Raw genomic sequence first — 71232 nt, forward strand, 5'->3', positions numbered from 1 at the left:
ACTGCAGCTTTAAATGTTTTCCAAAAGCACACATACACTTACCTTATCAGTGTTTCTCAAACTTTTTACAGTGTGTACCACCTGAGAAAATGTCAAGCTCTCCCAAGTACCACTATGAAGGCATCAAACTCATAAATCTTACAACACAAAATTAGTATCTGCAGTAAAGATTTTTTTTTCATACATTGTATACATTCTACCACAGGCAAAGTTGCCTCCATTTTTATAGTTTTTTATTAATATTTTGTAATAATTTATTCTGTTTTGGGAGGAGGTTTTTTTTTATGTATCTGTATTATATTGTTTACTTTTTACTCACTATGAGCATCATTCATTATTCTCCCCCAGTAATTAAGGTTAAGAGATGTATTTTTTTTTATTCCAATCCATTCTTCTTTTGCAGCATTTAAATAACCTTTATCAGATTTGATGGTTTTGTTACAGACTTTTCAAAAAGGTGTTTTGCTTTTCTTTCACGAATGTGGGGATTCAATTGTGTTAAAATGTACAAAACAGTGATGTCATGTTTTGTGACGAGGACCCAGGCACAGAGAGACTTGATGAATTTAAGAATCTTATGATTTAATAAAGAAATCGGAAAACTTCTGATTGGTGGAGGGGTCTCACATTTTCCCTGTTCTGTTTTTCACTAGTGTTGCATATGCTGGGGTCAGTGACATGTGACCATACATACAACCTTACAGAGGCTGCACAGGTAGTCCAGTTCCTCCAGGATGGCACATGATTACGTGCTAATGGCAGGTTTATGTGCCTCCCAGCACAGTCTCAGGAGCACGAAGGAGACTCCAGGAGCGCTGCGCAGGGCTGCAGAAGGCCTTGACTCATCAGCAGGACTGGTGTCTGCTCCTCTGTGCACGGAGGAAGAGGATGAGCGCCAAAAGAGCTATGCTGGTGTGAACGCCTTACCAAACAGACTTCATGAGGGCGACATGAGTCCTCGTTCAGTATGACTGGTTTGGGGATACTGAGAATATGCAGGAAGCTCTGGAGGATGACTCGAGCGATGCCACTGAGTGGACCTCATGCTCATCTGACCAAAATCCATTAGAATACCTCTGGGACGTTATGTTTGGGCAAAGTGGACTCACCTGTAGGTGGATTGTTTTCATTTCCATCAAACGATGTGGCATCTTTCATTTGTCAGAGCACATCTGTTGTGTTTTTAATGTGTAAAGATGTCCCACTTTAAACATGCATTAGGCAATGTTTCATATATTAAACACTTTTTATTGCCAGTGTGTGAACAGAAAAAAAAAACAGAAAAAATATGTTTAGCTGTACTTCTCTGCTCTTTGCCATTAAATGGACTGAAGGAAGGAATGAAGGACTTAATCTCTTCTTTTAAGGCCGTTTTCCTTTGATTGGCAGTGCCTCTGCTTGCTCAGCAGGGGAGTGGACGTTGGGTATAGGTGAAATGAGTTCTGCTCTCCATTAAATCATCCTGATCCAAGAGTCGAAAAACCTGTAATCAACTGTTTGTGCACACACTGAGCCGAGTATTAGAAACTCGTTTAACAGGAACACCCACCATGGAATAGGAAGTGCGTGAAAGGAAGGAATAAAAGGTTCCCCTTACACGTACGTTCTCATTTTGAGCAATTATCAAAGAAGTTAATATTTTACTGTTCTCTCAGCTTCAGGCGACGCCATCCTCGCCATCTCTACAGCAGCTGCAGGTATCTCAGGGGCTCTCTCAGTAAGCCAGTTACTCTGGTTATATCTGTAAGGGGGCGTGAGGGGCCTAGCCTTGGGACCCTTAAACCCTTAATTCAGCTTTTCTCTGAGTTAAAGCATTACATCAGAGGATTTGATGTCCTGACAGTAAGCTCTGAGAAAGCTGTGCTGTGATCAGTCTGTAATCAGATTCACAGAGAGCTGTAGGCTTTAATCTCTTCCTCCAGCTGTTTCCTCACTCATACGAGCACAGAAATCATCCACAGGAAGTTTGGAAAGCTTTTCCTCAAGTGTCACATGTCTCCCCTCATCCTCAGACTGAAGTTTAATGATTTATGAAGCTGCAGAGGGACACATCCTCATCGGTAGGTTGGACATCAGCTTAATGAGGTTTCTGACTGCCTTTTCTTAATCCTTCAGATGATCCGCTGGACTCTCGTTGTTTTAAAGGCATTTGTGTCACTGGATGAAACAAAAGTTACACAACGAGGGGCAAAATTCACATGGGAAACCGACATCAGTGTCAGCATTAACTCATTGTTTAGCTGAAAGTCTTCCTCGGCAGAAAGGGGAAACCAATCCATGACCACAACCAGGTGTGTACTGTAAATATGCTGTGCTGCTTGATGGCACCTTCTTCCAAATGTAATTCAGAACAAATTAACATTTCTGTAATTTTTCACTTTTTTTTCTCTTTTTTTTTTGCTGTTGCTTTGCTGTCTGTGAAATCCATCAGCCGCTCACAGTGACATTAATTTTCTGTTTAGTAAATCCAAATATTTACAACCAAATTCTGCTGAGTCTTTAATATGTAAATTAATTTATTCTCAGATGCTGTTCTCAGATCTAGATGCGTGCTTGACCATCCAGGGGGAAAAGTTGATTCTGTTTATCTGGACCAATATTCCCTCTAAGCTGCACGCATGCGCAATCGCACACTGCTGGCATGGTCTGCGCACAGAAAATCTGCACTGCGGACACAAAAAAAAATCCAACCTGAATTGAAATCAAAATAAATACACAACAATTCATTCTGTGCTTTTTTGCTGTGTGAGTCAGTAGTGACCGGTGACTGGCTGCTCCTGCCAGTGATGCGATTCACATTTGTATTTATGCAGCTAATCAACAAGCTGTGACAGCATCCTTATGTGCCGACACCGTTGTTTTAGCTAGCAAAGCGGTGTGGCCGATGTGGAGTGAAGACATGCTAATGACAACGTGTGCAAACATTGGAGATGTGAGCAGGACAGACGGAAAAATTAAGGTGAAGTTTAAGTTCTCAGTCAGATTTGTACGGAAGAGGATTAGGGCCACTGGAAAAAAAAGAAAAAGAATTCTGACTTTAATCTCAGAATTCTGACTTTTTTCTCAGAATTCTGAGATTAAAGTCAGAATTCTGACTTTTTTCAGAAGGACTGACAGACTGAAGATCTGCTTTGTGGGCTGGACCTCTTCAGACACCAGAATGAAAGCAGAACCTGCAATATGACTCACAACACCTCTCTGAGGTTTGACTGAGTCAAAAGAGTTTGTGATCCAACTGCATGTTGGAGGCCAAAGGTCAGCTGCTGGCTGTGAGAGGTAGGTCCTTGGGTCAGTCTGAATGTGACAAACACACTGTCAGTTGCTGAGGAGTCGAGTCCTTTTTAATAACGCTTTGGCACACGAGTCCCAGATCAGTTACAGATGCTAGCCCTCGAGCAGAGAGGGTTGGTGTTCTGTGCTGTGGCTCGAATGCAGGCTGAGATCACAAGAAGACCTGCGAGCTGCTGATGTTTCATGTGTATGACGATGTGAAGAGAAGGAAGCTGAATGCAGAGGTCAGTGTGACAGAGCGACAACAGGAATGTGACATCACTTAGATGTGTTTCTAATGTGGCAGCACAGTTTTCACTTTATTGTTTCTGACTTCAGGTGGTGCTCTCCGCCTCTGCCGCCAGGCCATGTTACACCACAGTTCAAGAGGGGGGCAATGAACGTGTCACAGGTGCGACTCACCTGACTTGACTACACCTGAGTGTGTGGTCAGGTGAGTCTGAGGAGGAGGACCTGTGTCCGTCACATGTCTGCTGGGACTCTGCAGACACACAAATCTTGATGCAGGTGTAAAAACCACTGATGTTTGGAAATGCTGAGCTGGATTTGATCCAAACCTTCTGCTGTATTTATTTTTGTTTCATTCTCTATTTTCTGTAACAGAATGAAATAAATCAGGTTAAATTGTTTTCATTTGTCAGTGATGACAGTCATGCACCTGAGGGCATCATCAAACTGTTTTCATCTGAACCAAATATTTGCATAGATGTAAGATTATCTACAGCTGTTTTCAGTACCACTGATGTTAATTTAGTGTCTTTCTCTCCAGCTGATCTGAGTTAGCTTGAGTAACTACCACCAGCTGCTTTGGCCTGTTCTTTTCTGTATCACATGGTGGCGCAGTGAGTCACTGTAACTTTCATTTAATTAGAGTTTATTTCCTGTAAACAAATATTAAATGATTTCTAACCAACTGCATCAATCTGTCTGTGATTAGCCGTCCACACTGAGCTCTGACAGCTGTACAAATAGCGTTGTTCCTGAAGTCACACCTTGGTATTTTGGTAAATCCAGATTTATTTATCTCAGTCCTGCAAACGGGAAGCCGGATTTTCAGGTCATTAACTGAGGCATGAAAATGTGCGGCCTCTCCTACTTCCTGTCAAACAGCAAGTTTGTCTCCACATAGGATTCCAGGAGCTCGGGAATCTGACGGCGTATCTCTGCTTTGAATCCTCGGCTTTGTGACGACAATCACAAACCTTCAGATTCTGTTTGCTGTCTTGACCCAAAAGAAGATGGCTGCCACACAGATCTGTTTCTCCGATCCTGTTTTTTCTGATCATATGCCGGTTCTGTTTGACATCTCTTTATCTAGAAATGAATTCAAGGGGCTTGTCCCTGCAAAGACATCTCATTTGTTAAATTGTTCCACGGCAGCACGGTTCTCCACCTACTATAATCAGTTCTCCATTCCTGAGACACTCCAATACGTAGAGGAACTCAGTTTTTGGTTTCATACCACTTGTCAGACTGTCTTGGATATTGTTGCTCCTCTAAAAATTAAGCATCCTAAGACAAAGCTTGAACCCTGGTTGAACGATGAAACCCGTGCTGCGAGGCGTGAATGTCGTAGGGCTGAGCGGAGATGGAAAAAAGATAACTTACAGGTCTCTTTACAAAGTTTAAGAGAGTGCTGGGCCTTATATCAGCTTACAATAAAAGAAGCAAAGCGGAAACACTTTGCAAATATTATTATGGTGAATTATCAGAAACCACACATATTGTTTAAGTCAATTGAGACTATTTTAAGCCCTCCCTCTGCTCTTAGTTTTGAGCCTTCACTTGAAATGTGTGAAAGGTTTCTGCACTTCTTTATAAACAAGGTAGCCTTGGCTAGGGCGCAGATTATTTTGCCCACATCTGACCCCTCTGATCTTCCAGTTTGCTCAGCTGTCTTTCAACAGTTTGAGTCGGTTACTCTTGCTCAGCTACAGGAGGTGGTGGTTCATTTAAAGCCTGTAGGCTCACCTTATGATCCTATCCCTCCCCTTTTGCTGAAAGAAGTTTTTTCTACCTTAGGTCCAACTATTTTAACCATTTTAAATAGCAGCCTTACTTCAGGTGTGGTTCCAAAGAATTTCAAAGATGCAATTGTGCAACCACTTCTTAAGAAACCTGGGCTAGATACAAATGCTGTTGAGAATTTTAGACCAATATCTAAGCTGCCCTTTTTATCTAAAGTCTTGGAAAAAATTGTATATGACCAATTGATCTCATACTTGAATGCACAAAATGTTCAGGAGATTTTTCAATCTGGTTTTAAAGCAATGCATAGCACTGAATCAGCACTTTTAAGAATTTTTAATGATATATTTTTATCATGTGATTCTGGTGAAAGTGTCATTCTTATTTTACTCGATTTAACTGCTGCATTTGACACTGTAGACCATGAAATTTTAATCTCACGTTTGGAGCAGTGTGTCGGTATAACAGGTGTGGCTCTGAAATGGTTCAGGTCTTACTTAACAAACCGAACCTTTTCAGTTCGCTTAGGAAACTGTGAGTCCTCCCAAGCTCCGTTGTCTCATGGAGTACCACAGGGTTCCATTCTGGGCCCTATCCTGTTTTCACTTTATTTACTTCCATTGGGCTCAATTTTTAGAAAACACAGACTCTCGTTTCACTGTTATGCAGATGACTGCCAGATTTATGTTCCTCTTAAAAAGAAAGATGGGTCGTCTGTAAATCGTTTACAAACATGTCTGGAGGACGTCAAGTCGTGGTTGGCGCTAAACTTTCTTTGTTTTAATGATTCTAAAACTGAAGTAATGGTGTTCAGACCTGCCTCCACTGCTGTTCCGTGTGTTGATTTGCAATCCCTGAAATCATTCTGTAAACCAGAGATTGTTAATCTGGGTTTTAAAATGGATCCTGAGCTTAAGCTTGAAAGCCAGATCGGGTTGGTTGTAAGGTCTAGTTTCTTTCATCTGAGGCAACTGGCCAAAATTAAGCACTTTCTTACGAGACAGCAATTTGAAACAGTAATCCACGCTTTTGTAACCGTTCGGCTGGATTACTGTAATTCTCTTTATTTTGGGGTGAGTCGATCTTCTGTTCTTCGGCTGCAGTTAGTCCAGAATGCTGCTGCACGCCTTTTAACTGGCACTCAAAGATACGAGCATATCACCCCAGTTTTATATTCACTTCATTGGCTGCCCGTGCATTTTAGGATCCATTTTAAGATGCTTTTATTTGTTTTTAAATGTTTGTCCAATGCTGCCCCTGTGTACCTCTCTGAGCTTCTTCATCCATACATACCTTCCCGGTCCCTCAGGTCGGCAGACCAGCTCCTCCTGAGTGTGCCCAGGACTAATCGTAAGCTCAGAGGGGATCAGGCGTTTGCTGTGGCAGCACCAAAATTGTGGAATGAGTTGCCTTTACATGTTAGACAGGCACCTTCCTTATCTGTTTTTAAATCACGTCTTAAAACATATTTATTTACCTTGGCTTTTAGCACAGCAGGACTTGTGGATGTCTCTTAATATGTTTCTTATTAATTATATTACTTTTAATTTTAAGATATTTTATATGTAATTTAAACTGTTTCCTCTCTGTTTTATATTTGTAGCACTTTGGTCAACATAGTTGGATGTAAAGTGCGTTATAAATGAAGATGCTATGCTATGCTATGCTATTTTGATGGGGCGAATGATCAGATTTCACAAACAAACAGAAAATCATTTATGAAGCTGATCTTTAGACCCGTTGAGGAAAAACCTGCTGCAGACACATGATCTAAGACGGCTGAGGTGCACTGGCACAACACAACCTCAGTGATACATCACCTGCCAGTAGAGATGCTTAGGTCACTCAGCCTTGGCACAAAAGGCGGTGAAGACAACGTGTGCAGGAAAGAGGTGAGCGGGATGGCATAGACCTTCCCAGCAAATGCCTATTCGATCCAAAATAAGACGGAAGAATGAGACTGTCTCACAGGCTGTTCACCTGCTACTGCATGATGTAAAGCTCAGGGCTTCACTGTGCAACTGGTTGTTGAGAGCTCAGCCTGATGTCCAATAACGACAGTCTGCTTACAGGAAGTGGGTGAATCTGCAGTCCGCTGCTCTGACCAGAGAGGAGATGACTGTGGACTCCAACACTGGTCTGCGCACAAACACACTCCATGTTTCTGTTGATCTGAATGATTATGGTATTTTCATAGGTTTTAGTTTAATGAAACAAATCAATCTTCTTCTACTCAAAAAACTGATCATGACAGAGACATGAAGATTCATCATGAGACTGATCAACAGGACATTTTAAATCAGAGTAAAGTTGTTTCTAAAACTTTAACGTTACTCATTTATTAATGTAAATAAAAACAAACACTTCTGTCTTCTAAATCTGTTCAACTCTAACGCTGCATGAATGAAGTTAGCAGCTGGAAAACATCTCTGTGTGAGAGTGATTCAAACAACACCAATAAAATACCACTGATGTGTTTTACGTGGATTTCAAACAGTACAGATGTTATTCTGATATGAAATGTCGATGTTTTATAGTTTGTAAATAAAGGCACCTCCATATTGGAGCCACTGCGTGGCAGTGATGCATCCTTGAACCTGTGTGACTTTGCCTGTGTGACAACAAAACTATCGACTACACTACTCACTAACTTCACAACACAAAACACTAACTTTAAACTCCAAACACGCTAAAAGTCACAATTCTTTCACATCTCAAAACTTTCTTTCTCTCTCTCGCTCTTTTGCTCTCTCTCTCTTTCGCTGCCATCACTCATAAAACTTCTCCGCCTTTCTAAACAATCAAATGCCATGATGCCGTATTATTATTTTTTTATTTGATTTACCGTTTTTCCCCCAGTAAATATAAACAACAATAGTATTCAGGAAAAAGCTTTACGTATATATTTTTTTCATAACTCTGGTTTTATAGCCTATCAACACAATTTAAAAACTAGTATATAGTTTGAAGTCCACACTTTTTATACAAAAATGGAGAATCGGGGTTGTTTTGGGTTGAAAGCATCTTGTTACTATGTCATCTTAAATTGGTCATGCGATTGGTTTACCTTGACTATTTTATTCTTCCTCAGCCAATCAGCAGCACAATCGTCTGTGTTGAAAAATAGTAATGAGTCCACACCGCATTTTCTTGTTAGTAACAGCGTTTTAATGATAGAAATGGTAATTATTCAGATTAGTTACTGTTATTCCCATCACTGATAATGACACAATTATTTCTACCACTAATCATTTCTACCACTCATAAATGGTAAATGGACTGATTCTTATATAGCGCTTTTCTACTCTCCTGGAGTACTCAAAGCGCTGTATGCAACGCTGTATACAAACTAGTGACGGTATTTAATAATCTATATCCACAAATGAAAATTGTAAATAAATGACATTAGATGAGCACAAATCTACCGAAGAGGATTAGGGCCACTGGAAAAAAAAAAGGATTCTGACTTTAATCTCAGAATTCTGACTTTTTTCTCAGAATTCTGACTTTAATCTCAGAATTCTGACTTTAATCTCAGAATTATGACTTTAATCTCAGAATTATGACTTTTTTCTCAGAATTATGACTTTAATCTCAGAATTATGACTTCAATCTCAGAATTATGACTTTTTTCTCAGAATTATGACTTTAATCTCAGAATTTTGAGGTGGGCACCTGTAGGCTTCCAGCTTCAGTGACAGCGATGTGTCCAGTTTGGCAGGTGGAGAACTAATTCACTAAATATGGTGGATATAAGTGATTTTTTGCGTGGCCGAGGGGTCCCCGAAGATGCTATTTTATTAATGGAAGAGCAGAAGGTGAGTAACAAAAAGAGAAATCGTTTGGTGTCTCCTATTTCTACAGGAAAACAGTTACGGTACAGTTACGGTGTTGTGCCAAAGTAGTTACCCCCGTCAAAAATTGTTTCCCCATTCACGGGAGCGCGCAAAGTAGGAGGAGCCACTTGCCCAGCTCCGTTCTGTACGCTACTTGTCACTGATCTGCAGTCGACGCGATAAAGAGTAAAAGCTGGAAAACAGCAGACTCGATGAATTTAATATTAGTTTCGTGATATTGTAATGTGCTGTGTGGAAGACAGTTTACCTTATAATGTACACTGAAATAACCTGCTGGGAATACTTTGTCTAGAAAAAGACTTTGATACTATAATACTGTAAAACCAGATGCGATCATGGAAACACGTCGCTCTCCAGTGAATTTACACTCGGTTTACACTTTGTAGCGAAGCTATCACGAATGAGTTTATTTGCAAAATCAATCTCAGTATAACCAATAAGTACAGTAAATTTGGAGAAGATGTCTCATTCACAGCAAAAGTTATGGAGGGATACAGATTTTATCAGGCTGTGTGGCATCGGCTGCCAAAATGTGTGCCCCCCCATCTGTAATCCATATTGCCTTTGCCATCACAAAGGGTATATTTGCCAAATATGTCACAGTATAACCAATAAGTACAGTAACTTTGGAGACCATGTCTCATTCACAGCAAAAGTTATGGAGGGATACAGATTTTATCAGGCTGTTTGGCATCGGCTGCCAAAATGTGTGCCCCCCCCCCATCAATAATGCACCTTGGCGTTGCTATCACGAAAGAGTTTATTTGCAAAATAAATAACAGTATAACTAATAACTACAGTAACTTTGGAGACCATTTGGTTTTTTAGACTTTTTAATTTAACATCTACATCTATATATGTAGATATGTGTTCTCGACAATGTGTGCCATAAGAACACTAGCTGTGGACCTTTAGTGTCAACTATGTACAAGCGAGACAAATAAACACATCTTCTGGTGGTGGGCTTTTCACGCAGAGCTGGTGGAACCACCGCAAACACATCTCACACTGAATCTGTAAAAAAATAAATAATTACAAATCCCAATGTTAAAATTTCATTTATGGGAATTGATCATAACATTTAGCAGTCTTTCTTGATGTCATTACCCATTTGTTGTCAGTTTCATGCTCTTCTTCCCCGCAGAAATGACAGATGTTTGTCAAGTCATCTGTTTTAAAAAGTGAAAAAATAGCACATAGAGTATACTACCTACTGCACTTATTACTTCATTCAAACAACTATATGGTTTGTTTCTACAGCCATCATGATGAAAATATTCATGATGTGAGAACACTGAATGGTGGAAAATGAGTTACCTGTCTCTAGGAGAAGAGTGGTGGCAATTTGCAGCCTGTGTGTGTTTATGGCCTTTTTTGTAGACAGAAAGTCTATTGACTCTTTTCGCAAGATCTTTTCAGCAAACTGAAAAAGAGATTCGAAGATGACTAAATAGGCTAATATCGTAAATGTTATTTTATAGTAATTTGTTTCCTGTGAATCAATTTCTTTCTTTTATTGTGTAATTATCTTATATTCCTTTTCCTGTCATTAACATTTATTACAACACAACATTTCCAATATTCTCGTATATATGTATGTATTACGGTTAAGACTCGTACTTTCAATGCAAAGACTCCACATGAGGTAGCGTCCACTTGTTTTGGGTGTTTGACTGTGTCACAAGTCCATCTTGAGACGTTGCATCCTTTTTTTCGCATGAATGCCCTGAAAGACAAGTACAATAAAAACAAATAACATGTTTTAAAATTTTGGTGACACAAGAAGGTGAACAGTATGGAGAGCTTAAGTGTCTGTTGAACATCAAGTTAAGAACTGACCACATGTTTTGTTAAAATCATTACTTTTTAAAAGTCTACAACGCATTTCCGTGGACAATTACTTCTGCTTTTTTTCCCGTTTCCGCCCATGATATAGAAATCAATCACTTACACAGTACACTTTGAAGAGATGTGGAGGAGGAGCAAAGATGAAATTCACACATGTATAACCTATGTGAAATTATTTTAGACATTTGTCTGATGTTTTAGTGCTAAACCTCCGCAACACTTTATGCAACTACTAAACATTATTCTCCCCATGCTATATTTTCTAATGTAAAAACATCATCTCATACAGACATCAGGTCCTCAAATAAACATTGAAACATGGGGAGACTTCTCTTTAAAGGCAAAATTAACCCATAACACCACAATATCAGAAGGCCAACACAAAAATTCAAACCTGTTGCTGCTATTTTTTTAATTTTGAGTGCCAATTTTTTTTTAATTTTTTTTGATTGACATCATACTTATAATTGTCATAATAAACACATAAATAACAACAGCAACAAAGCGTTTAATAAAGGGTCAAAATAAATTTCAACATTTATCCTTACCTTGTTGATTCCAAACAATTTTGGATACCTTGTTTAGTTTCTCCGAGTGGATCAAGATACAGTGACTTCTTTTCTTGTGGGTAAATGACCTACAGTAAAATTATGTGGAGAATTACATGTAATAATTCAAGAGTTAAGATTATCTGCATGCCATGCATTTGTCTTATAAAACTGATTTGATGAATATTGTAAATGCAATTATTTTTTTACCACTAATGTCCAGTGATGATGTTCATTTACAATTCCCAGAATGACTTCATGCTCCATGGGTTTGATCTTAAATTGAAACAAAACAATAAAAATATTCACTTCAGAAAGAAATGCAATAACATGTTGTTTAGAGTCCTTTTTTATTAAAGCAATTTATGATATATTATATATCATCCACTTATAAAGTACTGTGCGAAAGCCATGATTCACCCCTCATTTCTTTAACCTGTGCAAGAAGCTGGACTATCTTATATTTTTTATAAGTGGTTTTGCACATTACTTCCTCCAAGACTAATAAAGGTCTTTCTAAGGATTTTTTTTGGACATGGAGTTCATTTTCAATCATTTTCAATGCGATCCTTTTACCATCTGCAGAATAATGTTTAATGCTTTCTTAAGCCTCTTTAACAGTGACGTAAGAATCACTTGATAATAAAAAGGTACCTATTAAAGAGATGAAGCAGTGTTGATGATTTCAAAAGAGATATTAGCCCAAATGTTTGAAAATTTCAAATCAAGCATTGATTGGAGTGTGTACAAAAAGAGGAGGAAACCAGACAAACAGAGAACAAAAGAGAACTGTCAAGTCTGATAAACTATCCACATCTACTAACCCCAGTCTCAATTTATTCTTTCAGCATAAGCTGTTATCCAATCTAAATCTGGATGTGGATATGATCAGAGGTACTTAAACAATACACACAAGATTCTTTCTAGAGATACCTACCTTGAGTCTTGGAGCTTTTCTCTTCCAAATGGCAGTCATTGAAAATGAATCAATGAATGCTGCTTTTGCTGAATTATGACGATTGCATTGTCTCACCATGATCTCAAGATATGCATTAATAGACTGCGAATACAAAATGTAAACATTTGTTAACTGTTGTCAATGAATAAAACACTGATAGTTGCATTGTTGTCAGTAAAGATCAATGTACCTCACTTTCCAACTCCATGTCTGGACCAATTTGTTGGATATCCCAGTAGAATAATTTGTAAGCACCAATTCTGGAGAGTAGAATGTGAGGACTCTTTCCAGCCCAGGCATCCATTATATCTACAAAAAGTAATGAGAAAAAGAGATAAGTCAGCAGGACTAAATGTAAATCAAAATTTCAAATGCATAATTTCTTATGTAGTTGTCTGACAAAAGACGTGTTTCAGGGTAAATACTTTTAAGACGCTGATAAAATGGGCACATGGTTTAACATTGTATTTTGTAAAAAAAAAAAGGAGAACTTAAATTTGCTTTTATTTGGGGGTAAAGTTACACTTACAATGTTCTACAAAGAAATTTAAATAAATTCATATTAATAAAAGAAAAGAAATTTAAATACATAGCAATAGAAATGCTCTTGCCCCCTATCATATCTTTTTCCAGCAAAAACACCTATTGCAACAATTTTTTAAAATTATGTTTAGTTGCAGCTACATGACTATATTTTAAAATACTCAGGCTCAAGGCTTGCACCTGTGGCCTTTACTATTACATAACCTTTTCTGGAAAAATGTTATTTTTCTCCTCCAAAACTAGTTTTATTATCTGTAAAATAGAGTGTCAATTTTTGGGCTGTTAAAAGCAGCGTCTTAAAGAGTATTTGATCTTTCGAACTGTTGCTGGCAGGCAGTCATCATCACAACATTAATATACTTCTTGTAGTGGGCATTCTATGTCACTAGCAGCATATATGACAGCAATTTTGGAAAAGAAGAAAATGAAGAACATACACTACTAGTCAAAATTTGGGAAACACCTTCCCATTCAGTGTTTTTCTGTGTGTTCATGCTTTTCATGCAGTGACAATCATCTTAGGTGACTACCCCATGAAGCTCACTGACAGAAGGCCTAGAGTGTGCAAAGCAGTGATCAAAGCAAAGGGTGGCTAATTTGAAGAATCTAATATATAAAATATATTTTTGGTTCTTTCATACTTTTTGGTTTACTACATCATTTGTGTTAGGGTTAGTGCTCCATATGTGTCCATTCATAGTTTTGATGCCTCGAGTTCTAATCAACAATGAATCTACAAAATAGACAAGGAAATTAAGAAGCAACATTAAAATGAAGGTGTGTCCAAACTTTTCACTCTTAGTGTACATCAGATGTACAATATCAATCATGAACATTCTGGGTTACACAACAACAAAAGAAAGATTCACAGTTTTGAAGGACTCACTTTTTCATTTGTGTAATTTTACACATGTGGCTTACATCCTTTTACAAGTTTTCTATAATGTTTTGCCCCATGAATGTTTTTTTAAAGCATTAACATATTGTTAAATTTAAATATTCTGTTAGGAAATATACCTAACAAAATCTTTTTAAAGGTGTAAAATTTCCTATGCCATGATCTACAGAGTAATGAAACAAACACTGTCATAGGAACAAAAGTCCTTTTTTAAAAAATAAAAAAATATTATATTTATTTACATTTCTCTGTTGGTTCTATGGTTTGTGCTGTAGATTGCTGGGCTGTAATCTGTGGAGCTGAGGCTTGTGTGGTTGTAGCATTTGGAGCTGTGGTCTGTGAGGCTGGGTCTGCTGTTGTGGTCTGTGAGGCCTGGTCTGCTGTTATGGTCTTTGAGGCTGGGTCGGCTGCTGTTTTGGATTCGGTTTGTAGAGCTGTAGCGTGTTCTGGTGCTGTAGCACTTGTGGCTGGTTCTGGTGGTTCGTTGTCTTTCTGTGCTGTTGCTCCTGACTCTGGTTCTGATACCGTTATTGGTATACCTTGTGGAACTGGAAATGGATGTTTAGTTTGAACTGGTAGTGATGTAAGTGATGCCATTGGTGCTGTAGCCTGTGTAGCTCTAGGAGGAGGTGCTGGTGCTACCGCCACTGGTGCTGCTGTAGCCTGTGAAGCTAGAGCAGATGCTGGTGCTGCTTGACCTGGTTGTGCTGTTAGTAATGTGGCTGCTGTTTTCTTTAAACCCCGGTGTGGCACTCTTGGCATGCTGTCTTTGCTTAACTTTAGTTGGTCAATATTTACTTTTGGAATGATTGTCCCATTGGAATCCTGAAGATCTGCACTTTTACCTTGGATTGCTGTAATAATGTAAGGGCCTAAAAAGTTTGCTTCAAGTTTCCCCCCTTTCCTCTGCTGGCTTCTTATGTTAGCTCTTAAAACTTTGTCACCAACTTTGAAGACGACATCTCTCTTCATCATTTTTATTTTGCCCTTTGTTTTTTCCTGAGCTTTGACCACGTTGTCCTTCACCAGTTCCAACAGTTTTTGATGCTTTTGAATGTCTTCCGACACCTCCTCCTGCCCCACAATGTCTTCCACAGTCTCATCAACCTTTGAATCAAAAGACATGTCTATCATTACTATAATTTGTGTAAGATACACAGATAATACATAAAAGAACTGAGAAATACAGTGAAAATTTACATTAAGTGTCTTTGGTAAGGTTTTAAGACACAATGTATTTCTGGCAAAGCTTCAGTGTATCCTGGGATTGATTGGACATGAAGAAAACTGTTATTGAGGGGTGGAACAATCCATAGAAATATTCAGTGTTGTTGTCCTTTTATGGCGGTGACATAGCATCCATTGAAACTGATCTGCCTGCGCCTCAAAAACTAAAAATGTTTCATTGTGTGGGATTTCCGTGTAGTTTGTCACAGACAAAAAGACATACCATGAACTCTTCTGGGATTTCGGAAGGATAGCGAGCCTCTCTGCCGAACATTAGGTAGTAAGGCGAGTATTTGGTGGTCACTTGTTTTTTAGTTCTGAGTCCAAACATTACAGCATCCAGGTACTCATCCCACATTTGTGGTTGGTTGCCAATGACTTTACACAGGGCTCTGACAATGAAAGCACATAGAAGACATTCATATGAAAGATCATTTACAGTTTTTAATAGTTTAATGTCATGCATTAATGTTTTGTTTGAAGGGAACCCCCATAAATGTATAACATGTACTCCAAGAATTTACCTCTGGATGGTGCCATTCATTTTCTCCACCAGCCCATTCGTTTGAGGGTGATAGGGGGAGCAGAGGCTTCTTTTAATTTTTAACAGTCCACAAACCCTTTTGTTGAGCTGCAAAATAAAGTTATATACACTGGCTATAAGCACATTACAATAAGAATTTAAATAAACAGCTGTCATACTAATATTTCAACAACAGATTTATAAAGACCAGAAAATTAACCATTTTCAAAAAATTATTCAAATATGAGTTCACATATTTTTGCCAAAGACTAAAGTACTTACAGAATTGACAAATTCTTTGCCTTGGTCAGTAAGAATCCTTTTCGGGGCTTCGAACTGGTGGACGAATTTTATGAGACAGTTTGTCACTTCCCCGGCTGATTTTGACTTTAAAGGGTATGCTTGTGGCCATTTTGTAAAATAATCAATAAAAACACATATGTATTGATGTCCATTGTTGGTTTCAGTAAGTTTTCCAATGAGGTCCATCCCAACCAGTTCAAATGGCTGAGAGACCTTAAAAAGAAAATCATAGTTAAGTTAATAATACTGAAATTACACAGAATGCTAGTCTACTGTTATAATTTTTTCAAGTATATAATCAGTAGGTTTCTAAGCAATGAAAACATTGTGTGATTAAATGTGATTATTTGCTATGGTCGATGACTAACCTTTATCGGAATGTATTCTGCTGGTTTTTTAATTGTTGCAGCACTTGCCTGGCAAAGTGCGCACTGTGAAACCTAATCAAAAATAAAAGCAATTCAATAACAAACACAATAGTTGATGATCAAGGTTTACATAACTTATTTTGAGAGATACAGAAACATTGCTGTGTTCCTCTTAAAATAATTTAGCTGTAGTCGAATTACATAGAGTTTGTTTTGGAGTACCCACCCAATTATTGATGTCGACTGACATCCCTGGCCAGTAGAACCGCTTTGAAATGGCTTCTCTTGTTTTTGTTTGCCCGCAATGGGCCCCAGTACACTGTAAAAAATCAAACTTGCAGTTGTTGAGCTTACAGTCATTTCTTTCACAATTCAACAATAAAAGTTCAGTTGGCCCATAAACTCAAATACATTAAGGGTTTCAACTAATCATTTAACGTTTTGGAGCAAAAGTTGGTCTCAGATGAAATTTATTGCTGGCAAAATGAATGAATTCAAGTTTTACATGAGTTGAAGCTGTTGGCGCCTTTCTGTGCCTGAGTACGCATGCGCATCTCATATTTTTGGATGCTACGGGGTCTACTTTGCGCTTTTGCAAGGACTGAAAGCCACCTGCCCGTCTGCCTTAATGAGAACGTGAGGCTAGGAGCTGGATAGATCGTTCATCTCAAGTTTCTAAAGGCAAGTAATGTTTCTTTTATTATATCAGACAGTATATGTTTGAACAGTCTCAATTTGTCTGTTAGAAATATCACAACTGAAGTTCTTCGTATTTTTCCGAAACTTAGCATAGCATTACTTTCTTGGCTAAGAAGCCTTGTGGCTTATGGGTATGTGTTTACTATATCATTTAAGATTCCATGTCACAAACCAATGAAAATCCGACAAACTTCGCTACTAAAGAGGCGCGCTCATATCTGACAAGCCTCCGCGACACCCCCTATGCGTATTTCATGAAGTGCAGTCTGTGGCCGCCATACCACCGAACGAAACAAAATAGGCTGGCTCACTCATGACCAACGGCAGCAACCCCCCGCCGCTATTTAAATAAAATAAAATAAAATAAAGTTCGGGGGCGCCTGCTGCCATGTTGTTTAATTTGTTCGAATCACATCTAGCCAATAAAATGTGTGCTTTAGTTTCTGTGTGAACGGGGTGGTGGAGTCCTCATGGCCAGCGAGCTCCACTAAATGAAATATGAGATGTGACAATATAGTTTATATCGATATAGTCTACATTATCATTATACTCGTGGAGCCGCAAGTTTGCCTCTCTTTCGTCCACTTTTGTCTCTACGCTGTGTTACTCCGCCTCTCTCCTTCACTGAACACAACTCCCCCTCCCCCATCGCTTCACCTGCAGGCAACGACAAGATGGACACGGCAGCTATCAAAGAGGAGCTGGTCGGTAAAAAGAAAACATTTGAAGATGACTATTTTAGTGCTGTCAGCGTAAAGTTAATGCCATAACTGCATTAACGGGGCAAATCTCCGTTAACTAGTTACCGCGGATCACCCCGTGCGTGGGGCTGGGTGGCGTTAGTGAGCTAACCGGGCTAACGCGTTGACGCACGGCCTAAAATCCTTTCATCTCAAAAATCGACAGTCTGCCTTATGTATGAATTCTGGTTGTGCTTACTGACCTCGAACCAATTTTATGTGGTACACAGCTTAAAAAAATATGTCAAAAAATGTTTTGGTACGACTTTGGTAAGCTATGAAGCTGCACTGCTTGATGGATTGTTGGAGCATTACGGCTACCGAGGAGCCTCGCAGAGTGATACGTACTCTGCTTCAACGTAATATTACCATATTATGTGTGTAAGGACCATAAATGGCACCTGTAAGAGACACGGTTACAAAGAGAATTTCAAACTCAAGGCTGTCAGTTGCGCAGTAGAACTTGGAAACAGAGCAGCTGCAAAATCTGTCTTTGTTATTATGCTCAGCATCTTTTATTTTACATTTTGACTGCACAATTGTGAGCTTTTTGTTATGCACAAAACAACATTGTTTTGGTTTATTTATGGAGCACCATTAATAAATGCACTGATAATTTAAACAGATGCTTCAGGAGTTTTATCCCACTCATACTCTCAATCCAATGTTTGTCATTCTAAGTTGTAAAACCAATCACACAAAATTATCCTTGGCTTACATAATACATCCCAGTATACTGTTGGTGCATTCCATGTAGAATACAATTTGTTAATAATAAATTAAATAAATTAAACATTTGATGTAATGTATGTTTTGTAAATTATTTGTTTTACTGTGTTTCACATGGCATTTTACAAGGCAGAATCAGCTCACTTTAGTGAGCCAAAAAAATTCTTAAGTAATGTCAGGAAGCTGGTATTTTATTTTAAAACTAATTGCTATTTTTATTTATTTAGAGAATTAAAAGCCAACTCCAGACCACTGCTTGTCCTGATTTATGAGGGACTGATGAGGAGTTGGTAAGGAGAGGAATCAGAACAGGAGTGCCTGCCCCCCGCCCCAAACACATTATCAGGTAATGTAACTTTGGTAATTTGAGATTAATTCAGGTTTCTTTTGAATTGTTGACACTGTCCTCTCCTCTCTTCTCATTATAGCTTTTGTATGCAGTGCCAGTTCTGCTCTTTTGTCTGTTCAAGCCAAGAAGTACTCTTAAGACATCACCAGCTACGACATAGAAGAGGATTTCATTTGCCCTGTGTTTACAGTGACTGCGTCTGTTCGTTCAGGACACGAGGGGCATTGAAGTCTCACCTCAGCAGATCACACAACAGGGCTAAGAAAAGGCAGGAGATCTCAACATTTTTTTTGTGATTTTTGTGAATTTAAGGAAAACTGCTCACAGCATACATTTATTTCACATATTTTAAGGCACTTAAAAAAAATCAGACTGTATCCTGTCCTTTCCAAAAATGTGACTATGCTACCAACAATTTAACAACCTTTACGTCACACACAAGCAGAGAGCACAAAAACTCAAAAGATATAAAAAACTGTATTAGACTGATTTCTCATGCAAATGCATGTCCTAGTGAAAGTAGCTCCCCTGATAAATCCTTAAATACCTCTCAGGAGCCAGAGACATTACCAAGTGGTTCAGGTGTAGCATCAAGTGATAAAGAGGACAATGAGTTTGTAGATTACCAATGTCTTGAACATAAAATAGCTAGACTTTTTCTATGCATGCAAACATTGTTACATGTTTCTAAAAGTGCTTTGCAGAGAATTATTGAGGAAATTAGTGACATTTTAAAATTTTCTCAGGTTCATTCATTTCAAAGAATCAAACAGGTGCTTGCTTAACAGAACATTGAGGCAGATGATGATGTAATTAAAAATATAAATGATGCACTTTTCAAAACCAACCCATTAATTATCTCAACAGAACCAAAAGGTGAAGAAGAGGGATAAGAACATGGCACTCATCACCCAAAAGATGGACATCACATTCTCTCTCAGGAGGAAAGAAGTTGTGGAGATGCAGCCCTTGGTCAAGGAAATGCAGCTCAGATGGCCAGCTCTCTTCTTGAAAGAACAGGTAAGATAATCTCTTAAATATTTAAAGGAAAACTTCCGTTTTTTTCTTCTTCCCTTTTTCCCCAGTGTGGTCTTATTTCTAAAATTGAAAACGTTCATTTATTCACCCAGAAAAATTTCAAGGCATTTGGAGTTGTTAGAAAGAAATTTTAATCCCAATGTTACGAGTCAGTCGTTTTGCAAGAGAGAGCTGAGCCACGGTTATGGGGAAAGGATTCACTGAGACAACTAAGAAATGCCTGAATTAAGCCAAAAACCACTCTGGAGGGATTTTAATCTAAGGAAATAACATTAAAATGTGTTTAAAAGCTCCAAAAAGTTGATTTTACATGATATAGGACCTTTACAATTCCTTCTGAACAACTCCAAATGCCTCGAAACTTGTCTGGGTGAGTAAATGAACGTGAGCTCCATTTCTTGTGCCCTTGAGAAGCATCTGTTTGTATCACTCCAATATCTTGTAGAAAAGGTTGAAGGCTACCGTTGAGCTAACAATGCAGAACAATAAAATATAAAAAAATACTTGGCTCTAAAAATATGAACTCTATTGAAGTGAAATCTATTTACTTGTCAACTTGCTGTGTATAATAACGGATTGCTTTTATTTCGCTCTTCTCTGGGCACCCAAAGCGCTTTATAATTCCACTACTCACTCACTCACTCTCACATTCACACATCGGTGCAGGGAAACCACAGTTGTAGCCACAGCTGCCCTGGGGTAGACTGACAGAAGTGACGCTGCCATATCGCGCCACTGGCCCCTCTGGCCAACACCAGTAAGCGGTGGGGTAAAGGGTCTTGCCCAAGGACACAACGACCAGGACAGAGAGAGCTGGGGATAGAACCAGCATCCTTCCGGTTACAGATGAGCTTCCCAACCCCCTGAACCACGGTCGCCGCAATGACTTGTCTTCACTGGGCATCTAGAATCTTTTGGTGCTGACCCTTAGCGGGCAACAGCCATGAAACTCACAGAACAGGATTGAGAAAGTCACTTACGTGTTATGAAAGTATACAAATTTGACCACAGGATGTTATTCTTACTTCATTTCTACATAACTATAAAATTAATGGAATTTTTTCAATGAATTTAAAATACAATTTATTGATTTATTTCTTTTCTGCAATACATCCTGTAACAATTGAAACCATTATTTTGTCTTATCAACATTTGATTAGGTATTCTATAGACTTACTGTAAAATCTGCCGATCAGATTTTTCTTGTTTTTTGTTTTTTTTTAATACGTCAGTTATAATTTGTACCACCACTACCACTAAAAGAAAAAAAAAATCCAATCAAGGCCTGACCAATAGATCAACCGAGACTAACTAAATGTTTTGAAATTAAGCTCTTTTAACCAAATTTGAAAACAATGTGATTTTTATATAATGTACCTTTAAAAGTTTTCTTCTATATTTTTTTTGTTGCTTTGTAGATTTGTGCGGAATTCTCACGCATTACCACCAAGGATCTCATGGGGACCTTCATGACTGCCCTCGACACTTACTCACTTCGGCTGATTAAGCTGTATCGAATTAGAAAAGCTGCTTTCCGCAATGACATGGATTCCCTGTTGCAGAAGTTTGATGAACAGGTAATATATAAAAATGTATTTGTGTCTGGTTTATGAGGAACCTGAAGTTCCCACTGTAACGAAAGATACTTTATTAAATATTTACTAAATTGATGTAAAAATTGTTAGTTTTCAAAAAGTGTGTCCTGAATGGGATTACAAGCTAACAAGCAGCGCTGTTTGGCAGATTGCAGGTAATGACAGACAGTTCAACTCTCATCCCACTCATGGCACTTTTTGTTATAAATGTTGTAATAAGTGTGCTACATTTGTTGCACATCAAAATTACTTAAAAAATAAATAAATAAAAAAAACTGACAAAAACATGACCAATTATCTGTAATAACTCATTTCAACATCTTATTTCTTAAGGCTGTATTTTGAGCAACAACACTTAATGTGTTTTAAAAACAAAATGGTAGGTTTATAAATGAGACTGAGTCTTATTTGATTTCCTTGTTTTAGGTCTCAAACATAGTCCAGCATCGACGAACCATCAGTTTGGAAGGGTTACCGATATTTGTTCGCGACGACGAGACCAAACTCTTCTTAACATGTCTGGTGAGTATGCAAATCTACTCAATCTTCAGTTTTGGTTTTCAGAGACTTATATGTACTGTTGTTTTTTATTTTGCATAGGATACAGATCCAGTTGAGAGGGCAACCCGAGGTGTTACGGTGGGCATCCTCACTGTTCTGGAGGACTACGTGGGACCCAACTCGCAGTCCACAGTGGTCAACACTGCCATTGTTTTGGAAGAGGACATTATTCTTGATGATCTGCCAGACCTTCCTACTGCCTTTGCCTACTTGTTTGGCCTACTTTATGGGCTCAACATGGAGTTTCCCAAAGAACTCAAGTACACATTTGAAGCTGTGCAACACATTTTTATGGAGTTGACATCTACCTGTTCCCAGAGGATAAGAAGCTTCAAAACCAAGCTCTTAACCAAAGTCTAACCTATTTGACAACATGTTCAACTCAAATGCAACTTGTGTAAAACAGAATGGCAATTTGTTTTGATTTACTGTTTTTGGGTTTCGTGGCAAGTTGCTCTGAAAAAAGTTAATTTCTGTCTTTAAGAAAACGGTAAGGTGCAGAAAGTTCTGAATCAATGTCTTCTGTTCTAACTTTACTTAATGTAGCTTGCATGGCTGATTGCAGATTTCATGTATAACATGTTATTATAAAATGTTGAAAGGTTTTATTCTAACTTGAGCTGTTTTAAAAAATTTTATAATCTGGTTTTAGGTACATTTGTATTAGTTTTATAACAAATGTGGCGCGATACTGAACTTCACAGGAAATTGGAGTGTTGATACCATTACTATTAAAAGACAAGTGGTGGAAAAATTTGTTTGAAAGTTGTTAGCTGTATGGAAACCAGGAAGTTGTTCACATCCTGCCATCTGATGTTTTGAATCTGTTTGTTAGTGACTATCTATCAAGATAGGTTTGATATTCTGTCTGACAACACCACCTTTAAAATTGGATGAGTAACATTTGTTACAAAAATTTGACTTTTTTTGTGTTTTTGGAAGGACTTTATTTGTGGCTGAATGTTGTCAGTATGTTAAAAATGGCTGATCTCAAAAGTCAACATTGTCAGTGGTGCAGTTGTGTTTGAACACAAAGTTATTTGAAAATCAACTGTGTAAACATTCATTGGTACAACAGGGAGCACCTCATGAAAACTATGAAAGATACTTTTTCTAAACTTTAGGAAATTGATTGGCAAAACAAAAAAAATATGTTGTGTAAACTTTAGGAAATACGTTGCCAAAACTAAAACTAATACCTTGTGTAAACTTTAGGAAATACGTTGCCAAAACTAAAACTAATACCTTGTGTAAACTTTAGGAAATACGTTGCCGAAACTAAAACTAATACCTTGTGTAAACTTTAGGAAATACGTTGCCGAAACTAAAACTAATACCTTGTGTAAACTTTAGGAAATACGTTGCCAAAACTAAAACTAATACCTTGTGTAAACTTTAGGAAATACGTTGCAAAAACAATAAAATATGAGTTGAGAAAAAGGACAATTATTAATTTTGTCAACACAAAAACATTAGCTAAAGCAACTTATCACCTAAACTTGAAATTATAAGTTATCCATCAGAACCTAAAAACGTAAATGCAGTCGGTTGCCTTGAGTTTTTAAGTTTTAGCAACGTTTTTTTTTTTACAGTGTAGGACTGGCATGAAAATCTGAAAAAATTGTGTTTGCCTCATCAGCCCCACAGACTACCGTTGTCTTTATGGTTTTGTCTGTGCCTTTGTAGCGCCAGTAAAACAGCTGCTCCCCTAAACATAAACAAGAAAATAGAAAAGTTTATTATAGCTGTTTAAACCACGACAGGTCTATATGTGGTAAAAGTCATGACAATACATCTTGAATGTAATGAATCAATTATTTATGTGATATAATTTGGGGGTGACTATTGGACTGGTTCTCTATATTTATGACAGTATGACTACTTCAGAAACCAAAAAGATTATGCCACACACAAGACTGTATTACTGATACTAAAAAAAGTGATGGGTGTGTAAAGTAATTATGACTAATGGCCTTCAGATATCATGGATTTATTTTTAATACAAATATCAATTCGAAGTAGTTTAATTCCAAATTTCCTGCTGTCAGTAATTTTCCACATATGTAATTTAAAGACATAAAGACATAACAGTGGGTACACCTGCGTAAATGGGTGTGGCACATACCACTCCAAAAGTAATTACGACGTAATATATTGTAGTTAAGCTATAAAAGGACAAAAACAGTTCTTAGTTAACGCTGTCTACTTAATAGCAAACCTTAAAACTTTTACTTTAATAAACGCACATGTGCCTATTAACCGGGGTTAACTAGGTCAAAGAAAGGTCAAGCTAATTAAATCGGTTAGTGCAAATTAAGACTACACATTATGCCATTGTATATGTATTAATATATATGTATTGATGACATTTATAAACGCTACAAAGTTGCAGTTATTACCTTCAATGTCGTAAATAGCAGCTTTTCTTCGGAGAAGAAATTTCTCTTTCTTCGTGAAAAGCGCTGGATACTCGCCTTTCAGTTTATATGCAACCAAAATCTTGTACTCGTCTGGTTCCATCCTCTTGTGGTGTTTGTTATTTTCGAAAACAAATTGTAAAGTAATCTTTTAGTTAGCTCAGAGGCACTCTGGTTTTCGGTTCGTGCGCACAATGTGAGCTAATTTGCATAATTGATTAGGAAAACCCACGTGACCGGAGATTTTGGAAAAATTTGACAATGTCGGAGTCGAGTAGGCCTACGAAAGGTTGGCCAAAACTAACTTGCCAACTTTTGAAAAGCCCTGTTACTTACAAAGACGATAAATATATATATTTAAATGTTGTTTTAAATTTTATTTATTTACAAAGAAAAACTCTGCCAATGTGCATCATCATAGATTGGGGGGGGGGCACACATTTTGGCAGCCGATGCCAAACAGCCTGATAAAATCTGTATCCCTCCATAACTTTTGCTGTGAATGAGACATGGTCTCCAAAGTTACTGTACTTATTGGTTATACTGTGACTTATTTGGCAAATATACCCTTTGTGATGGCAAAGGCAATATGGATTACAGATGGGGGGGGCACACATTTTGGCAGCCGATGCCACACAGCCTGATAAAATCTGTATCCCTCCATAACTTTTGCTGTGAATGAGACATCTTCTCCAAAGTTACTGTACTTATTGGTTATACTGTGACTTATTTGGCAAATATACCCTTTGTGATGGCAAAGGCAATATGGATTACAGATGGGGGGGGGGCACACATTTTGGCAGCCGATGCCACACAGCCTGATAAAATCTGTATCCCTCCATAACTTTTGCTGTGAATAAGACATCTTCTCCAAATTTACTGTACTTATTGGTTATACTGAGATTGATTTTGCAAATAAACTCATTCGTGATAGCTTCGCTACAAAGTGTAAACCGAGTGTAAATTCACTGGAGAGCGACGTGTTTCCATGATCGCATCTGGTTTTACAGTATTATAGTATCAAAGTCGTTTTCTAGACAAAGTATTCCCAGCAGGTTATTTCAGTGTACATTATAAGGTAAACTGTCTTCCACACGGCACATTACAATATCACGAAACTAATATTAAATTCATCGAGTCTGCTGTTTTCCAGCTTTTACTCTTTATCGCGTCGACTGCAGATCAGTGACAAGTAGCGTACAGAACGGAGCTGGGCAAGTGGCTCCTCCTACTTTGCGCGCTCCCGTGAATGGGGAAACAATTTTTGACGGGGGTAACTACTTTGGCACAACACCTGTTCACGCGCGTTAAAATATGATATTTTGGGGCGCGATGGATTTTTCTTGGACACGCGTAGAGGTGCGAATGTGCACGCGTCAAGTTAGGGGCGTTTGGGGCTTTTTTCACGCGCCCATCGCGTTCGGTGTGAACACACCGTAACTTACTTGTACACATCAAATATATCAGTGATATTGGCAGGCGGCTAGCATCTGTAACACAGCTCCGCTTAACTGCCTTGAAAAACTCTGAAATAGTAGAACAATAAAATAAAATGCAACGAACCCATCTGGGATGATCCTGCGATCAACAACAGTTAAAACGTCAATTCACCTAGTATACTGTAACATCGTGAAACACGTTCATTCCTATATAACGTTATAAGCTAACAAGCATGCTAACCGTAACTGTACCGTAACTGTTTTCCTGTAGAAATAGGAGACACCAAACGATTTCTCTTTTTGTTACTCACCTTCTGCTCTTCCATTAACAAAATAGCATCTTCGGGGACCCCTCGGCCACGCAAAAAATCACTTATATCCACCATATTTAGTGAATTAGTTCTCCACCTGCCAAACTGGACACATCGCTGTCACTGAAGCTGGAAGCCTGCAGGTGCCCACCTCAAAATTCTGAGATTAAAGTCATAATTCTGAGAAAAAAGTCATAATTCTGAGATTGAAGTCATAATTCTGAGATTAAAGTCATAATTCTGAGAAAAAAGTTATAATTCTGAGATTAAAGTCAGAATTCTGAGATTAAAGTCAGAATTCTGAGAAAAAAGTCAGAATTCTGAGAAAAAAGTCAGAATTCTGAGATTAAAGTCAGAATCCTTTTTTTTTTCCAGTGGCCCTAATCCTCTTCCGTAGATTTGTGCTCATCTAATGTCATTTATTTACAATTTTCATTTGTGGATATAGATTATTAAATACCGTCACTAGTTTGTATACAGCGTTGCATACAGCGCTTTGAGTACTCCAGGAGAGTAGAAAAGCGCTATATAAGAATCAGTCCATTTACCATTTATGAGTGGTAGAAATGATTAGTGGTAGAAATAATTGTGTCATTATCAGTGATGGGAATAACAGTAACTAATCTGAATAATTACCATTTCTATCATTAAAACGCTGTTACTAACAAGAAAATGCGGTGTGGACTCATTACTATTTTTCAACACAGACGATTGTGCTGCTGATTGGCTGAGGAAGAATAAAATAGTCAAGGTAAACCAATCGCATGACCAATTTAAGATGACATAGTAACAAGATGCTTTCAACCCAAAACAACCCCGATTCTCCATTTTTGTATAAAAAGTGTGGACTTCAAACTATATACTAGTTTTTAAATTGTGTTGATAGGCTATAAAACCAGAGTTATGAAAAAAATATATACGTAAAGCTTTTTCCTGAATACTATTGTTGTTTATATTTACTGGGGGAAAAACGGTAAATCAAATAAAAAAATAATAATACGGCATCATGGCATTTGATTGTTTAGAAAGGCGGAGAAGTTTTATGAGTGATGGCAGCGAAAGAGAGAGAGAGCAAAAGAGCGAGAGAGAGAAAGAAAGTTTTGAGATGTGAAAGAATTGTGACTTTTAGCGTGTTTGGAGTTTAAAGTTAGTGTTTTGTGTTGTGAAGTTAGTGAGTAGTGTAGTCGATAGTTTTGTTGTCACACAGGCAAAGTCACACAGGTTCAAGGATGCATCACTGCCACGCAGTGGCTCCAATATGGAGGTGCCTTTATTTACAAACTATAAAACATCGACATTTCATATCAGAATAACATCTGTACTGTTTGAAATCCACGTAAAACACATCAGTGGTATTTTATTGGTGTTGTTTGAATCACTCTCACACAGAGATGTTTTCCAGCTGCTAACTTCATTCATGCAGCGTTAGAGTTGAACAGATTTAGAAGACAGAAGTGTTTGTTTTTATTTACATTAATAAATGAGTAACGTTAAAGTTTTAGAAACAACTTTACTCTGATTTAAAATGTCCTGTTGATCAGTCTCATGATGAATCTTCATGTCTCTGTCATGATCAGTTTTTTGAGTAGAAGAAGATTGATTTGTTTCATTAAACTAAAACCTATGAAAATACCATAATCATTCAGATCAACAGAAACATGGAGTGTGTTTGTGCGCAGACCAGTGTTGGAGTCCACAGTCATCTCCTCTCTGGTCAGAGCAGCGGACTGCAGATTCACCCACTTCCTGTAAGCAGTCTGTCGTTATTGGACATCAGGCTGAGCTCTCAACAACCAGTTGCACAGTGAAGCCCTGAGCTTTACATCATGCAGTAGCAGGTGAACAGCCTGTGAGACAGTCTCATTCTTCCGTCTTATTTTGGATCGAATAGGCATTTGCTGGGAAGGTCTATGCCATCCCGCTCACCTCTTTCCTGCACACGTTGTCTTCACCGCCTTTTGTGCCAAGGCTGAGTGACCTAAGCATCTCTACTGGCAGGTGATGTATCACTGAGGTTGTGTTGTGCCAGTGCACCTCAGCCGTCTTAGATCATGTGTCTGCAGCAGGTTTTTCCTCAACGGGTCTAAAGATCAGCTTCATAAATGATTTTCTGTTTGTTTGTGAAATCTGATCATTCGCCCCATCAAAATAGAGAAACCTCTGTGTGGCAGCCATCTTTTTTTGGGTCAAGACAGCAAACAGAATCTGAAGGTTTGTGATTGTCGTCACAAAGCCGAGGATTCAAAGCAGAGATACGCCGTCAGATTCCCGAGCTCCTGGAATCCTATGTGGAGACAAACTTGCTGTTTGACAGGAAGTAGGAGAGGCCGCACATTTTCATGCCTCAGTTAATGACCTGAAAATCCGGCTTCCCGTTTGCAGGACTGAGATAAATAAATTTGGATTTACCAAAATACCAAGGTGTGACTTCAGGAACAACGCTATTTGTAAAGCTGTCAGAGCTCAGTGTGGACGGCTAATCTCAGACAGATTGATGCAGTTGGTTAGAAATCATTTAATATTTGTTTACAGGAAATAAACTCTAATTAAATGAAAGTTACAGTGACTCACTGCGCCACCATGTGATACAGAAAAGAACAGGCCAAAGCAGCTGGTGGTAGTTACTCAAGCTAACTCAGATCAGCTGGAGAGAAAGACACTAAATTAACATCAGTGGTACTGAAAGCAGCTGTAGATAATCTTACATCTATGCAAATATTTGGTTCAGATGAAAACAGTTTGATGATGCCCTCAGGTGCATGACTGTCATCACTGACAAATGAAAACAATTTAACCTGATTTATTTCATTCTGTTACAGAAAATAGAGAATGAAACAAAAATAAATACAGCAGAAGGTTTGGATCAAATCCAGCTCAGCATTTCCAAACATCAGTGGTTTTTACACCTACATCAAGATTTGTGTGTCTGCAGAGTCCCAGCAGACATGTGACGGACACAGGTCCTCCTCCTCAGACTCACCTGACCACACACTCAGGTGTAGTCAAGTCAGGTGAGTCGCACCTGTGACACGTTCATTGCCCCCCTCTTGAACTGTGGTGTAACATGGCCTGGCGGCAGAGGCGGAGAGCACCACCTGAAGTCAGAAACAATAAAGTGAAAACTGTGCTGCCACATTAGAAACACATCTAAGTGATGTCACATTCCTGTTGTCGCTCTGTCACACTGACCTCTGCATTCAGCTTCCTTCTCTTCACATCGTCATACACATGAAACATCAGCAGCTCGCAGGTCTTCTTGTGATCTCAGCCTGCATTCGAGCCACAGCACAGAACACCAACCCTCTCTGCTCGAGGGCTAGCATCTGTAACTGATCTGGGACTCGTGTGCCAAAGCGTTATTAAAAAGGACTCGACTCCTCAGCAACTGACAGTGTTTGTGTCACATTCAGACTGACCCAAGGACCTACCTCTCACAGCCAGCAGCTGACCTTTGGCCTCCAACATGCAGTTGGATCACAAACTCTTTTGACTCAGTCAAACCTCAGAGAGGTGTTGTGAGTCATATTGCAGGTTCTGCTTTCATTCTGGTGTCTGAAGAGGTCCAGCCCACAAAGCAGATCTTCAGTCTGTCAGTCCTTCTGCAGCTCCCCCGTGTGGACAGACGCTGAACCAGTTTTTCACAAAGTGTGACTAGCAGCATCAGCCTCACAGCTTCCTGTAGAGAACAGGTGCCAAACTCGAGGGCCAGTGTCCTGAAACTTTTAAATGTGTCCCTGCTGCAACATACCAGAATTAAAATTGGTAGGTCATTAGCAAGACTATAGAACTTGACTGCATGCTGAGGAGGCAATTCAGGCCATGTCCACACTTATACGTTTTCGTTTGAAAACACATCTTTTTCTCTTCGTTTTGGCCTTCCGTCCACACTGAGACTTCATTTTTGGTCAAGGAAAACGCTGTTTTGAAAACACTTTCCAAACCGGATATATTTGAAAATGCCGTTTTCATGTCGCAGTGTGGACAGTGAATCACACTGTGGTGACACTGTGGTAAAACGATGACACATTTTAGTCATGTGATGCAGTCATGTGACCAATTAAATTAAACTTAGGCTACGTTCACACTGCAGGCGAAAGCGCATCAAATCTGACTTTTTTGACCCTATGCAACCCATATCCGATCATGCTATGACAGTGTGAACAGCACAAATCCAATATTTTTAAATCCGATCAGGGTCACTTTTGTATGTGGTACTGAATCCGATACATATCTGATGTTTTAGAAAGCGACTGCTGTTTGAATGGTCATGTCGCATTAAATCCGTCTTTTACGTCACTGACACAAGACAGATGCCAATTATCAGCGCCTGAAAAGCACCCGATAAGACATCGTGAACGCTTCTTGGTCATCCCGTGTAGATGTTAGTGAAACGTACAGAAAATGGGAACATTTTATTTGTACTGTATTATCTGCAGATTCTGACAGACATTTCTAACTATCCTTTGAAGCACCGCTCCTCTCTAAAACAGCAATAAGGATAATTATTAGGCCATTTGTAAATAACAAAATAACTTTATAACTTAAAGCAAATTTGGGAAACATAAAGTCCGAAGTCTTTATATTAAGGGCCATCAGTCAAACAATACTGTTTGGTCTGGGTCTAAACAAAGCGCGTTGTGTGTGATGTCTTCTTTTGCGCATGCGGGCTGCTTTGAGGGTTCACACTAGAGCTTGTTTGCTGTCACATTGTATTTGTAGTGTGAACAAGCAGAGAAAAAAAAAAATTGGATTTGATCAAAAAATCGGAATTGAGCATTAAGCCCTGCAGTGTGAACGTAGCCTAATATAGCGGAGGGTATTTTCGGCTGTTTCAATGTGGACGCACAACGTGAAAACGATAGTGTGGACACAGAGCGTTTTCAAAAGAAAACACAGTTTTCAAATTTATCCGGGCTAGTGTAGATATAGCCTCAGCCATTTGATTCATGTTACAGCAGCTCATAAGTGAATGAACATGGTGCAACAAAAGTACTTTTAGAAGTACAATTTCCCAAAAACTTACATTTATTTAAATTTACTTGAGTAAGGTTGGGGATTGCCACCTCAGCATGCAGTCAAGTCTTGCTAATAACCTAATTTTAATCAGGTGTGTTGCAGCAGGGACACATGAAAAAGTTTCAGGACACCAGCCCTCAAGTTTGACACCTGTGCTCTACAGGAAGCTGTGAGGCTGATGTTGAGGACTGGAGTTTGACACCCTGCTGCAGAGGAACATTACAGACCCTCCTCTTGTGGATATTTTAATCCAAACAGAGACAAAAGTCTGGATTTAACATTTTCAGATTCAAAGGTGATCTGACGGTGGAGATGGACATCTGCGGCCTTGTGTTGATGACATTCTGATCAAATGTTATTTTTATGTCTCATCTTCAGAATCTTTAGAAAAATTAAAACAAGTATTTCTGAGTGAGATGCAGTTTCCTGGAAATATTTCAGAATAAAAGCCTCACTAAACACTCAATTTGAAACAGGAAGCACTGAGGTTGCATGATCAACATCAATAAAAATCTTCAAAATAATTGTGATTATATTCCAATCAGATAGGAAGGTCAAAGGTCAGCTGAATCTCAGAGCCCATGTGACTGAAAAACATTTATGTGGAGCATTTAAACACCAACACTGGACCCGTTTCCCGCTGGCCTTCAGTCAGAAACGATCACCGTTAACAAACCAATAATCAATAACAGCTGCTTCTTCTGTGGTATCCTGTCAGGAAACCACAGAAGCTAGAACACAGCTACAGGTGATCTCTGTGAAAAATGTGAGCATCAGTCCAAACATCAGCTGATCAATGAGCTGATCCTCCCTCAGCCCTGACATTTAAAAACTTCGTGAAGCAGAGAAAAGATGAAGCTGCAGCTTGAGGAGGAGGTGCTGGTAAATAACACTGAGCCTTCATCCTCTGTGGGATGGAAACAGAGGCTCCACCCACACTCAGGTTCACTCTGTTTATTAAGAGTCGTGGTCACAAACAGAAAAACAACGCAAGAAGAAGAACAAACAGCTGACATCGCTAGCTTTACTTAAGACGACATTCGTTTACACCTGGGGTAACCAGGTGGACCCGCCACCTTGGTCAGATCCACCCGGTCCGACCTGAGCCGGCTTAAACTGGTCTAAACTGGTGAGGCATTAAAGGGGCATGTCCCTGACTTCTGTTAGTGCTGATTAGGTGAAAGTTGAATTAGTTTGAGTTCAGCTGGAGTTTGTTTGGTTTCAGGTCTTAGTCCACAGGAAACAGTCTCACTGTGAGCCAGACGAGAAGAAGATGATGAGGGGGGCAGGGCTGATTGTCCAAGCAGCCGCAGAATCATTTCATGGAGCTCATTCTGATTGGTTCTGATAGTCTGATTTACTCGAGCCTGTAACGACTGGTTGGTTCTGAGCAGCTGGATCCAGTCCGATCCCGTACTGCTGGCGAGCGAACACTTCGAGAGACTTGTAAGGCATAACAGGAGTTCTGAGGGTAAGAGTCGAGGTGACTGGTTCTAGTGTTTAGTTGTTGGATTTTTCATTGGCCGGTTCAGTCTGAGGGGGGGTTTGTGACCTTCCGTGCCGGCCCGCCCCTCACACATCGCCGTGAGTTTGACAGGAAGGACGGAGTGTTACAGTAAAGGCACCAATCACAGAGTGCGTGGGACGGTGACAGAGCGAGGAAGCCGTAACAGGCTTTAGTATTCTGGGAAACATCCAAGCGTGAGGCAGCGCACCCTTGCAAACAGGAATTTCTCTCCACGCAGGTCACAGGGGTACCGTTTCAGCAGATATACTAGTTTGTATTTCCTCTGGAGATCACACTGCGAGCAGCACAAGCGCTAACCGTGGGTGTGGGCGGAGCTTCGACGGACTCATTTTAATCGGTTACTATAACGTTTTTAGGTTGTGATGACGTCAGTTTAGCGTGTACGTGCTGAACCTGAACTCTAGGATCCATGAAGGTCCGCAAGTCCTCCACTTGGTCCATTGGACGGAAATGCTACGGTCGACTCGTTCAGACCTGAGCTGTAACGGGTGGAGGGTGGTGCCTCCTCTACGCGACTGCGAGATTCCTGCTCTTTGATACGAGCAGCTGATTGGCCATCACAGCTGTCAGATATCATACATGCAATTATAACTTAATAAAAATAATGTTTAACTATAAAAACGATCAGTGCCGTCAGCTGAGAGCGTGATTGGTCGTGCAGGCACCAGCTGACGGCACGTCACCTTCATGGTTTGTTTAGAGAACAGAGCAGCTGCGTCTAGACCTGCAGCCAGTTTCAGGTAACGTCTTAAAACAGAAGCTCAGAGCGCTGCAGAACCACCGCAGCTCACACCGGCCTGTGACGGCGCCAGTTTCAGTAACTCCTGACGGTTTTGAATCAGCCAGAAATGTCGCTAAAGCGTGAGTTCATAGGGGTCGTCTGATTGGTGGGTTTCTGTGGATTACTTTTGGACCTGAAATGTGATTAAAGCTCAGAGAAGGCCACATGACCACATCAGTCTGAGGCCGCGATTTGAACCGTGCACTCTGCGAGTCGGAATTTAAGGCAACATGGCGCCTCGTTGCTCTGAAAATCACGCAAGGGCAGTTTTGAGTTTCAGCTCGTGTTTAAACATTTAAAAAAAAGAACAACAGGAAACGTGAGCTCTGGGCGACCAATCAGATTTTACGATGGGTTCAGTTATTTGTAATCTGTTTCCTGGCGTGTAATTCATTGTGCAGCTCATTTTGGCCTTTAATTTTGTCAAGGGTTAATCTCACAGAGCCCCACGAGGCGACTGCTGTTGTGACTGTGTGCCGTAGGTTTGCGTAAAATAAAGTTCAATTGAATTGAATTGAAGGATAAAACAACTGTTTGTGCTCTAAACAGCTTTCCTCCTCCCTCCAGAAAAGGTCTGCCTCTCTCGCCACCAAGTTCAGCTCCAATATGGCAGACAGAAGCTTCCTGTCACGCACGGTGACTACACCGTCATCATGGAGAGAGGCAGGCAGTGGGTGGAGCCTGTGTGCCACCGCCCACCTCCCGCTCTCCATGTATGGACAAATAGCAGTCGGTTTCTAGGCAGCATGCTGTTTGCTATTTATTCAGAATCAGCTCTAACACGAGGCTTCCTGTCCTCAGGTATCTACCAACCCACCAGCTTCCTGTTGCGCAAAGCCTCAAGCGGACAGAAGTCACTAAGGCGCGGCTGGACCCGCAGCTCGCAGTGTGACACCCGGTTAGTTTGCGTACGGCTTCAAAGTGCAGTTCAGTCTTTTTGGTGTTCAAGTGCATTCTTTGTTCTCACATTTATGGCTTCTTAGTAACAGACTCGTGGACATGGCAGCAGCGCTGTTATAGTCTCTTGGTGTGTTTGGAGTTATAGTGGCTCCGCATGTCTTTGCGCAGGCGGAACTTCTCACCGCACACGCCACAGATGTACAGGTGGACATCCATGTGCTTCTCCAGCTGTTCGCCACCCGGGAAGATCTGGAAGCACACCTGGCAGATGGTTTCCCCGGCTGACAGGTGGGAGATCATGTGACGCACGTGGTCGTGTTTGAGGAAGGTCCCCTGGTCACACACGGGGCACACGTAGCGCGCCATTCCTTTATGCATGTCAGTGTGGAGGCGGAGTTGGCGCTCGCGCAGGAACTGCTTGCCACAGGTCTGGCAGGTGAACTGCTTCTCCTTGGTGTGGACAGTGTAGTGCTCGCGCAGGTGGCAGCGCTGGTAGAAGCCTTTGCCACAGATGCTGCAGAAGTGTTTGCGGCGGTGATCGGGCTCGCCGCCTTCCTCCAGCATGGTGGGCCGAAACAGCTCCTGGTCGTGGCAGGATAGAGCGTGCTCCAACGCCAGGCTCTCGTTCTGGAACAGCAGGCCGCAGTGCGGACACGCCAGGTCGGCTGCCTCCAGCAGCCCCTCCTCCATCCCATGCGGCTCCTCCAGCAGGGACGCCTCATCCTCGCCATGGGAGTCCGACTCAGCTCCATGGGATTCACCGCAGCGCTCGGCATGCTCCTGCAGCTGCCGGCCTTTGATCAACACCTGGCCGCACCTGCCGCAGGCACATATATGCCCCATGTGGTTGGACAGATAGTGCGCGGACTTGTCCTCCTCCAATAACAGAGCGCCACACACCTCGCAGGGCGTGCCGTCAGCGTCCTGCTTCTCGTCTTTGACCTTCTGGAGTTTGACGGGGATGCCGGAATCATTGCCTTCGAAAGGCTCGCTGCTGTTTTCCAAACCGGAGACACCGGGCTCGGGGTCCGATTGCGTTTTCTCCCTCAGCGCTGCATCACCGAAGCGTGCACTAAAATCTCTGGCGGCATGCTCGCCAACACGGACCACCTCGATCTCAGGGAACATGCTCTCTTCTGGTTCGGTCTTGATGCTCCTGGTGGACCCAGGCTCGCCGTCTGGTCCGCCTAGGACTGACCGGGCAGTCTTGGCCTCAGGCCAGTCGTCCTCACCTTTACAGACGACCCGGTGTTCCTCCACGCTCTCTGAGGCGGAGCTCTCTGCTTTACTTGAGTCGTTGTCACCCTCAGTGTTGCCTCGGGGTGGGTGGAAGGCTTTGCGGTTGGTACACGTGAGGATATGCTCGATTAGAAGCTTCTCGCAGCTGAACACGAAGCCACAGTCGTCGCAAGTGTATGTGCGACCGAACCTAGGGCGGTCCTTCAGAGTTGAACTCCTACCACCTGACCGCTTCCTCAGGTCACATGGTTGCTCGCCTGCTCCGTCTAAAACTGGCGCCGCCACAATCAGAGGAGCGGTTGCTGCCTCTTCAGTCGTGGCTGGCCTGCCAACTGCAGCAGGAACAGCAGGAACAGCCGGACGCCCCGTGCTGCTAGTGACGGCCTTCGGCAGACGCTCCCCTTCAGGTGCGGCGGGCCGCTGCTGTTCGTACATGCGCACGCCAAACATCATCTTCCCGCCAGCAGGCCCGGCGGAGGAGCTGGATGAGGAGGCAGAGGAGGACGGCGTGATGTTGGAGCTCCTGATGTCCCTCAGGTCCTCCAGCGAGTCAGGGATGTAGTACATCTGCAGATATGCCATGGACGCTTTCAGCTCCTCAAACTCATAACTGCCCACAACGATGCGCCCGAGGTACATGAGCTGCAGGATGAGGTCGAAGCACTCGGCACTGATCTGCATGTTGCTCAGGTCCAGGCGGCCCGCTCCCTGCTGGTCCCGGATGAACATCATCCTGAAGTAGGAGCTGCAGGCCGCCAGCACCGCCTTGTGAGCCCGGAAGTAGATGTCGCCGATGGCGATGAGGCAGTCGCACAGGAAGCCCCACTCGCGCTGGTTGTTGAGTTGCTGGAGGACGTGATCGCTGTGGCTCGGCCTTGCCATCGCCCTGTGGACAACAGAGGAAGACAGAGTCAGAATTTATGAGGCAGCAAGGTCGTCTGCGGTCGACTTTCATAACGTGTGAGCTGGCACGGGACAGTCGGGCCTGATATGATTCATCAGCAACTCTGACTTTAATTAGAGCCACAAGTTCACACACCGAGCACGCTCAGATCAGCTCCCAGCTTCACTTACAGCACTGCAGTGATGAATCAGTATTTCCTTCTCAAGAACACACTGCTCAGATTTAACATGCACGCGCACACACACACACGATGGCAGGTCTACTTCTCACCTTTCTAAACTCACTGTGGGGGAGGATGCTTCACCTCCCGTTGGCTATTCTCACAGTAAGTGACACCCCCCCCCTCACACACACACCTACCCTGTTATGTGACAGATGTGTTTGTATTGCAGGATAGGGCTGCCACAAACGATTATTCTGATAGTCGACTAGTCACCGATTATTTTTGCGATTAGTCGACTAATCAGATCATCACCCATTGGACGTAAAACCTACAAGCTGTAGGTTGCACCAGCAGCATCTGCTCTTATATAACTATCATTAGCTTACAGCTTTAAGTGTTTAAGGTGTGTGCTAACTAAAAATAAAGACAAGATGGTAGTTTATTAAATTTTAATTAAACTTGCAGATTGTTTCGGTGAAGTTTAATAAACTCCTTGCTATCTAAAATATAACAGGACACCGGAGTAAATTCTGGAGCATCTCACACTTCTGATAATCAGCTGTCTGTTTGATGTTTATTCAGCTGTGTAAAAACTATAACTTTAATCTCAGCCAAACCGATTTACTCAGGAACAAATAAAATACTAAAAAAAGCCAAACAATAACATTTTAAAGTTATCTAAGTGACGGCCGGGAGTCCGGTGTTCTCACGGCTAGTTAGCCTTGCCCCCGGTTAGCTATCGAGCTAGTGGGTAACAGACGTCTCCGAAAACGTCAGAGCGCTTTTGAAAATATGTGGTGTCTTGATAAACTGAGCAGATATTTGAGGTTTACACAGCTACATTCTCGCCTGAAAATATGTTAAACGTTTATTTTGTGACTCAGAAAGAATAATAAGAGTAATATTAAAGCTAACTAGCTGCCGCCATTGTTGGAAACTGAGCTGGGCGCTATGAATTCTGGGACAGAGCTTCTTCTTCTTCGGGGTTTAAGGGCAGCTGGCATCCTTGTACATGCAGTGCTGCCATCTTCTGTTTCATTCCGTTATTACACTCTTAAATCCTGCTACTTATTCCTGCGTCTTTTGTGATCTTACAAAGCTTCAAACGACGCGTCGACTATTAAATCAGTCGTCGACGATTTTGATAGTCGACGTAATCGTGACTAGTCGACTAATCGTGGCAGCCCTATTGCAGGACAAGTATACCTGTACACACCCCAAGTTACTGCCTAAATAAAAGGTCCACCCTGACCCCACCAACACCTGGAGAGTTCACAGCAGATGTCCTGTGGACCAGGTTACAGTAAACTGTGAGCCAGATGTGCCCGACACACCCGACAAATCTGGATCTTTAAGTTGGACTCAGAGGAAACTGCAGATGCAGGGCACATCTGGGCCAAACTGCTCTCTGAGAATGCTCTCTGCTCACTGGTTACCCGAGCCCTCATCGGCGGGTATACGCCAATAACATCTGCAGCAGTTCCAGATGTGGGCGGAGCTAAAAACAGGTTCCTGTGCTGCAGGAGAAAACCGGTTGCATGCGGTTTTCTGTACTGTGAAGTGAACCCGGTCCTGTTCTTCAGAACTGGAGCTTTTTGTTAGACATGTACCTTCACTGCCTGACCCCCCCTGCCCCGTTGCTGCTTGGAGACACTGAAACCCATCAAAAGATGTCACTTCTTGTGTCAAAATGGGGTGTAATCAGAGGAAGATGTTTTCTCCCGTCACCTGAGCTGAACAGTGATTCGCTTAAAACTTTGACGCGTTTTTATTTTCAGCGATGTCGTCCCGTCTGTGTGTACTGAGCTGCCTTCCCTCCCCAGTTCCACTGGCGGTTCACCTGGCTGTGCTCACAGGTAAAGCTCACACAGAGTACACTTGTGACCAGCTAGAATGTGTCAGCTGATCCCAGAGTGCCTCAGAGCATCGCGCCAGATAAGAGATCAGTGGCGAAGTAGCATCACTGTACGTGTGTGTGTGTGTGTGTGAGTGAGAGAGTCCTGAAAGCCATAGCAGCAGAACAACATAAAACCAGCTGTGCAGGAGCTCACCTGCCTCAGGTGCAATCAGAAGACTCGCCTCTTCCAGATTTTTAAACATTTAGTGCCAGCTGACCACCACCAGTCACGTGTTTCTGCGTTAAATCTACGCCATAACGTGACGAATCCTGACAAATGCAACTACACATTGACGCAGCCCATGATGACCGTGATCAGTGCAGCTGTTTCCAACTTGTTCTGCCTCACACAATTCCTGATTCAAGCAAATTGACTGGCAGACAAAATTTCCAGCGCCAACTAGTGCCCTGCATCTCCGAGCTCTGCATCTATTAGGCTGCAGAGCGCCTAATAGATGCATGAATCATGCTTCACTGCGACAGCAAGGCAAGAACACTCAGCGGTCCTCTGGATGTCGGTGGTGGCCATGCAAACTGACACATGACTAGAGCAGGACGATATGACCAAAAATATTTATCACGATATATAACGATATAACTGATAACGATATATAACTGACGATATAATTGACACTAGACAAAACACTTTACAACTCCTCAACTTTATTAGTGCAAAAAAAAAAAACATCAATGTATTTTCACTTAAACAAGCAGCTGTTTTTATGTGCATTAAAGTTATATAAAAAATTAACAGTGCAAATGCAAATTCCTTGCTGACAGTTTAACCAAAAGGCTAGGGCTGCTCAATTAATCGAATTTTAATCACGATTACGATCTGGGCTTTCAACGATCATTAAAAATGACTGAGCCGATTATTAGCCCCTCCCTCATTTATCCGCGACACCTTAAAGGCCGGTCCGTGAAAATATTGTCGGGCATAAACCGGTCCGTGGCGCAAAAAAGGTTGGAGACCGCTGATTAAGAGGACCCGAGGGAAGCTCGGAAAGCTAGGCAGAAGTTATTTGGAGAGTGACTGCCGTTGGTTGAAAAGAGAGTTTAAAAAAAAAAAAACTTCAGTGGCGTTGCACACTATTTTATATTATTTTTTTAAAGTCATTGTTAACCCTTTAAAGCCGGTCAGAGCTGCATGCTCCGTTTTGCGTAATTATTTTTAAATCCCTGTAGAACCTGAACCGTGTAAGCTAGCGCAATAATTTGTTTTGCATATGAAACCGGAGGAGTTGTACTTACATCTGATGCCATCAGCTTGTCCTCGGTCACGGTTTCGTTCCACATATAGCTTTGCAAAAATTGCATAAAAAGCGCTTGCAGCAACAAAAACATAATATTCCAGAAACATGCTTTGCCGTTCCTATCAGCTGTTCGTAACACTTCCCACAGTGAAATGATGCACATGCTGTTTTCTTTGCAAATTTGCATCATAGGATTGTTTTTTGTTTTTCCTGCAGTATATAAAAATTGCTGTATCTCCAAAATAAAACTATGAAGACACTCAAAATAAATTTCCTGTGGTGGGAAACTATTTTTTGCAACTTTATTGTATTTAAAGTTTTGAGGGATAAACCTCTTAAATTTCTCCAAGTAGAAATATATGTAAACAAAACAAAAGCGATTTTCAATTTTTTTGTAGTTTATTGCACTTTTTTGCAATTTATGTAATTACTATGGACTTAATGCATACATATTATTAAAATATGGGCTATAACAGTTGTATTGATGTATAGCAACTTGAAATGCTCCCACAAATGGCACTACAGCATGTAAAAAAATAATATAAGCTCTGGTGGACTTGGTTCTATAGTAGGTCTTAAAGGGTTAAATAAATATCGTCAAATAATCGTGATCTCAATTTCAGTGAAAATAATCGTGATTATCATTTTTGCCATAATCGAGCAGCCCTACAAAAGGCATTTCCAGTGGAAATTGGCTGACATATCCTCAGCATAACCATGTATAATATCCACAAAACTTAAAAAGAGGTTACACACACACACACACACACAATACGGTAATATTATGTTGAAGCACAGTACGTATCACTCCGCGAGGCTCCTGCCTACGATAGCCGTAATGCTCCGACAATCCATCAAGCGGTGCGGCTTCGTAGCTTAGCAAAGTCGTACTGAAACATTTGACAGATTTTCGAGCGCCGTGTACCACATAAAATCGTTTCCAGGTCAGTAAACACAACCAGAATTCATACATAAGGCACACGGGATTATAAGGGGCGCTGTCGATTTTCAGAAAAATCAAAGGATTGATTTTAAGGGTGCCGTATTTTCCAATAATAAAGACAGCCCGTTAGCATGCGCTACCAAAAATAGTGTTTTGTTGTATATCTGACGGACGAAAGCCAAACCAGTTCCACACCACTGAAGTTGCAGCATTTTTACAAACCAATTCTGGTTCATCCGTTTCATTCAACAATCCACTTTCGCTCTTCTCATTCTGCGTCGACGCCATGTGCGTATGTAAACAAAGGCACTGCGCATGCGCGTTTTGCCCATATTCTATCGGGATATTTCATTTTCTTATCGTTGCCCAACATTACACCGGTATTACCGTGAACGGTATGATATAGTCCACCCCTACACATGACTACAGGAAGTGAGGTCATCATGTGAGATCAACGAGCCAACATGTTCCAGCAGAATATGAATTGATGACCGAAAAGCATGACTCCATTGCAGACGGTCAGGTGACTGATTTCCAAAGTGAGTTCCGCCTCTCAGATGAGGCTCAGGATGGCGTTTTATTCTGAAATGGTTTGGCTCTTTGATCACATGACGTGACATCAGATCAGTTCACGTGAGTTCAGGACGGTCCCGCTGATTTAAAGCCAAAACTGAGCTCCTCCAACAAAACCTGATCCTGCTAAAGGTGGAGACATAGAACGCACCTCCACATGATTCCCCAGACACCGCTAGCTACACACCATGTGACAGTAAGAGCCAGCAGTGGAGTGACTTGTGATGAGGTCACACAGTGGGAAAGCAGGACTTTGCCCCCAGCCCCAGTCTCAGTTTGATGTGATGGCGTCGTGCAGCTGCTGCAGTTACATTAAATTGCAGAACGACCTTTTTATATCCCATCATAAACGTCATCATCATCATCATCATCATCATCATCATCACACTTTTCCAGAAATATGCAGATATGATTTTAAGAATGCCTTAAAACGTTCAGGCTGATTAAATCATCAGTTTCTAATCACAGCCCAGCTCAGAGTTTATGATTGTAAATGGTGACACATTGTTTTTTTCCCCCCTTTCAGGTCATTGTGATATGCAGTTTTTCACGAGTTTTTACTAAGATGAGTGCCTTAATCGTGTTATTACCAGAACAAGTCATGGACAAGTCGTTTGCACTCTGATCAGCTGGTTGCTGCTCACAGGAAGGTCTCAGGGCTCATTTTATCAGCCGACACGTGACAGTCTAGGTTCATATCTGATGTGTCTGCTGTCAGGTGTGTTTGAGCTTTGTGAGATTAAAGGTCACAGTTCAGAAACCTACTCTACTGATCAGTAATCAATAAAGATAATAATGTGATCACTGTGAAGAGTGGATGAAATAATTTTGGCCTCTGTCACCAGACTCCACTGTAAAAACCACTCAAATAAGAGCCCTCATCCTGCTTACTGTTAGTCCCCGCAGGCACGCGGTGCGGGCTGTCAGTCACCGGCAGACAGGCCGCGAAGGAGCCGCCGAGGTGGGAGCGAGCCCGTGGAGAGACCGGAGGGAGAGGCTGGCCACACCGCCGAGCTAAAATGGAGATTACAGCTCGGCTGAGATTAGCTGCTCCAAGCTAACCCCTGTTAGCGTGGTCCACACCGGAAGTTCCTGTGATCACTCCTCCAAAATGAAAACACGAAGCGTGACAAGGGGTGAACGAGACCACCGTCAGGGTATCGCGTGCATCACAGCGCGTCTCAGTGACAGTCAGACACTCCCCGAAGGATCGTCAGTGAACTCGTAGCTCCTCCGGCTGCTTCAATGCTCAAAACTATTCGTTACGACTTATATTTTGAAAGTAGCCACCGGATGTGATGCGAATAAAACCGGGCGGTTACTGAGCGCTCTCTCCCGCAAACAGCCCCGCCGCCCCCGCACTGCCACCCGCATTCAGCACCGAGAGCAGGCCGCGAGCATTTCCTTCACCGCCTGCCGCCCAGACGGCCCCGAGCCCGGACACGGGTCCGTCCACTCACCGTGGGTCCCGGAGGCCGGCGAAGGGGCTGCTGCTGTGGGATTCCCAGGCTCCGAAATGTCCTCCGCGGATGGTTTACTGTGGAGACGAAGGAGCAGCCTCTTCTTCTTCTTCTTCTCCTCCAGCAGGATGAAAGCACTTCCGCACAGCCCGCCGCGCCGTCAAGCCGCACATAGCGAGGAAGTTCAAATAAGGAACTTCCGGTCAGAGTGGGGCCCTTCAAAATAAAGTTAAATAAAGTTTTAACGTTTCAAAAATACGTTTCCGCTTTGATGCTTCGCGCAGCTCAGCTGACACTACGGAAACGCAACATGTGTCGCACAGTAAAAAATAAAAAAAAAAGTAAAATGAAAAACTGAAGTTATAATAAAATATATAAGAACTTTAACCCAGTGGGACATGTTTAACTGCATCAAGCAGTAGTTCACAGGTGGGCATTAAATAATAAATATACATTTCTGGCTTGGACGGGGCCTTTCACAGTTAAATAAAGAGTGTCAGAATTATGTCTTCATTGAAAACGACCACAGGAAACAAAGTCTGCTTTTAATTTGAAAATAATAACCGGAATAATCTATTTGTTTTCTCTCTCGCCTGTAGGATTACTTGAGGCCTCCCGCCACCCACATTCAGTCAGAGAGCAGCAAGGAGGTCTAACTCTGAGCTGAGCAGGAGACTCCGCCTGAAGAAGCAGCAACATCTCACCCATCAATCATATACGAGGTGGCCCATACCTGAACGATCTCATCACTGCAGCACCAGTCCGTCTGTTTCAAAGTAGCCTGCTATCTGGAGGCAGCACCTGATGATGCCAACAGAACCACATCATCTGCAAAATGCAGAGACAAGATGCTGGCAACGCCCAGATAATCTGCCCATCACCAGTGACAAAGGGCGGCCTAGGCGGAGCCCAGCACCCACTGGGAACGTGTCCCACTCACTGCCAAGAATGTGGACCACACCTCACAGCATACCCGCTGTGGTCAGTAATAATCAATACTGCTGATCAGCTCAGTGGACACCAGCCTAAGAAAACATATTTACACAGGTTATGAGTTACTTCAGTCACCAACCGAGGTACAGTGGCCCACTCCGAGAGTACTCTGAGTCTCAGATTACACAGATTATGATGGGGTTCAGTCCCTGAGCTGCAGACCTGAAGCGTGTTTGTGAGTCTGTCTGCTGCACGGTGTCGGTGTGTGTTGTGTCACGTGATCGTGCTCCCTGCACGGTGTCGGGGTCTTATGCTGCTGGCTGACAGCCTCTGATCAGTTTCACTTTTTTTCCTGATATACTCAGAAAATTATCGATGGCACGATAACGCCATCTTTCCTGCTCTGCGTTTATTAAATTACTGATCAGCCATCAAACGTTTCTGACGGCTCACGTGACTGCCCCATTTGACCCATGTTCTCGCGAGAGGTGACGCGGCTCGTCGCGAGATCCTCTGCAGCAACAAATCGGCCGATTCTGAAGACGATCTGCTCGTTTCTGCGGTAAGGCGCTCATTAACGGCGCGCGTGCAGGATCCGCGCATACACGGGATTGCCGGGCGTTGGGAGCGTGAACACGCGCCCGTGTGCGCGGAGGTGATGAGGACGTGCGTGTGATGAATGAGATGAAGGATGGAGGATGCTGCGCGGTGGCGGGCGCGACGGCACGTGCACGCGCAGAGCTAGTGTGTGACTGGGTCGCGCGGGTGTCCGGTTTCCGGTGTGGTCGGGTCAGTTCGATGTGAACACCCGCCCCTTCCCCGTGCATGAGTGCGTGTGTGTCAGGTGTGACCTTCGCTGAGGTCAGAGGTGGCGTGTCCAAGTGAGCCTGACGGACTTAATGTGACGTCACAGGGTTAAACAACACCTTAAGAGTTCTTCAGGTCTTAATGTGCTATACTGCTCTGTGTTTGTGTGTCTGTGTGCTTGTGTGTGTGTTTTTGTGTTTCTGTGTATGCGTGTGTGTATGCGAGAGATGCTGAAGATAAAATAACTCTTTATTGTCATTGCACACTCATACCTTGTACAATAGTACAATGAAATTGGAAACTCCCACGTCAGCACAACTAAAGACAACACAGTTACTTAAAGTTGATTTTTTCTCATTTCATTTATTTATTTATTTCACACTTGGTACAACAATTCAAACAAACCAACCACACTTTCTATCAAAAAGCACTACAACCATGTGTGAAAAGGAGCAGGAAGAAGAAAATATTCTTATTAAACCCTGCCCCCTATCTATTTTCAAAGTGCAAGGGACCCAGACAGTGGCACGCGTGCGCCCCTGTAGGAGCTGAAGTTCCTCTGATGTCCCCCAGACGCTCCAGCAGTGAACGGTAGAAGAGGCTCCCCCTCAAACAGAGGAGCTTCATCAGCTCTTTTAGTGAATGAACCTGCACCCCTGCTCTGTTCTACAACATCGACCAATAACAGTGCACGAGAATCAGGAAGGCTCTACCTTGTGGCGTTATTCAGCACTTCGATATTAAGTACTTACTGAGCTAAAGCAACAGGAGTATCGGTAACACAGCAGCAATGGACTTGACCGACCACAGATATATATACAGTGGGGCAAAAAAGTATTTAGTCAGCCACCGATTGTGCAAGTTCCCCCACCTAAAATGATGACAGAGGTCAGTAATTTGCACCAGAGGTACACTTCAACTGTGAGAGACAGAATGTGAAAAAAAAATCCATGAATCCACATGGTAGGATTTGTAAAGAATTTATTCGTAAATTAGGGTGGAAAATAAGTATTTGGTCAATAACAAAAATACAACTCAATACTTTGTAACATAACCTTTGTTGGCAATAACAGAGGTCAAACGTTTACTATAGGTCTTTACCAGGTTTGCACACACAGCTGGTATTTTGGCCCATTCCTCCATGCAGATCTTCTCGAGAGCAGTGATGTTTTGGGGCTGTCGCCGAGCAACACGGACTTTCAACTCCCGCCACAGATTTTCTATGGGGTTGAGGTCTGGAGACTGGCTAGGCCACTCCAGGACTTTCAAATGCTTCTTACGGAGCCACTCCTTTGTTGCCCGGGCGGTGTGTTTTGGATCATTGTCATGTTGGAAGACCCAGCCTCGTTTCATCTTCAAAGTTCTCACTGATGGAAGGAGGTTTTGGCTCAAAATCTCACGATACATGGCCCCATTCATTCTGTCCCCTTGGCAGAAAAACAGCCCCATAGCATGATGTTTCCACCCCCATGCTTCACAGTAGGTATGGTGTTCTTGGGATGCAACTCAGTATTCTTCTTCCTCCAAACACGACGAGTTGAGTTTATACCAAAAAGTTCTACTTTGGTTTCATCTGACCACATGACATTCTCCCAATCCTCTGCTGTATCATCCATGTGCTCTCTGGCAAACTTCAGACGGGCCTGGACATGCACTGGCTTCAGCAGCGGAACACGTCTGGCACTGCGGGATTTGATTCCCTGCCGTTGTAGTGTGTTACTGATGGTGACCTTTGTTACTTTGGTCCCAGCTCTCTGCAGGTCATTCACCAGGTCCACCCGTGTGGTTCTGGGATCTTTGCTCACCGTTCTCATGATCATTTTGACCCCACGGGATGAGATCTTGCGTGGGAGATTATCAGTGGTCTTGTATGTCTTCCATTTTCTGATGATTGCTCCCACAGTTGATTTTTTCACACCAAGCTGCTTGCCTATTGTAGATTCACTCTTCCCAGTCTGGTGCAGGTCTACAATACTTTTCCTGGTGTCCTTCGAAAACTCTTTGGTCTTGGCCATGGCAGAGTTTGGAGTCTGACTGTTTGAGGCTGTGGACAGGTGTCTTTTATACAGATGATGAGTTCAAACAGGTGCCATTCATACAGGTAACGAGTGGGGGACAGAAAAGCTTCTTACAGAAGACGTTACAGGTCTGTGAGAGCCAGAGATTTTCCTTGTTTGAGGTGACCAAATACTTATTTTCCACCCTAATTTACAAATATATTCTTTACAAATCCTACCATGTGGATTCATGGATTTTTTTTTCACATTCTGTCTCTCACAGTTGAAGTGTACCTCTGGTGCAAATTACTGACCTCTGTCATCATTTTAAGTGGGGGAACTTGCACAATCGGTGGCTGACTAAATACTTTTTTGCCCCACTGTATTTCATCTTCTATCACCACAGCGGATCCTCTGCTCAGGGTCACAGTGAAGTTCCTCTGACCTTCTCTGAACCTCTTCAAGACATCCTCCATCCTGTTGCACATTAATAAGTTTGTATGTTAAATGTATGTGTGTGAGCAGTGATGATGGAGGTCATAATGTGAACTTCATGGGCTCGGGTTTGTGTTTCAGACGGTGTCATGGAGGTGTCGTCGCACAGCCTCTTCCTGCTGCAGCAGCTCAACGTGCAGAGGGAATTTGGTTTCCTGTGTGACTGCACCGTCGCCATCGGAAACGTCTACTTCAAAGCTCACCGCGCTGTGCTGGCTGCCTTCTCCAACTACTTCAAGATGATCTTCATCCACCAGTCCAGGTGAGGGGTGAGACAGCGGCGTGTGACCTCTTTACCTGAGTAGAAGTTAGTTATACACTTGTGCTTTGGGTCATCACACAAGTGCAGGTAGGATAAAAAATAGGCATGTTTTCTGAGAACCTGAATTCTTTTAAATGCCCAGCAGGTGGTGACTCCTCTGACCCTTGAATCCTTTGTCCTGATAAATTTGTTGGCTTTCTCAACCGTGTTGGGTTCCAGGTCAGAGAGGAGGATTATCTGGGGTGTACTAAACGTACGTTCTTCAGTCAGATCTGCCGCTTGCTGTCATCGTGACGGCAGTGATGAAAAGGACTTCACTAACCAGCCGGTGACAGTCTCTGCGTCGATCCTGTCATGAAAACGTTACCAGATGACCTGCTGTTAGCCACCTAGCTGTGAGTTAGCAGTGCGGCATGAACCCAAAGAGGGTTTGCTTGTCTGAAACCATGCAGCTGCAAATAGATCAGCCTTGGGAATTTGGACAAACTGGCCAACCTTATCCATTAAAGACAGGATTTTACTAGTTGTCAGCAGGCATGTTAGTGTTAGCTAAGATTAGCCATGAGAAAGACAGCTCAGGATTGGATTTGCTCTCCACAACCAAACCGAATGTTAGCGTTAACTACAAACTTGGAGCTTGACTGGTCAAAAAGTGGCTAGCTGTCAGCTACAAACAGATGCACTGTGAGGACATGTGAGGACCCTTTATTTGGCCTTACCTTTTAGGTGAACAGTGGTGTGTTTGATTTGTAACACACCAAAAAAACAATGAATGAAATTTAATGTTTTATCCCAATTTTTTTTTTCATAATTTTTAAGAAGCAATCAAATGGTAATAAAAATTCAATAATGATTGATCAGCCCTAAATGTGTTTAAGACTAGAATAATGTCTTAAACACAGGAGAGTGTGGACGGCGTGCCTGCCCGAAGGCTTGTACCGGTGTTTGTTCCTTTATTCCAGAGAACAAATTTCAGGATCTGGATCCTGTAAGCCAGAATAGAGGAACAAAACTTTGGTCCAAACCTTCAGGAGAACATCGATCCAAAACATCAGGATTCACATGCTGTTTTTTTCCGAGGTGCTGACCTCATGTCTCTCTGTGTCCCCAGCGAGTGTATAAAGATCCAGCCCACGGACATCCAGCCGGACGTCTTCAGCTACCTGTTGCACATCATGTACACCGGTATGTGTCCCAAACAGCCGGTGGACCAGAGCCGGCTGCAGGAGGGCATTAAGTTCCTTCACGCCTACCAGCTGTGCCGCAAAACTGGTGAGGGTGCTGCTGAGACTGCTAACAACGTGGTCCGCATGTCCAACCTCTATGGCATTCAGATCTCTTCCCAGCTGGCCAGCAAGGAGGGACCCGGAGTCCCCAAGACCACCACGGTGTCCCGCGGGGCCGAGGATGGGCGGTCCTCTGACCGAGGGGCCCGGTCTCACTCCCAGCTGTCCCTTGCTGTCGGACTGGAGGGGGTATCATCGGACCATCAGGCCTCAGCGCTACGTTGCTCTGTGGCATCCGGAGACGATTCTGACATCTCAACTACCCATATCAAGCAGGAACGCTTAGAGGAGGAGGAGGACGGCGAGGAGGGTCCAGGTGCAGGGTCTCCAATTCAGGACAGCAGTCCTATTCAGGGCCTCCTGTTCAAAGACCGGCCGCTAGTGCTGCTCTGTCCCCGCTGTGGAGAGCGCTGCTCCTCCCCAGAGGGCCTGCGGGAGCACCTATTCAGCCACGCCCTCGACCCCGCCCGTCTCATGGAGGGGCTGTCACAGGGTGGCGAGCTGGAAGCCGGCCTAGAGGAGGGTCCTCCAGGAACCCAGGAGCAGCTGGATGCAGGATGTTTGGAGGAAGCTCTGAGACAGAGCCAGGCGCTAGCCAACCAGCTGGCTGCTGAGCTGAGGCGGAGCCGAGGAGGTGGTGGGAGTGGAGGAGGGGGGAGTAGCCCTGCTCCCTCCCTGCACTCACGCAAACGTAAGATTGCCTGCGCCGTCTGCAGCCTACGCTTCTCCCACAAGAGCCAGCTGCAGGAGCACATGTACACCCACACAGGCAAGCCGTCCCGCTACCACCGCTACAATCGCCTCTGCAGCCAGCTCTTCCAGGCCTCCGCCCACTTCTGCGACAGTGCTGCTGAGCCTGGGGGAGGGGCTGGGGGTGGAGCTTCAGTGGGCACCCCCATAGCTCTCTCTGAGGAGCCCAACAGGGACACTCAGGACAATGGCAGCTCCTGCTACTCCCTGGACTCTGAGATCTCCCAAGAGAGTGTGGACGGCGTTCCGGTTGAGTGATGCCATCTGTTATGAGGGATGTGATTGGACGGAATAGTAATTTCCGCAGGTGGTGGTGTTCTGAGTGTTTGGTCTGTACCTGTTTGGGAGTGTCTGTGTTTAATCCAGTGATGTGATCATGAGGTGCTGAGGTCAGCAGGTCGGACTGTTTGATGCTCAGAAACGTCGGCAAAACCTGACTGATTGATGATTAATAATTAATTGATTGGGAACTGTTTCTCCGGTTTGAAACATTTGCTGATTTGTGCATGTTGAACAAGTTTCTGGACTCTGATTACATGATTCGTTGATTAATCAGCAGATTAATCAGAGATTAATGATACATCAGTACTTTGACTAATGTCACTTCCTGTCATTCATGTCACTGCTTTGTATTTCCTTCTCTGAAATTGAGCTGCCAGAGACTCTAAACCTGAAAGCAGCCAACAGTGAAGCCCATCCGAGTCTGAGAGGACTGTGAGGAAGAGGAGATAGTGAGCACTGTGATGTCAGAGCGATCTGTGATGTCAGAGCCTTTCTGTGGATGCACTGACATGTGCAAACTACAAAAAGCGAACTACTCAGATTTCTGTCATTTGGTGTCAGAGTGTCGTATGTACAAGGTGTAATCTACAAGTTATGAGAACAGGTCCAAACCAAAAACTGGATTTAAATCTGGCAGATGTCACATTCAGGATAATCTTCCCCTGGTTTTTGGATCTTTCAGTGGAAATCGTGTCAGTTCTCCTTCCAGTTTTATTCTTTTACTCACGTTTTCTTTCCCTCCATCTTGCCACACAGGTTTAGGACTAAAATGTACAGCAGTAAACCCTCTCAGTGACAAATAACGACTAAGCGCCGTACACCTTACATGTAAAGTTTGAGTTAGTCTTTTGTCAGTGTTCATCGTCAGAAAGAGAGTACGAGGCTTCTTGTTTCTGTCCTTTTAGTGTTGTCCACAAAGAAACAAAACTACAGTGCAGACTTCAGTAAATAACACTGTACTGTTAAACGTATTCACTCCTCTGCATATGACTAATAAGAGTTACTTCAATAGAACTAAGGGGCGGAGTCCAAGTCCTGAAAAGCACACTCACACCATAATCCCCCCACCAAGCTTTACATTTGTCCCGGTAACCACTGAACCTAGACTCATCCATTAGAGTGCCAGATAGAGAAACGTGATTGGTCACTCCAGCGAACATGTCTTCACTGCTCTAGAGTTTAGTGGCATTGTGCTTTACTCCACTGCATGTGACGCCTTCATTGCCCTTTGTGATGTAAGGCTTATTATACAAATGGTCACCATGGAAACCCATTCCATAAAGGTCTCTAATCTGAAGGCCACATGAAGTCTGTAGTGGTTGACTCTGCAGGAAGTTGGCGACCTCTGTGCGCTCTGTGCCTCAGCATCGGCAGAAAGTTTATCACCACAGAGTTACAAACGTTATCAGATGGAATACAACAAAAACATGCAGATCAGAACATGCAGGAAACACAAGACAGTGTCCTGGTTAGGACGAACAGATCTCTTTGGAGGAGCTTGAAACGTTCAGATTTTGCTTCTGAAGGTTTTCCAATGCTACACAGAGCTTTGAGAAGATCCCGAGTACCCTGAAAAGGAGTGACATCCTCAGAGGTTTGAATGGATATCTGCCAGTGCAGTGAATTTACACCCAGCTAACAGTCAACAGGACAAGGAGAAGAAGGCAGCAGCTACAGAAACGTACTGGCAGAAATGACCTGAAGCCACCTGGGTTCTCGGACCTCTGCAGGTTCAATAATGATGACCTGTCATTGAGATTAGCCAGGGTTAAACCAGGTTTTTATTGGACCTCTTCGCTGAAGCGGCTCACACCCACTAACCTCAGTATGCAGCACCAAAGACACAGAGGCAGAGCTAACGGTTCAGATCAAAGCCACGACCTAATGTCAGTCATTTTCTGCCAAATTGAGCAGATCCGAAAGCTCTTAACTTCATCCTGCCTCTGTTCTGCTTTTCTTTAGTTTCTGCTAAAGAGCTTACAGCGTGAGATGTTGCATTTTACCGAGGTAAAAATTAGTCCCTGTAGAAAAATCTCTGATTGAGGTGTTGCCCCTCAGCGGGCTTCCAGAAGCTGTTCAATCAGGAAGAAGTGAGCTTAAACGGGCGCTCACACACAGATGGGAGGATTACACTGAGGGTGCTCTTACACGGAGTTGGGATTAAAAAGCAGCTGATGGTTTAACTTCATTTAAAGGACCATTCAACAGTTTCTTCCATCTGACTCGAACAAAGGCAAGCACAAAAAAAGACAGAAAGGACAGGTGGGAAAATAAACGTGTCCCAATCTGTGGGTCAGGACTCTCGCTGGTTCCCAGCCTACGCCCACAGGGGCACATTTTTTATTTACATTTTTAAATAAAGTTTTAAAACTATTCAATCTTTTTTATATTTATCATAAAACTGTGAAAAACTAAAATCTTTTAACAGTCTAAAAAACAAAAGCCAACAAAAAAGCACGATCTGAATTTTATTTTAAAAAAGTTACTGCCAGTGTTTGAAATATTTTGTTGGAATGCCCTATTAACTTTTACATTTTATTTTGAAATGGTTATGCTCCTATATGTTCTAAACATTTTATTTTGAAGGAGTCATAGTTTAGTGCATTTGAAATACATTTATTTTGAAGGAGTGACATTCTGTTGCATTTAAACCTTTTTATTTTGAAGGATTTGATGTTTGTTCATTTTAAACATTATTTTAAATGTTATATTTAATTTATTTATTTTTTAGTTTTTGAAGGAATTGTACGCTTTTGCATTTGAATCTTTTCATTTTGCAGTGGTCCTATCTTGTATTTTAAACCTCTTATTTTGAAGAAATCAATATGTTCTATTCTAAACTTATTTTGAAGGAGCACCAATCTTGCATTTTAAACCTCTTATTGTGAAGGGGGCAATAGTCTTGCATTTTAAACCTCTTATTTTAAAGGAGTTGATCTCAATTCCATTGTAAACCTTTTACTTTGAAAGTTTCCACCGGCCAGAGGGAAATTGGTGGTCTCTGCTGTTCCTTTCGGTGTCACGTGACCAGCGCTCATTGATGATAAGGTGTTGATGATTATTGATCGTGTGTGACTGTCGTGCCGTCGTCTTATTTCTGTGTTTTGCTGTAAAAAAGCAAACAGGAAGTTCAGTGTCAACATGTTTTTGTAAACGGCATCTGTTTTTCATGGATACAACAATAAAGTTTTGTAAATAAATGTTTTTTTTCACTAATCAGATCAAAGCTCTCGTGTGTGCTTTTCATTCTTTTTTATTATTGATTTTGGAACATGTTTTAATCGGCTTGGCGTGGATGTTGCTGGGTTGCACCGCAGCATGCAACACACTTCAGCTGTTAGCAGTTAGCAGCAGCCCAAACATGCATCAGCACAGTGGGAAAATGCCCGGTATACCAGATTTTCAGTCCAGCCCTAATACCGATCAACCAATACTGAGATTGATTATTGATTAACCAGAGTAACCTGTTGGTGACATCAGCTGTTTATCACAGAGGTGATTATTGAGTTTGCTGCGTACTGATTGATTGCTGATTGGTCTGCAGAAGAGCATTCTTTGTGCCCTGCCAGAATCTGACCTGCAGGAGTCAACAGAGAGCTTAGCAGCCAGGTGAGCAGAGAGGCATTGTGGGAAAATTCAGATTCCAGTTTAACTGCTTTGACTCGAGATTTTAAAAATAAAAATAGATTTTTCATCAGTCCGCATCGTTACGGGGTCAAAGGTGATGCCACAGATTTGATCACACTCCTTACTGTCAGGGCGACACAAGATGCAGTCTGTTTTGCAGAATACTTTGCCTCAGTGAAGGACTGAATGAAGGTTCCTGACAGTCTCTTGGCACTCACCTGTCAGGTGATCTGATTGGTCAGCGTGCTGTTGCTTGGCAACAGATGGATGTATTCTTACAGAGAGCTTGTGGCAGATCAGTAACTGATCAAGGATCAATGATGCGGTGCCACAGTGTGACTGAAACGGGTCTGAACAGCTGATGGACTCGATGACTTCGCTCTGCGGCTGTTTGGAGATGGTGACTTCTCACCTGAGCCTTAGATATCAATCACAACTGAAACGCTGATCAATCAATCAATCCCTTAAACAAAGTGAGCATCTCCTCATGTTTAAACTCAGTATTTCTCCTTTCAGTTCATCTTTTCATTGTTATTTCCTGTTTCATATGATGTGTGGCTTTGTGCTCTCTGCAGGTTCCTCATTAAAGTGTCTTGTTCAGGATTAGTGCAGACTGCTAATTGCAGGTAAAATGCTGAGCTTTTCTTCCCATCATCATCAAACACAGATGAACATTCGTGTTTGTAACAGGAAGTACTTCAGTAGCAGTACATCCTGTCAAAATAAAGCAGTTTGAAAACAGCTCCAGAAGCATTTTAACTGTTTGAAATCACAAAAAGCTGATGAAACTCACCTTGGATGTTTTTAAGTGTGATGTTGTTCAGGTCTCCATGGTTTCTGTCATTTCCATTGTGATGGTAATGCTGCTCTAAAACCATCAGCTGACTGAAACGTTTAAAGAGTCAAACTCTGCTGCCATTAAGTGAAACTGGATGTGACAGTGATGTTACTCTGCAGTCACGTTTCATCAAGTCTTTGTGTTTTGTTAAACCTTTATTTTAATACTGTTTCAGATTCCTGAAGAACCAGTGTCACACTAGTAATAGTAACTGTAATGTGATTACAGTAAGGTGTAGCAGCCATGCTGCTACAGTCGTGTGTTTCGGTGTTGAATGTCCAGCAGATGTTCGGAGAAGTAGAAGGAAACACGTATGTTATAGAAGGGGTTTTAGGGAAGAGGATGCAGCCCCACACCTGCAGTTCCTCTGGTGTCCAGCAGAGGCAGGGCTGAGTCATGCATACAACCTGAAACAAACTGATTGGTCTCTTTCCTCATTCATGACACCGGTACGGAGGGAGGATGCTTCTATGACTCACCTGTTTAAGAGTTGTGTGTTTATTGAAAACTTTACTGACACCGTGTCTATGGACAAACACGTGTAGGCATCGTTATACAGAGCTATTTGGTGATTGGACCTCCTGATGACACAAACCTGGACAGGACACGAAAGCTTCTGTTTCCTTCCCCCTCCCCCGCCCACGTACCATCGCTTTATCAAAGAAGCAATTTGTGTAAAAGAAAAAAGCATCAATCAGTGTGGTTGGGGAGGCACAGTGCTGGTGGCAGCGAGGAGAGAGATGTGCTCGGTGTTTCCTGATGAATCCGAGAGAAACAGATCCGATCAGCAGGAAGCACCCAGGTGAGAACTCATCTGTTCATTCATCATGTTCTTTCATGTTCATACCTGCCTGATGATATCATCACTGCATGCCTGATGATGTCATCAGCCAGCAGGTGGTTTCCATTAGAGGAAGAGGAAGTTTATTTTGGAGGCAGCAGGTTATTGAAGAGTGATCAGCTGACTGGAACTTCAGAATCAGAATCAGAAAGGGTTTTATTGCCAAATGTTGAGCAGGTTTACAACATTAGGAAATTGCTGCAGTGCTTAGTGCAAACATACTGTCATAAACGCTTAAATAGATATAAAAATAAAAATAAGAATAAGAATTAAAAGTGCTAAGTAGATAGATATATACATGAATGCAGGTGGTGATCAGTGCAAACATGGAATGATGCAGTGAACACAGCGTAGGGTCATGTGTTAGTGGTGGGAACAGTCATACGGTTATTGTTCATGTGTCCAACAGCAGAGGGGAAGAAACTGTTCTTATGGCGAGAGGTTCTGGTGCGAATGGACCGGAGCCTCCTGCCTGAGGGGAGCAAGTCAAACAGATTGTGTCCAGGGTGAGAAGGGTCAGCTGAGATCCGAGCTGCACGCCCCAGTGTCCTGGAGGTGTACAGGTCCTGCAGAGATGGGAGTCTGCAGCCAATCACCTTCTCAGCAGAGCGCACAACACGCTGCAGTCTCTGTTTGTCCCTGATAGTGGCTCCAGCGTACCACACGGTGATGGAGGAGGTGAGGATGGACTCGATGATTGCAGTGTAGAATTGCATCATCGTCCGTGTTGGCAGGTTGAATTTCTTCAGCTGCCTCAGGAAGTACATCCTCTGCTGGGCTTTCTTAATGACGGAGGTGATGGTGGGCTCCCACTTCAGGTCCTGGGTGATGGTGGTACCCAGGAAGCGGAACGAGTCCACAGAGGTGATGGGGGTGTCAGTCAGGATGATGGGGGGGAGTGGGGCTGTGTGCTTCCTGAAGTCCACAATAATCTCCACTGTCTTCTGGGCATTCAGCACCAGGTTGTTGTGGCTGCACCAGGACACCAGACGTTCAACCTCCCTCCTGTAGGCAGACTCATCCCCGTCGGAGATGAGTCCAATAACGGTGGTGTCATCTGCAAACTTGATTAGCTTGACAGACTGGTGGGTGGAGGTGCAGCAGTTGGTGTACAGGGAGAAGAGCAGAGGAGAAAGAACACAGCCCTGAGGGGAGCCGGTGCTGATGGTCCGGGAGTCTGAGACATTCTTTCCCAGCCTCACATGCTGCTTCCTGTCCGTCAGGAAGTCAGTGATCCACCGGCAGATGGGATCAGGCACATTCATCTGGGAAAGCTTGCCTCGGAGATGGTCTGGAAGGATGGTGTTGAAGGCAGAGCTGAAGTCCACAAACAGGATCCTGGCGTAGGTTCCTGGGGAGTCCAGATGCTGCAGGATGAAGTGTAGAGCCATGTTGATGGCGGCATCTACAGACCTGTTGGCTCTGTATGCAAACTGCAGGGGGTCCAGGAGGGGGGCCGTGAGGGTCTTGAGGTAGGAGAGAACCAGGCGCTCAAATGACTTCATGACCACAGATGTCAGAGCCACAGGTCTGTAGTCATTTAGTCCAGTGATCCTAGGTTTCTTGGGGACAGGGATTATGGTAGAGGACTTGAAGCAGGCAGGCACATGACATGCCTGCAGTGAGGAGTTGAAAATGCCAGAAAACACTGGGGCCAGCTCGTTTGCACAGTGTCTGAGGGTGGCAGGAGACACACCGTCTGGGCCAGGAGCTTTTCGAGCATTCAGACTCTTAAACTGCTTCCTCACATCTGCTTCATGAATATGAAGAGTAGTGGTAGGAGGAGGTGGTGTGAAATCCTCCTTTGTGTGGGGTGAGGAGGGGGGTGTTGTAGGTGAAGTGTTTGAAGGTGGTGATGGCTCTGTGGAGGGGGGAGAGGTGGGGGAACGAGTGTCCAAAGTGTCTCTTTTGTTGGGGCCGTTGGAGGTGTGAAGGCTGCCTGATGGCTCGTCAAAACGGCAGTAAACGTCGTTAAGGGTGTTGGCCAAGAGCAAGTCATCAGTGGAGTGGGGGGTTTTAGGCTTGTAGTTGGTGATATTCCTAAAACCTTTCCACACAGAGGCTGAGATCTGCTGCTGCATCTTCTCAGAGTGCTGATGTTTAGCAACGTCCACTTCTTTAGTGAACCTGTACTTGGCCTCTTTGTAGCAGTCCCTGTTTCCGCTTCTGAACACCTTTCTCTTTTCCAGCCACACCTTTTTGAGTTTAGGAGTAAACCAGGGTTTGTCATTGTTATACCTCACCCTGGTGTGTGATGGCACAATGCTGTCCTCACAGAAGTGGATATAGGAGGTGACAGTGTCCGTAAACTCATCCAAGCTGTTAGAAGCAGCCTTCATTGTGTCCCAGTCTGTAGACTCCAAACACGTGCGAAGCTCCTCCACAGCCTCGTTGCTCCACAGTTTTTTAGTCCTCACGACAGGTTTGGAGAGCTTCAGCCTCTGTCTGTACGCGGGGATTAGGTGGATCATGACGTGGTCAGAAAGTCCGAGTGAAGCGCGGGGCACCGCACGATAGGCCCCGCTGATCGTGCTGTAACAATGGTCTAATGTCCCCTCCTCTCTGGTCGGGCATTTAATATACTGCTTATATTTCGGAAGCTCATGGCTCAGATTGGCTTTGTTAAAGTCCCCAAGAGCAAAGATGAGAGAGTCCGGGAATGTCCGCTCCATGTGCAGTATCTGCTCCGTGAGTGCGCACTGAGCTGCCTGCACATCCACATCTGGCGGGATGTAAACAGCGGCCAAGATGAATGAAGCAAAGTCCCGCGGAGAAAAAACGGTTTGCAGTGAATAAAAAGGTATTCCAGAGAGGAAGAGCAGTGCTGAGCAATCACTGTTACATCTGTGCACCAGCCACTATTAATGTAGAAGCAGACACCTCCACCTGTGGTCTTACCAGAGAGAGAGGCCTGCCGGTCCGCATGCAGCAGATGAAAACCCTCCAGCTTGAGAGCGCAGTCCGGGATGTCCTCACAGAGCCATGACTCCGTAAAACATAAGACACAGGAGGAGGCTAAGTCTCTGTTCATGCTTCTCATCAGGGCCAGCTCGTCCATCTTATTCCTGAGTGAGCGTACGTTGGAAAGGAAGATCCCAGGAAGAGCAGTTCGCAGTCCACGTCTCCTCAGACGCACGAGAGCGCCGGTTCGCTTTCCTCTCCTTCAGCGTCTCACTTTCCTGATCAGAGTCTCCAGTAAATCTGCCGCAGATGTGACAAATATCGGAAGTAAATCCACAGGTGTTGTAGTCCTGTAGTTAAGAAGCTCTTCTCTGGTGTAAGAATATCCAGAGGAGTGCCCAGACACAGAAGTTATGCACAAAAACAAAACAGAAGTAACGCACTGAAGCACCAGGGCATCCATACGTGGCGCCATCTTGGAGAAACTTCCTGTCATGATGTAAACACTTGGAGTCTGAGGCCAACTGGAAGTGTCTGTGAGGGTGTACCTGAATTGCACTGACTCACCTCAAGCAGGCGATGATGGCTGAACTCCTCAGAGGTGGAGGTGAGCCAGAGGAGCAGCAGGACAGCTCCTCACAGGCCTCCTTCTTGTCCCCTCAGTTTCATGGGTCAGACTTGTTTTTGTCGCCTCACGCAACAGCTTTGGGTTGTTCACCCTCCTTGGTTCACCCAAGGAGGTGGAAGAAGAATCAGGTGAGCGCCCGGACCTACCTGTGGATGGTCAGCTGATGTTCGCTCCTCACACCTTCACCCCACTCAGCTGTGATAGACAGTTAACCCCAGCAGCACAGCGTCTCAGCTGTTACTCAGTCATTGATCTTTAAAATAATTTAATTTCCCCAAATACTGACTGTATAATCTAATTCAGGATTCAGTGTGTCTGTTTGTGTGTGTGTGTGTGTGTGTGTATGTGTGTGACTTTAATAACCTGCTGCTGATGAATCTATGTGCAGGGTTTGACAGACGCTTTCAGGAAACATTTTCCTTCAATGGCGATGAAGGGCGGAGAAAACGTGGGGCGAGCGGAGAGCGTCAGCCTGAAAAGGAAGCTAAGGGGTCCTCTGAACATGCTGCTGCTAGGAAAAACCCGGAGCAGGAGTGAGGGGGAGGAGCCACTGGAGGTGGTGGAAAATGAAACCACGGTGAGACATTCAGACACCACAGTTGAAAGAGGAGCTGACCTCAAAAAATTCAGTGGATTGGAGGGAGAGGCCCCCACCCACAGGAACCTGCAGGGGGCACTGCAGAAACAGGAGGAGGTGCAGGTGGTGGAGGAGGTTCTCCTCGGAGCTCATTTGCATCAGAAGTATACAGAAGAAAGTCGAGAAACAACCAGAGCAGCAGCACGATTCAGAGGTGGAGCCTCAGTCACAGGACAAGAGAGCTAACAAGAGGGCATGGCCAAAGTTCAGGAAGTCCAGGAATTCATCATACCAGCAGAGGGAGGAGGTGCAGGGGGAGGCCCAGAAAAAGCTGCACAGGTTCTTCATCAGAGGAAGAAATAGGCGCCCACAGGAAGACATGGTGGCGGTGGGAGTGGCTCAGACGGACACTGTTCAGGAAACTGTCATAGTGGAGACTAGCGTGGAGGCGGCACAGGATCGAGCTGCAACTGGGAATCCAGGAGAACCAGCAGCAGGAGAAATGTATGAGGAGGTGAAGGAACATCGACCAGAGACCTTCCAAAGAGTTGGTGAGGTCGATGACATCACCGTGGGGAGACCACTCAAGGTTTTCAGTGACTCTGCGGACGCTGGGTCATTCCTCCATAAGAAGCTTCAGAGCTCATTCCAGACCTTCTCCTCCTCCCTTCAGGCACCGGCAAACGGTCCGTTCATTCGAATTGAGCTCTGCCCCCAGGAGAGGGAGGAGGAAGAGGAGGAGGAGTGCTGGGAGGGCAGCTCTTCCTCACCTTATCCCCACCTTATCCAGCTTATCCTCCACCTCCTCGGTTTTGACCACAGCGAGCAGCAGCTGCTTCAGATGGCTTACACGCTGGTCCGAGCTGCCGTGAATGCCGCTGTGGATCAGCTGACCAGAGAACAACAGAGCACCGCAAACTGTGTCCAGCGAGACCATGCTGAGGACGGGGAGGAGGCAGATATAGGGAGGAGGCGCTGCATACCCGAGTGAGTGTCTGCGCAGAACTTTATGTCAGGCGGAGAACAAACTGGAGCTAAAAGATGACACGAAGACGCTGACAAGCCATGATGGATCACGTGCAGAAGGAGATCAACACCTGCAGGAAGGGATCAACATCTGGAGGAGGAGATCAACAGCTGAATGATCATACAGAGTCCGTTTTTCTCTGGATCAACTAGATAAAGGTTACCTTTCTACCTGAGAGTCACAACTCAGTTCTCTCGCCACCTTAGGCTCTGCTCATGAATTATTGCTCTGTATAAAGTCACATGTTCTGCTTTTCAGTTGTAGTGATGGTTTAAATAAATATGATCTTCCTCCTCTTAGAAACTTCGCATCTCTTCTTAAAGCCACGGTTTAGAAATGATTTCTACAAGGAAAGGAGAATCACAGAAAAGAGGTGTAAAAAAACCAGAGGGCGTGGCCAAAGGTCAAGACCAGCTGATGTAATGAGCTCAGGCGTAGACAGGTGAGTGTTTGAATCAGAAAGCAGACTGAGAGGAAGAAAAGGCTATTTAGAGGTCAGAGCAGCTGGAAGTGACATCACAAAAGAGCAGAGACTAATGAGCTAAACTCTGTACTGAAGGTCAAATGATGAGCTCTTTGGTTTCTTTTATGAGGACATAAACATATAACCATTCTCACCATGTGAACTCGAGGATGAATGGAGCTCCTTAAAAATGCATTTTCTCACCTCCTCTGGTCTGTGAGCAGATGAGCCATCTGTGCGAATTGGAATTGTGACATTAAAAAAAACAATAATTGCTAAAATAAATTAAATTTGTAGTTCTAAATAAATTCTAAATGCATTTAGGACGTTTTTTACTCACGTTGTCTCTTCCACGATGTTATTTCTCTCTCCAACAATGTAGGTTACAATTATTAGCATGACCAATTATGCAAATTAGGCGATGACATCATTGAGCGACTTCTAGCGACTTTTAGGACAACCAATAGCGATTTTCCTTACTGAGGAGTTGGCAACACTGCCCTTGCTGCCAGAGCGATTGTGGCTGAGACGCAGCAGAGCGGAGGTGTAAGTGCCTGGACATGTTAGCTGCATTTAACCTTCAGTTACTCTTTATATAGTTAGGTAGGAGTCAGACCATGTTTCTTTTTAGCTGAAAAACATTACACCAGGTAACCTGCAGTGTTGAAAACTTTTCCGTCGATGTTTGCTACCCTACAATCCGCCCTACTCTGTAGTAAAATCAGCAACATCTGACTGTCCTGTTGCTCCCACTGAAATGTATATAGCCTATTTAAAATCTAAAACTTAAAATTGTCCGTAACCTACTGTTGTTACCACTGTCCTGTTTGAAATGGATACTAACTAGCTAACTGACTGAATGCCCATTAGCCTTATAACTCCTGTTGTGTGTGTGTGTGTGTGTGTGTGTGTGTGTGTGTGTGTGTGTGTGTGTGTGTGTGTGTGTGTGTGTGTGTGTACAGAGCGACAGCCAGGTTCATAATGGATATAAGGAAGTTTATTAAAAAAAGGAGCCACATTCAGGTAAAAGTGTAAAATCAAATGATCTGTCTCTCAAGAATAATGTTGGATCAGTCTCAAAAAGTGCAGGATCTTGGACTTTGCAGCTCCCTCTGCAGCTGGATCCTTAGCTTCCTGTCTGACAGACGCCAAGTGGTCAGACTGGGCAGCATCACCTCATCCCCCGTCACACTGAACACTGGTGCTCCACAGGGGTGTGTACTGAGCCCTCTCCTGTACTCACTCTACACCTACGACTGCACAGCCACTAACAGCTCCAACATCATTGTGAAGTTTGCGGACGACACTACAGTGGTGGGTCTTATCACCAACGGTGATGAGACGGCTTACAGGGAGGAGGTCAGCGCCCTGACCCACTGGTGTCAAGACAACCATCTCACCCTCAACGTCGCAAAGACAAAGGAGTTGATAGTGGACTTCCGGAGGTGCAGAGAAGTACACACCCCCATCACCATCAACGGCGCTGCTGTGGAGAGAGTGAGCAGCTTCCGGTTCCTTGGTGTACATCTGGCTGAGGATCTTACGTGGTCAGTACACACAAACAAAACAGTGAAGAAGGCGCAGCAGCGCCTCTTCTTTCTCAGGAGACTGAAAAGATTCGGCATGAGCCCCCGCATCCTCAGGACCTTCTATCACTGTGCCATTGAGAGCATCCTCACTGGATGCATCACCACCTGGTATGGCAACAGCACCGCCTACAACTGCAAAGCTCTCCAGCGAGTAGTGCGGTGATCTGAACGGATAATTGGAGGTGAGCTTCCCTCCCTCCAAGACATCTACAGGAAGCGGTGCCTGAGGAAAGCGGGGAGGATCATCAAGGACTCCAGTCACCCCAGCCATAAACTGTTCAGACTACTTCCATCAGAAGGAGGTTCTGCAGCATCCGGTCCCGTACCAGCAGACTGAGAGACAGCTTCTTCCATCAGGCCATCAGACTGCTGAACACATCATAGACACCTCACCCTCACAACTAGAACTTCAACATTTTGCACTCCATACTGTACAGTAATGCCACTGTTTTGCACATGTCTCACTCTGTATATTTTATCTTATATATTTTATTTATTGTTTACTCTATTTAATTTGTAAAATATGTGTACACACACACACACACACACACACACACACACACACACACACACACACACACACACACACACGTAGAAAAATATTTAGTATACACATCCAGAAATGCATATACTATTATATATTGTACATATATTTATTAGTTTCAGATGTAGCCATTCTTGTATTTTGCTTGTTTACATTATTGTATTTTGCACAACTCTGTTGCCTGTGAAGCTCGCACACAAGAATTTCACTCACATGTGCTGTACCAATGTACCTGCACATGTGATGTGACAATAAAAGTGATTTGATTTGCATAATGACTGAAACCAGCTCACCTAAGGAACAATGGGCTGGGAGGTCAGTTCCTTAATCTTAATTATGCAGATTCTCATGACCATTGATGAACAACCACTGACCAAAACCCACTGATGTGTGGTTCAGTCACAACTCTACTGAAACCTCAGCCAGTAATAGGTAGGCCAACTTTTGGACCGTCCAGTTGTCTGTATGACTGCCGCAGTACGTAGATCACATTTGCACACTATCAGAAAGTGCCAAACAGCCCTGGTGGAGTGAGGAGCTGTAAAGAGAAGCAGATGCTCTGTTTATATTCTAAAAATGTTTTAAGCTAACTTGTTTCAAAGATTCTGTACAGCAGCTTTAAATGTTTTCCAAAAGCACACATACACCTACCTTATCAGTGTTTCTCAAATTTTTTACAGTGTGTACCACCTGAGAAAATGTCAAGCTCTCCCAAGTACCACTATGAAAGCATGACACTCATAAATCTTACAACATAAAATTAGTATCTGCAGTAAAGATTTTTTCATACATTTGATACATTCTACCACAGGCAAAGTTGCCTCCATTTTTATAGTTTTTTTTATCAATATTTTGTAATAATTTATTCTGCTTTGGGAGGAGGTTTTTTTTTATGTATCTGTATTATTACTGTTGACTTTTTACTCACTATGAGCATTATTCATTATCCTCCCCCAGTAATTAAGGTTAGGATATCAGGGCTCTAGACTAACCTTTTGACATGGGCGCACCGGTACGCCTAACTTTAAAAATTTAGGCGTACCGGCACAAAAGTTAGGCGCACTCAAATTTTTCAACCGCATCGCTTAACACCGCAGTTTTACATGTGCACTTTCTTTGGGGGGGGGGGAAGTCCATACAGACAATATTAATTTCTAAATTATTAACTAACAAACTTGTGCTTAAAGTGCTTTGTCAATATTGTAGAAAATGTTAAAAACTTAATCATCATCTTGGCCTCCTCTGACGACCTGTTTGCTGCTGTCTGCTGCTGAAAGGCCGTGGGGAGAGGGGACACTTGGGCAGTGCATTTACTGCAGCATATAATGTGTTTTCTGGATACACTGTGCTTTTTCAGCATTCAAATATTGATGGCACCGTGTCAGAGCACTGGCTATGAATTTCAGACAGATCAGGCCTTAACTTAACAAAAAAGTTATCAATAGTTCTTTTCATCTTTTCTTATTACCCACAGCTACAGTACATCCACTTCTCTCAGGCCTAGGCTGCTCACTAGGGCTGAGTATCATCACTGATTTCTATAATCCATTCAATTCCGGTTCTCAAAGTCCTGATTTGATTCAATTTAGCCTCAGACAGTCAGAAATATTATAATTCTGATCATTTATCAGTACTGATACACATGAGACTTCATCAGAATTGTGAAAATCACAGCAGATGCCTTTGTGTGAAAGTAACTGAGAATAAAACACAGGAAAACATGAAGGAGATTTTCCTGGTCTGGCTTTTTATAGCAGATAACCTTAAAAATATTCTGCAATTTTGCATAATTTTAAGAAATTTAAATTTCTTCAGTATTGAACAGCAGAAATTAGGCTTTCTTGTCCGAGGTCATTTAAGTGAAAAAAGAAAAAGCGCTGTAAACAACGCTAGACTGGTGGGTAATAAGCGAATGAATAATGCAGAAAACAGATTTGAGACGGGAAACTGTTCCTGAAGTACAGAGAGAGAGAGAGCTGTGCAGGAAGTGTGATTTTTATCGTGGTGGAAGCAAAACAGCAAAAGTCAGAGGGAATTCATGACGACATTGATCAAATGTGAAGCGCAGTTTGCTGCTTCTTTTGCTGCAGGCTCGGTGAATTTTGGTTGGAGAGAGGCAAAACCTGCAGCTCAGAATCAGCGCAAAAAGACGTAAACACAGCGCGGACCCGAAGAATCGCTAAGCTCCGACAGCGTGTCCGTGTTCAGGCCATCGGGTGAGAAAGCCGAGAAAGACGAAGCTGATTCTGATGTGTTGGGTCCGCTCCGTGTTTAGGTCTTTGTGTGGAATCCGTTAATGAATTGATATCGCTTTATTCAAGCTACTCACCTCTCTCTTCCACCTGCACTTTCAACTGGACCACGGCCAATCAGAGAGGTCCCGCCCCTGACTATCTCTGATTGGTTTAGTCCACGATAGGGGCATAATGTGTGTCTGTTGTTGACCACACGGAGAGTTATAGAGATTTTTTTTTTGTTACCGGAACAGTTGGTCGCACCTGTGCGACCAAATATTTATTTTTAGTCGCACCACTGAAAAATTTGGTCGCATTTGCGACCAAATTGGTCGCACTCTAGAGCCCTGGATATGTATTTTTTTTTTATTCCAGAAGTCTCATGGTGACGTGTAAAGTTTATCTTGCCTGGCTGGGCAGTTCTCTGGGTGCTCAGCACCCCCAAAGCCCTAATCCTAGAATCGCCCCTGATGAGATCACTTTAATTTGTTGAGTATCTGAGGCTGAGACCATGGGACTGTAAAAACATGATTGTTGGGCTTAATTTCTGTAGTGAACAGTCATTTTAAGATTAGCTAGTAAATAACAATTTACTCATGTTGTTCATGAGACTGAAGTCATCTCACTTTGGTAATAGGAAATATAAATGACTGCAACTTGAATCTTTGACACAGAGTTCAAGCTCACTGCTGTAATATATCCTCAGATTATTATGATATATATATATATATATATATATATATATATATATATATATATATATATATATAAAACATGAGAAGCTGGAGAAATACCAAGGGCTCAGAGAAGAGCTCGAGAGGATGTGGAGGGTGAAGGTAACGGTGGTCCCCGTGGTAATCGGAGCACTAGGTGCGGTGACCCCCAAGCTAGGCGAGTGGCTCCAGCAGATCCCGGGAATAACATCGGAAATCTCTGTCCAGAAGAGCGCAGTCCTGGGAACAGCTAAGATACTGCGCAGGACCCTCAAGCTCCCAGGCCTCTGGTAGAGGACCCGAGCTCGAAGGATAAACCGCCCGCAGGGGCGTGCTGGGTGTTTTATATATAACAATTAGCTAATGTTGTTCATGAGACTAAAGTCATCTCACTTTGGTAATGTAAATATAATATAGCCAATATTATATTTATTGTCAGATTATTATGATAATTATTATGATATATATATATATATATATATATATATATATATATATATATATATATATATATTTTACAGGATATATTACAGCAGTGAGCGTGAACTCTGGGTCAAAGATTCAAGTTGCAGTTATTTGTATTTCCTATCACCTTAAATCTTCACTCAAAGACAAGTATCTTTGACAGTGTATGTACAGATGTATTATATATAAGAGACAAATATTGTTCGTTTAATTTGTTGGCATTATTACATTTGGCTCAATGCCTACATATATGTGCTAAAAGAAAATGTAGGAGCTGTGAAAACTGTTTCTGATAAAATGAAGAGTAGACTGATATATTAAATATTCCTTTATTGGGTGAGAAAATCAGACCATGTCATAACTGCTTTAAGTCATACAGAACAGATATCAGAGCCTTAAACAGGCTGGCTTCTGCTAAATGGGTCAAACTGGGCAGAAAGTATACAAACACATAACATCCTTATAGAATATGATGTAACACTGTAGATCAACTTACCTCAGAATATATAAAGCATATAAACAATTACAACAATATGATGCAACAAACACAGCAGTACTACTAATCCAAAATACTCAAAGCTTCATAGAACTGAAACAAACATTTATTTTTAGCTCCATTCTGCTGCTGATACATACTTTAGGTTTCTGAGTATTAAACTTGTTGCTGCCTTTCATAGTGTGTAACGTGAAGGCCCTGAATACTTTCTCCCACACTGAAAACACTGGAATGATAAAATTATTTGAACATTACCTAATAAGACTGATTCAGGACAGACAATTAGTTATTTTAAACTTTTCTAGCAGTCCTTCACAAACAGGGAACAGTCTGTCTATTCTCTCCATCTGTCAGCTGCTGCTGGCTCTTCCTCCTCTTCCTCACACACTGCTGAGTTTGTCCTGGTGGATCATCAGGGGTGCAAAGCCTCACAGATGATGTGCAGCAGTGGGTCCCTCAGTCTGTCCTCACTCTGGACACTTGCAGTTGTCACACATGGAAATCAAATGTGTGATAAGCTGCAGCATTCAAACACAAGTGTGACTTATAAATACATGTTCAGACTTTTATTACACAATCAGAGAGAAAGAAAAGAAGAGAGAGTGCAGGACAGACAGACAGGTGACAGTCTCAGGTGTATACACTGCTACAAACAGGAGGATTTAGTGTTTGTGTTATTACGAGTACTAAACAAGAAGAGTTCCCAGATGGTACAGTGGACACATGTGTGACTCCTGTGATTAAAGCATCTTTCTATCAGCTTAACGAGTGAACCATCAGTTCGTTCAAACATAAGTTAAAGTCCATTTGGCTCGACACCACCGAACAGAGGCAGCAATATAACATAACTAACATTAACAGTGCAGTGAATCCTGCTTGTGCCGTGATATTCAGGACTGCAAACCGAGCAGCATCACTGACTTTCAGCTTGTTGTGTTTGTGGATATATGACTGACTTTAATTATCCATAAAATCATCACATTCTCTGTAAGATTAAGGCCAACTATTGAACGGCGTATAAAGTAAAGGCTTTAAAACCAAGTTAACACTGCAAGTACTAGCATCACTAATGTCACATAACTTTGCCGACATGTGGCCAACAGTAATGTTTTAATGTTCTTCATTATTAAACATTCGCACATAAATAAGTGACATAATATTCAGTACTTACTTTTGAAAGTTTACTCTTCGGCAATGTTCCCTCTAATTTTTCATGTGTCTGAGGGAACACACAAACTCCCTGAGCAGTCCCTTGGACCACTGTGAGCAACAGCAGACGTGTGCACTGTGGTCACGCCAGCATCGAATCCATCCAAGTTACATGGTTTATTAAAATAATCAAATTACAGCATTTACATTTATGTTAGTCTACTTTTAATTAACTGCTTTAGCCGACTTACAATGAAAATTTAAAAAAAAAATGTTATTCATGACCTGTGTAGTATGTTAACACTATTGGAAGTAAAAATAACTCCAATTTTGAAAACACGGCTTTCTTTTTTTTTTTTAATAAAGCTCTGACTTGCTATCACAGCTCTGAGTCCTGTAATGCCCAGTCTGCAAAATACAGTATGTAATGACAAATGTTGGGCAATTAATTATATAGTTACTCCTTCAAAAAAAGTAACTGAGTTTTGCAAACAACAAAGTTTTTTTCAGCTGTTTACCTAAAAATGCAGCCAAAGCGTTTTTTTAAATAAACATTTCAAACTATTTACAGAACAATCAGCTGTTCTGCATCAAATTTGATGCCACACAAATTATTTGTGCCACTCCAAAAATGTATTTCTGTCCACTATGAGATAAAGGAGAACAACAGCCTGATACCTGCAGGCCTGACAACAGGAGATGTATCACTCCTGTACCACCTGTAACATTCAGTAGTTGCCTCATTGTTCTGTCACACACAACAGAATTATTGACTACACTACACACTAACTACACAAGATTTTCGCTAAACGTCGCAAATCTCTCACATCTCAAAACATTGCTGTCATTCCTAAAACTTCCCCCTTCCTAAACAACTAAATGCCATGTTGCCATATCAGTTTTTGATTGGTCGACATGGTACATTTTCCCACCAATAGGAAAGGGTGGGAGTTTTTTGGTTTTGTTTTTGCTCACAGGCGGAGAGTGTTTTCCTTATAAAACACAGTTTTTACCGTTTCTTCCTGCAGTAAATATAAACAATGATAGTATTCAGGAAAAAAACAAACATTGCAGATATTTTTTATCATAACTCTGGTTTTACGTGACCTATCAACACAATTTAAAAACTGGTATAAAGTCCACATTTTTTCCGTCAATTGTTCCATCTGTCCTGCTCACATCTCCAATGGTTGTACGCGTTGTCATTAACGTGGCTTCACTCCACATCAGCCACGCCGCTTTGCTAGCTAAAACACTGGTGTCGGCACATAAGGACGCTGTCATAGCCTGCCAACGACGTTGATTAGCTGTGTATATATGAATGTGAATCACATTATTGGCTGGACTATGGGATAAGATGGCATCGTTCTAATCCCATACGGGAGCAGCCAGTCACTTACTGACTAACACTGCAAAACAGAATTGTTAAAGTATTGTGACAGCCAGTGGGCTGGCCTTGTGTTTTGGTTTTTCTGTTACCTGTTTCTTGCAGGTAGGTGGAGCTGACCAAATTATAGATGCAGCACACCTAAGAAGGCCAGTCCCAATGTATAAAGACACCTTGACTCTCTCCGTCTGGCACCCATCAAGTTCATTTGAGGCTTCAGTTATGGCTGTTTTGTCCTTTAAATTGTGTTGAAGTTGCTTCACCTTATTTTCATTAAATATATCTTACAATGTTTAAAAGCCTGTGTGTGGTCTCCCACTTGCTTGTCACTTCCTTTGAGCCGGGTTGTGACAGTATTAATTGTAATTTCTGTGCGGAGAAAACTCTTAGGAGGCAAGAAACACAGACTCAAAGATTTTTACATGTACATGGGCGATGCCCCGACACGATCTCTGCACCAACGTGTGCACTGTGTGTGTGTCACAGAGGAATCGCGCGGGGCTCTCAGTACATCCTTTATTTATACTCAAACAACAACAGGCGTGGCATATATAGAATTCAATAACAACTCCTTAAAAGGAAAAACCGTTAGCTATCTGTTGAAACAGGAGGTAGCTGTTTTGCTGTCACAGCACATATTTTCTCACACAATGTCTCACTTCCCTTTCCTGCAGTTGTACGACTCATATGCTCTTCTTCCTTTAAATGAAGCTACAAATAAACATAACACAAAACTCAAAATCTCCCAACAATTTCAATTTGGGTTAGATTTTTTTTTTGTGCGCAACGCAGATTTTCTGTGCGCAGAGACCATGCCAGCAGTGCGCAATTGCGCACGTGCGCAGCTTAGAGGGAACATTGCTCTTCGGCCGCTGCGCTTCAGGCATCTGCCATCTTTTTCCGAACAAAATATCCACACTCACCGCCGCGCTATGAATTGTGGGATGTATGGGACCATGAAGTCTATGCCAGACTACACTTCAAATTTGGGAAAATGAAGGGCGCATTTGAAGTACACTTCGAATTGGGACACCCTTCATCGCGTCGTTGTGACGTAATTGGCCTGCCTTGAGCTGTGTCCCAAAACGTAGGCCGCATCCTTCGGAGGACCCTGCCTTCGCGGTCAATGTGGGCCAGGTCCTTCGAAGACCAAGAAGGCCGGAAGTGCGAGACTGTGAAATGGGACAGTCTAGCCTTCAGATTTATGTCACCGCTGTCTCGGTGGAGTTTAATAAACTCAGCCGTCTGCTCCTTGCTATCTAAAATACAACAGGACACTGGGGTAAATTCTCGACCGTCTCACACTTCTGTGTAATCCGTTTTCTGTTTGACGTTTATTCAGCTTTGTGAAAATCCCGGAGGAACCCACCCGATGGATTAATAAAGTTTTATTTAATCTAATCTAATAACTTTGATCTCAGCCAACCAGATTTACTCCGGAACAAAAAAAACACAGAAAAAAGCCAAACAATTACATTTTTAAGTTATCGGAGTGACTTATATATCATGTTTAACCTGAGTAACGAAAGACAGCAGGGGTCTGAAAACGATGAAGCCAGGAGTCCGCTGCTCTTGCTGGTTCGAGTGACGATTGAACCCCCCGGCTAGCTATTGAGCGGGTGGGTAACAGACATTTCCGAAAACGTCAGAGCACTTCTGCAAATATGTGATGTCTTGAAAAACCAAGCAGGTTATTCAACTACATTCTTGCCTGAAAATATGTTCAAAGTTATTTTTGTGACCCAGAAAGAGTAATAAGAGTAATATTAAAACTTAGTAGCGGCCGCCGTTGTTGAAAACTGGAATTGGCTGGGCCGGGCAATGAATTCTGGGATATATGGTGGGCCACAAAGGACACACCCGACCCGTCCTTCAAATTCGGGGAAATGAAGGACGCATTTGTCGGCCACATTTGAAGGAGTCGACGAATTGGGACAGCCTTCGTCGCCTGGCTGTGACGTAATCGGCCTTCAAATGCGGCCTCCGAAGGATGCAGCCTACGTTTTGGGACACAGCTTGAGTCTCTGCTCTCAGCTCTGAGTCAAGCAGGGAGTTTATTTTGAAGATTTTGGTC

General features: G+C 42.7%; 4 protein-coding genes across 5 annotated transcripts; 2 read left to right on the forward strand and 2 right to left on the reverse strand.

Annotated features, from left to right (window-relative positions):
* Positions 1-10025: 10025 nt before the first annotated feature.
* LOC146617689 (uncharacterized) lies at positions 10026-15838 on the reverse strand. Its single transcript, XM_085372957.1, has 11 exons — positions 15663-15838; positions 15362-15530; positions 14154-15018; positions 12661-12779; positions 12450-12572; positions 11723-11788; positions 11513-11601; positions 10737-10842; positions 10434-10539; positions 10224-10285; positions 10026-10130 (listed from the first exon to the last, which is right to left on the reverse strand). Exons 1-11 carry the CDS (start codon positions 15836-15838, stop codon positions 10038-10040), a joined length of 1974 nt encoding a protein of 657 aa, XP_085229083.1. The 3' UTR covers positions 10026-10037.
* Positions 15839-19688: 3850 nt separating this feature from the next.
* LOC146617690 (uncharacterized) lies at positions 19689-22405 on the forward strand. The gene is made up of 4 exons (XM_085372966.1): positions 19689-19869; positions 21306-21464; positions 21909-22004; positions 22083-22405. The coding sequence occupies exons 1-4, from the start codon at positions 19747-19749 to the stop codon at positions 22401-22403; spliced, it is 699 nt and encodes a 232-aa protein (XP_085229092.1). The 5' UTR covers positions 19689-19746; the 3' UTR covers positions 22404-22405.
* A 9584-nt stretch (positions 22406-31989) lies between these two features.
* Positions 31990-43014, reverse strand: zbtb1 (zinc finger and BTB domain containing 1). Of its 2 annotated transcripts, none has more exons than XM_085372955.1 (2): positions 42868-43014; positions 31990-36560 (listed from the first exon to the last, which is right to left on the reverse strand). In XM_085372955.1, the coding sequence occupies exon 2, from the start codon at positions 36554-36556 to the stop codon at positions 34550-34552; it is 2007 nt and encodes a 668-aa protein (XP_085229081.1). In that variant the 5' UTR covers positions 36557-36560; positions 42868-43014; the 3' UTR covers positions 31990-34549. The 2 variants fall into 2 exon arrangements, with proteins under 2 accessions (XP_085229081.1, XP_085229082.1); XM_085372956.1 differs by lacking the exon at positions 42868-43014 and adding an exon at positions 42299-42525.
* Positions 43015-43877: 863 nt separating this feature from the next.
* zbtb25 (zinc finger and BTB domain containing 25) lies at positions 43878-49655 on the forward strand. Its single transcript, XM_085372960.1, has 3 exons — positions 43878-43943; positions 47181-47361; positions 48473-49655. Exons 2-3 carry the CDS (start codon positions 47189-47191, stop codon positions 49653-49655), a joined length of 1356 nt encoding a protein of 451 aa, XP_085229086.1. The 5' UTR covers positions 43878-43943; positions 47181-47188.
* The last annotated feature ends 21577 nt before the right edge of the window (positions 49656-71232 follow it).

Source organism: Diplotaxodon limnothrissa, linkage group LG15 (assembly GCF_057381915.1).
Source record: "Diplotaxodon limnothrissa isolate DT_005_m linkage group LG15, D_limnothrissa_male_GT1.1, whole genome shotgun sequence".
Classification (NCBI taxonomy): domain Eukaryota; kingdom Metazoa; phylum Chordata; class Actinopteri; order Cichliformes; family Cichlidae; genus Diplotaxodon; species Diplotaxodon limnothrissa.

Excerpts from the sequence above, each read along its gene's own strand:
- LOC146617690 (XM_085372966.1), top strand. The coding sequence starts at position 19,747 with ATGGCACTCATCACCCAAAAGATGGACATCACATTCTCTCTCAGGAGG. Across the intron at positions 19,870-21,305 it reads CTCTCTTCTTGAAAGAACAG|ATTTGTGCGGAATTCTCACG; the intron begins GTAAGATAATCT and ends GTTGCTTTGTAG. Across the intron at positions 22,005-22,082 it reads AACTCTTCTTAACATGTCTG|GATACAGATCCAGTTGAGAG; the intron begins GTGAGTATGCAA and ends TATTTTGCATAG.
- LOC146617689 (XM_085372957.1), bottom strand. The coding sequence starts at position 15,838 with ATGACAGCTGTTTATTTAAATTCTTATTGTAATGTGCTTATAGCCAGT. Across the intron at positions 12,780-14,153 it reads CATAGAACCAACAGAGAAAT|ATATAATGGATGCCTGGGCT; the intron begins GTAAATAAATAT and ends TACTTTTTGTAG. Across the intron at positions 12,573-12,660 it reads ACATGGAGTTGGAAAGTGAG|TCTATTAATGCATATCTTGA; the intron begins GTACATTGATCT and ends TTGTATTCGCAG.
- zbtb25 (XM_085372960.1), top strand. The coding sequence starts at position 47,189 with ATGGAGGTGTCGTCGCACAGCCTCTTCCTGCTGCAGCAGCTCAACGTG. Across the intron at positions 47,362-48,472 it reads ATCTTCATCCACCAGTCCAG|CGAGTGTATAAAGATCCAGC; the intron begins GTGAGGGGTGAG and ends CTGTGTCCCCAG.
- zbtb1 (XM_085372955.1), bottom strand. The coding sequence starts at position 36,556 with ATGGCAAGGCCGAGCCACAGCGATCACGTCCTCCAGCAACTCAACAAC.